Raw genomic sequence first — 59,422 nt, forward strand, 5'->3', positions numbered from 1 at the left:
AGAAGACATCTGAAGGCAGCCCTGTTTAGGGAAGTTTTTAATGTTTGCAGTTTTATTCTGTTTTTGTGCTCTGCTGGGAGTTGCCCAGAGTGGCTGGGGAAACCCAACCAGATAGGTGGGGTATAAATAATAAAATTATTATTATTACTACTACCATTCCTGCTGGGAGAGTTCATCACAGTTAGGATAACCGCAGAGGCCGCCTTGGTATCGGGAGCCTGAACAAGAACGGAGACAGGCTTCTTGAACTGTGCTCATACCACAGCCTCTGCGTCACGAACATGTTATGCTCTACCAAGGCAAAACACTCAGTGTCCTGGAGACATCTTAGATGTCAGGTCACTGGCACCAGCGGGACTGGATTGTCACCAGGCGATTGCACTGAACTGTGTTAATGCCACACAGAGCGACCACAGCACTGACTGCGACGTGGTCACTCCCTGGTGGCAAGCAAAGAGGACCTCTAGCCAATCTAAGGTTCTGCACTTTGGCAGGAAGAAGCAGCTGCACCAATATGAGATGAGGGACACCTGGTTTGCTGGAAGGAAAAAGGATCTAGGGATCTTAGTGGACCATAAGCTTAACATAAGTCAACCTGAAAGTGATGCAGCAGCAAAAAATGCTAATGCTATTTTAGGCTACAACAAAAAAAGTGTCAAGATGAATGGAATAAAATAACACAAGGAAATTCAAAACAGTAACAATTTATTGTGCATTTATTCAAAATCCATTAAAAAAATGTTTTTATTCCATGCTCTTCCTGTTCTCTTTCTTCTTTTCACCAATCAGTGAAATCCCGTCTCTGCCTTCAATCAGCTCGAGACCGAGACACTTGGAGTTATACAGGAGTAGATCATATATCCTAAGGAATGGGAAAACCCAAAATTCTGTGAGATCTTTTGAGGCAAAATAATGTTAACAATTGTCAGATCTTTCTCTGTCCCCTGCCCTGCCTTGTCTTTTGCCAAAACAAAGGTGGCCACCCTGTGCTCAGACAGCAAGACCCCCCTCTCTCTCGGCCTCCCTGAGGTGGTCCAAAGGAAACAAGAGCCCCAGCTTGGCTGCAGGAGTTGCCAGAAGGAGGTCTACAAAATGCCACCCAACCATCTTAGGGACTCCACTCTGCATCTGTGGAGGGTTTACTCTGGAGCCTTTTCTTCTCCTGAAGCCATCCCATGAGGCAGCAGAGGTTTAGAATCAGAGTTCTCCTCCATGGGCTCCCTTCCAGGGGGGATGAGCCCCATTATGCCCTCACTTCCCTCTACAGCACACGCACAAACAGCTTTCTCTGGATCTCATCCGCTCAATCTGCCGGAGTCTGTTTTCTGGCCCAGGGGAAAGTCCCTCACTCACTGAGGGTTTGAGACCCATTGGCTACCCTCCCCTGGTCCCCTGACCTCTTCTCCCTCTGACTGCTCATCCCTGTGCCCCCACCATTTCCTGGGCTCGGAGATGTCTTCCCTTCCTGGTTCTCCAACTGCTTCCTCCCACCATTCCTCTGTGCCTAACCAGTCCATGACATTGTTCCACCCCTTGGCCTCTGTCCCCAGAAGGCAGCTTCCCCCTACCTGATCTGGTCCCACAGCCACTGCTTCCCTTTTGCCCCCATGAAAATATGGAAAAGGAGGTCCTGCTGCCATCATTCTGTCACCTGCAAGAGAAAAAAGGTAAGCAGGATGCCAGGAGTGCCTGCTTCTCTCACAGATGAAACAGGGCATCTCCAACTACAGGTGGGCTTTTGAGAAAGTCTTACCTGCTGAGTGAATTTGGATGTTGGCCTCTTTCTGGTGTCCGCACTACCTATAAATCTTCAATTATAATATCATCTGGATGGAAGAGAATGAGAATGAAAATGAAAATGAGATTTTCAAACAGGCCTTTCCCCCCCATCCTTCAGTCAAAGGTCCCAGGTTGGAAATGTAGCTGGAGTCAGTCCGGACACTGTCCTCCCAGGCCAGGTGGGAAAGGCCTGCCAGGCAGGGAGCAGGTCCTGCCAGACTCCCAGCAAGAAGACCTCAGAGGTGGGTCTTGGGCAAATAAGAGACAAGGTAGTTTGCTGTCTCCATAGTGTGGGGCTCACCTTCTTCCAGCTTCAGGCGGAAGCAGGCCAGGTCCGGCCGAACTACCGTCATCTGCAGAGGAAAGAAAAATTGGGGTCAGATGGCAGCAAGAGAGCACAGAAGCAGTGCCCAGCCAGGAAGGACGGGTCTCCCTCTGTCTTGGGCCCAAACCCTTGTTCCAGAGGACCTCCCTGGGCCCTGCAGCCTCCTGGGCAGAGGTGGAAGGGCAGCCTCTGCCCTCACCCTGGCCCCCAGGGACACACATCGCATCATCTGCGTTAAAGGTCACTCAGGGATGTGCTCTTGGAGGGATGGAAGCAAACAAAGGAAGGAATAGAAGAAGGCGAGCTACTTACTCAGAGGCGGGGAAATTTCCGGGCAACGGCCAGCAGCAACGAAATGCTGCTGGCCGCTAGTTTTTGAGCCTCCCCGCTTTCCCCTAGGGCGTATCCTCACAGGTCCTGTAGGAGGAAAGAGCGTCTCAGAGTCAGGGGCCAGTCTGGCCCAAAGCGGCCCTCACTGCCCCCACCACAGAGTCCCTGGCACTTCTGGACCATGAGGGTTTGCCAACATTGGTCTTGGACCAAATTGAGGGCCAAACAGGCTCTGTGCCCCAGAAATGGGGCAGTCCGTTGGGTAAGGGATGGGGGGGGCAGGCAACCCTAAAACCACCCTGATGCCATCGGGACACTTACACTTAAAAGTTGCAGGAGGGTGCCCGGATTGGGGGCTTCCATAAGGAGACTTCCAAGGAGGAGACGGAAGTGGCGCTTCAGCTCCTGCGGGAAAAGAGAGAAGAGAGTTTGAATGCTGGCGAAATATGATGATGAAGAAGAAAGAGCCATGCAAAGGGAATTCAGGACAAAGGACATACCTCTCTTTCCTCCTCCTTTTCTGGGCCCTGAAGAACTGCCTCCATGGTCCTATGGAGGATCGCACTGATCATATCGCAGCTGAATTTGGGCCTCATGGTACTGCAGAGATGAAAGCAAGAGGATTAGATGCTTCCTCCTCCAAGTCTCCCCTGGAGTTCTGCCCCCCACCCCCCACAACCCCGTCCATCACAGACCCCACTCACCTTAGCTGGAGGAGGGCCTCCAAGGCAAGGGCCAGGGTCAGGGGGCGATCCCTGAAGTGCTCCAAGGGCCCCAAGATGTCCTGGAAGAGAACAGAGGAGGAAAATCAGCTCTTTCCGGGGCCTCCAGAGGACAGCTCCGACCCCCAACACCAGGCTTGGCTTTCCAGGGGACCCTAAGCCGGCAGGGTCCTCCTCTCCGCAGATTCACAACCCCTTCCCTAAAGCCCCTCCTCCCCCCCACCTCCCCACAGGGGTCCCTCACACCACTCCTCACTCACCAGAATGGCTTTGGCCGTCTCCTGCTTGGAGCACTTCAGGGTTCGCAGCCCCCTGAGCTCAGCTGCCTGGCAACTCTGGATGACCCCGAGGATGTATAATTGCTCATCCTGGAGCAGCTGAAATGCAAAAGTCAGACTGTCAGTTCCTTGTGAGGGGAGGGCTTCTCTGCATCTGAGAGTGCAGAGTGGGGGGCAGGTCTGAGGGATCCAGTCCCTGTTCTTGTTTTTTGCAATACTCACCCCTGGGGAAGGGATATGGAACCGCAGAACTGCAAAAAGAAGGACATGTGAACAGGTGAGTCCGTCCCTGAGCCCCTGGCAAGCCTATTCCGAGAGATTTCTCCTGGATTCCAAGTCCTACTGCAGAGGTGGGACGCCCCAGGGCTCGGTGGCAAATTCTGGCCTCCTTTCCCCAGGGAAGGTACCAGCCCCCTGCTTCATTCATTAGACTCCACAAAATGGGTTGGCCTCTGGGGGGAGGGGGTTCCAGCCACTGGCCCAATGGACCTTGGGTCGGATTCAGCCATCTGGCTCTTTCCATCTTTTGACTAGCTCCCCCCCCAATGCCGATTCCTGCCCTCCTCTGTCCAAAAAAGGAGGGCCACTTGCTCACCTGGTGCCACGGGCTGCTCTGGGCTTTACTGGGGGGCCACTTGCTCACCTGGTGCCACGGGCTGCTCTGGGCTTTACTGGGGGGCCACCCTGTGGCAGCGCCTGAACAGGCGCCTTAAGCACCTGATCCTAGAAGAGATGAGCGGAGAGAGAAACTCAGACCCCGGCAGCCCCAATTCTTGGGGGGGAGTGTTTGTGTGTGAAGAGGGGTGTCTGGAGAAGACAGGGAACCACCACCAAATGGGCAGAACAGAAATACGTATGTGGAGAGGGGAGAGCTTTGGGTCATTCATTAACATTGTTACCGGAATTCATGGAAGGGGGGTTCCCCCTCCAGCAGGCACCACATCCCCCTCCAACTGTAGCTCAAATCAACACCTTCACTTCTGCAAATGTCCCCACAAAACACATCATCCTGACACAGTCCTTTCCTTTTTCCATTCCAAAGGCTCCCGTAAATAAGGTGCTCAACCAATCTGCTCAGACTATCCAAGTAACTGTCCAATAGCAACCAAGGAGTGCCGCTAAACAGCGCCCCCCAGCACAAAGCACACAGGCACTGCAACTGCCGACCAGCCGTGGCCTCTGCTCTACAAATAGGAATTCCCACTGGGAAAAGGGAAAAGTCAGAACCAGCCATGAAAACCGTTCTTGGTCCATTGAAACTAGTCTTTTGCGTTTCATTCTAGGCTCTTGTACTACCAATCCAGCTGTAGGCTTCTGAAACATGAACCACTTATAAACACCATCTCCAACGCCTTGAAAGATTCCATCAATGGTGTCTCTGAAAAATGTGACATATCTCTTGGGAAGGCAGGCAAACCAATACCAGTGTCCTGGAAGAAGCAAAGATCCCCAGTATTGAAGCAATGTTTTTCAACACCAACTTCGTTGGACTGGTCATGTGGTTCAGATGTCTGATTATCATCTTCCCAAGCAACTACTCTATTCCAAACTTAAAAATGGAAAGCGTAATGCTGGTGGCCAAGAAAAGAGGTTCAAAGGGTTCCGGTTTCCGCCTGCAGGAATGGCGGACCTGTTTTCCATCTCTCTGACCTTCGTAAGGAATTTGGCGGTTGCTAGGGGAGTAAATGGCAACCCCCTACCCTCTCCGGGGGTTACGGAGAGGGGCCGCTGGCCCGCGATGCCCCCAGACCCACTCCGACTGTTTTTGGAGTGGGGGGAGCTTGGGCTGAGCACTTACAAGGGCCAGGACTCCCGGACGCTAATCTGCATGGCGGGGATTTCCATGGTTAAAGAAGATAATTAGGCTTAAATCTATGGACATACTTCAGAAGGAGGGGAAGAAGCGCTGTTTACTGCTGAGAAATTTATGCTGCTGAGGGAGAGGAGTCAAAGATTGTACTGCATCTGGAAGAAGGATTGATGGGGACGGAGCGATAAGGGAAGTGAGTTTTTATTTTTTTTTCTTCATATTGTTGCCTCGTACCTTCCCGGACGCGATGTCCTGGCTTGTTTGGAGTGAAAGAGAAGCAAAAGACTGTGTGAGTTGAACTTTATAACTGTTGTTACTGAGCATATTTTTTAAAGATGTGGAGTTGCCGATGAGAAAAGCCCCCCCCTAGTCGGACGGAAGGAGTTCTGGACGCGTTCGGAGGATTTATGAGCTGTGACGCACTTTAAATTGGAGCAGCGACCTGAAGCTAAGTTCAGCTATAGGGCAAGGAGATCCATTAATTTACCAAGAGTCTATGGTTTGATGTTTGGGTCTCCTGCCTGGAAAAGCTGTAAATTCTATAATGATCGTAAATCTTCATGGCTATGAGAGAAAACGAAAGTGATTTGAGCTTTTTAAGATGGCGCTACTTCGAACTGCTTCGACGCAACAGGGAGCTCCATTAAGAAGATTTATGGGGAGGCTGGACTGATTAACTCACACAGGAGAAAGAACATCTGTGAAACTTTGTTTGATATTTATCTCAGCAGCTGGGAAACAATCGGATGAAAGTGGAAAACATCTATGTGACTGTAAGGGGAAGATCTGGATTATTATGAACTTGGAGGACGATTTGAACTTTAGAAAAAAGACGGCAGTGGACAGTTGCGAGGAATTCCCAATTTCTTGAAGCATGGGAACCCAAATAAAAAATTCTTTAGATGATTTGGCATAACATTCGGTTTGATTGATATATATATGTGTATAATTTGAAATATTGAATGTGATATAATTGGTTTTAATTGGAAAATTAATAAAAATATTTTTAAAAAAAGAAAAAAGAAAAGAGGTTCAAATACACTCTCAAGGCCAATCTAAAAAATGTTGCATAAACACCAATGGCTGGGAAACACTGGCCTGCGAGTGCTCCAGTAGGAGAACAGCGTTTACCAAAGGTGTAATGGGCTTTGAAGACACATGAACTCAGGATGCAAGGGAGAAACGAGCGAAGAGGAAGGCACGCTTTGCAAACCCTCACTATGATCAACTCCCACCCAGAAAACTATGTCCCCGCTGTGGAAGGACATGTGGATCCAGAATTGGCCTCCACAGTCACTTACAGACTCATGGTTCAAACTCACTTTTCATGGAAGTCAATCTTATCCGGCTATGAGTGATAGAAGAAGAGAAGGAGAAGAAGGAGAAGGAGGAGATAATATCTGGTCGTAGCACTTGCCTACTCTTGCAGTGGGAAAACCTTCAAATATTCATATAAAAGCAATCACACATCGGATTGACACTGTTCCAATGCTGTTCTGCTCAGAAGGAAGATGGCTACCAGAGGAGGCACTTGGGATATGGCTAGGAGCAGCCACCATCCCTGAAGCATGAGACCACGTACACAGCAACCCTTCTGCCTGGGTGATAATCACTGCCCTCCTGGTCTCTGAGTGCCAGACAGGTAGCCATCTCAAGGACAAGAGTGGATCCAACCTCCATGGAATGGGGACTTGGCCAGGAGGTACTAAACTTGGCTAGGAAACAGGAACATATCTATACCTATCTATCTATCTTCCTTTGTTTTACTTAATGGGTGTAAGGTGGAGGTCAAGGGAGGGACAGGGACAAACCTGATACTCAGGTTTCCGCCAGAAAAACCTCCCAGTTTGGGACACAAATGTGATGTATGTAGGACATTTTATTAAAAGGCGTTGTGGGTAAAATGGGTTTCTTTCTGCTTCTTCCATGTGGTAGTTGGAAGTCCTGTCGCAACAATTCATTGAATAAAGAACAGGCCTCACCAGAGAGCCAAGGCTGTGCAGGGGACCCCACGACTCACCCCCCCACCCCCACCCCCCAGAGATGAAGAGAAAGGGAAGGAATGCTACTTACAGCCTGCCCATTTCGTCCACGAAAAGATCCCACCCTCCTCTCTAAAGTAACTAACTATCTAAAATGCCCACCCAAGCCTAAATCTGACCCCAACCCCAACCCCTGCCCTAAGTCTACACCTAACCCCCGCCCTAACCCTAACTCAGGGGTGTCAAACTCAAATTCATCGGGGGCCGCATCAGCAGTTTGGTCACCCTCAAAGGGCCGGTTGTGTCTGTAGGACTATGTGTCCACTCTTTATTATCATAAATTATTGTCACTGCATTCAATTATTACTGTTTTTGTAATAATGTAAGCTCATTCCCGCCCCCACGCGGATCACATTCCTGCGTCGTGGCGCGTGTGTGGGAGGGGATGTAAACGAGGGAAATTTGAACAAAAGGTGGGGATCGACGGCTTCCGGGGGGGGGGGGCTCAACTAAACCTTCGGCAGGAAGGAGAAAGCCACTGCTGGGATTTAAAACCTGCAGATGGAAAGAGGGCTTCCCTCTCCCGCCCTGCGCACACCCAAACCCCGCTAGGCAGGATTCCACATGCTGCAACCCACCCCATGCTTTGGAGAGGGGCAGGAACATGTGGTGCAGCGCCAACTCCCTGCTTTGCTTTTGCATCCTCCCTCCTCAGCGCCAGAGTCCCTTCCCCTCGCACTGAGGGAGGGCAGCGGATTTCCTGAGGAGGAAGGCGGCGGCAGCCCCAGCGGACGTGCATCTTCGCCTCAGAGCTGCTCTTCCCCCCACCCGCGCTGTTGTCGTCTTCGCCACCACCTCTCCCTACCGGGACTGCAGGCAGAGGAGGCTTGAAAACCTCCCCCCCCCCAAAAAAAACCCTCCCACCTACTCAAACCGCGAGGCGACTCCATCTGGAGCCCTACATCACGAGGGGCTGAGAGGAGGCCGCCGCCTCCCTCCCGGCTGCCCCCCGGGGCCGGAACTGAGAAGCCAAAGGGCGGCTCAGGGGTGGGGGGAAGAGCAAAAGCCAGGCACCCTCCCGAGTGTCTATGAGGAGAAAACGGGGGAAGAGGGAAGAGAAACCCGGCTCCATCAAGAGAGCGGCTGTTGCGCTTCGCCTACTTCCCCCTCAGGCTCACTCCGCGTCCCTTTCGCCCGCTCGCTCGCCCACCTCCCGGATGCAGCCGAGGAGAGGAAGGGAAGCGGCGGGCGGCAGCTCCCCAGTGTCGCCTCACTCGCTCTCGGAGACAACAGCAAAGCCCGCCAAAAAAAAATCCAGCACTGCTCCGTCCCGGCACCAACTTTGCCGGCGGCGCCTGTAGGGCTTTCCTACCTCCTCGGTGGGCTTCCTCCTCCTCCTCCTGCATCTCACTTCCCCGTCTAGCCACCTCAGCCTCATTCGAAATTGAAATTCCCTGGCCAAGGCCGTCAGCGTGGGCTTCCTCCTCCTCCTCCTGCATCTCACTTCCCCGTCTAGCCACCTCAGCCTCATTCGAAATTGAAATTCCCTGGCCAAGGCCGTCAGCGTGGCTCCAGCGCCCCGGCCTCTGCCTGCAGCCCCACCCCCGGTTTTGACCCTCGGCCAATCGCAGGCTCCAGAACTACTGTCAGCGGTCACCGGCGGCGGCGGCTACGCGGGCCACATGACGAGGTCTGGCGGGCCGGATTAGGCCACCGGGCCTTGTGTTTGACACCCGTGCCCTAACTACTCTATGTACAAAATATATACAAACTATGCACAGATGTGCACAAAAAACAAAGAACAAAAATAATATAAAGTACAAAAAATAAAATAAAAGTGCCAAAAGAAAAGAATAAAAGAAAAGAAAAATAAATCAAACCAAATAAATAAAAGTAATAAATCAAATCAAAATCAAAATAAGAAACTGGAAAAATAACCTCCTCTCCTCTCCTCATCACCACCAACCACCACCAACCGCCACTAACTCCTCTCTCTCTCCTCGCCTCACTACAAACCCACAATGGCTGCCTGCAAGTCAGTGGCTTTTAAAGGAGAAGCAAGAGAAGTCACAAAGGAGGGCGGGTCCTTGTCACCGTGGAAACCCTCCCCCCAGGACCTGGCCCCACCTGGCCCCTCCTGAGTGGTGATGCTCCTTTGTCAGAACTCGGAGGCACCTGCTGTTCCGTCTGGAGCTGGGCTGGGAATTCCCCCCCCCAAAAAAAATCCCGGAGAGCTGCTGCCAGTCAGTGCAGGCTAGTTGAAGAAAGATATTGAGCAGCTGGAAAGTGAGCAGAGGAGGGTGACCAGGATGATGAAGGGCCTGGAAACCAAGCCTTATGAGGAACGGTTGAGGTAGTTAGAAGCCAAGCCTGATCCATATTATAGATAACATTAAACAGAAGTGTGTGTGCCAGGCTGCGAAATCACCTCCACTGCCCCAGGTCACATGAGGAAGCCCTCTGTGCTCACAAGCAAAACCTGTGATCTGAACAACCAATGGTACAGTTAGATCGATTTAGATGCTAGACTTAATGATCTTTTGGGGAGTGTCACTCCTTAGGTGGCAACAGGTATTATTTTTCCTACTTCAACATGTGCCCTGCATCTGGGGTCCTCCTGCTCATCATACTGCATGAAGCCCTGGTCTTTTGCCCCATAATATTTGTGTTATAAAATGTTGCAGGAAACCATCAGGTAGTTAAAAGGACAGAAAGGTGCAAAGAGTATTGAAAGTGGGATAGTATATGAGTGTCCAAATAGCATCATATGCACAAGTCATCAAGAGTGTACAATAAAAAAGATGTTTGTTAGGGGCCCATCGTGAATGACTTATTTCTAGGCTTCTTTTGACAGTGATGCTCCCTTTGCTGCTCAGGCTACTGTCCCATCCATCAAGCAAAACAAGCACTCATTTCTTAGCAACTCATCTGAGTCTCTAGTAGATCAATATTCTTCTCCTGATGGGTTTAGAAGACCCTTCTAAGCTAATTCACATACGGTATGTATTTTCATTCATGACAGCAAAATTGTTCCACAAAGAACGCAATGCTATCCCCAGCAATGGCTTATAATGTTGCAAACTCGGCAGGAACCAAATAAGCTCATCACAGTCTCATAAATTGCCTACTTGCTTGCAAACAAATTTGGCAATGCACTATGTTTTGCATACTTTAATGAACTTGTTGACAATCATCATTCTAAAGTTTCCTAAGTGAGCACTGATGGCTAAAAGAACTTTATTGAACGAGCAGGATATTCTTGCATCAGCTGGGAAGGTTACGCTGCATTTGAAAGCTACATAGAAAATATTTTGGGGGGAATCTGCAGGAGGTTTTTAAACTGCCTTGTGGGCTCCAGTGGGATGCTGACCAAGTCTGATCCACCATTCTCCACCTGCATACTTGTAAATACATACTGTACTTACTCACTCACTCACCTTTTTCTCCAAGGAGCTCAAGTTGGCATACACAGTAATCCCCACAACAAACCTGTTGTAGTCACCCACTGAGCTTCATGGTTGAGAGGAGAGTTGAGCCCCAGGCCCACAGGTCCTACTCTGGCACCTTAACCACTACACCACACACCCCAAGGTGCTCTCATCCAACAGGAAGCTGAATCATTTACCAGTTCCCCTGCAGCAGCTCAACATTGGAGCTCCCAGAAGTGGGAAGCCAAGCCCAAGAACATTTTTTGACAATTTCCAGGGGTGGCATTTCCAGTCAAATTAAAACAAAAACAGAGTCTTGTGGCACTTCAAAGGCGAATGTTTTTGTGTGTATATGTGTGGACTTGAGACAATTTAATCAGATGGATGGAGTATTGCCTGGCTGGTATATGCACACACACAGGGAGAGAATGCTAGCTGTACACTCAGAGGGAAATAAAATGCAACAGTTGCACTACAGCTTAAAACGATATAGAATAATTGCAGTGGCCACTTACACATTCAACGCTGTTGATGATAACGCAAATATACAGGCATAATACAGTAACTAACGTTGGTAGAGGAATAAATACCCAGGATCTAAAACTGAACTTCCTGGCAAGTGCCAATTCAGCAGTTATTTATTGCCGCCTTTTTCTCCAAGGAGCAAAAGATGACGCAGGCGGTTCTTCCCCTGCCTCCTCTTTAATCCCCACAACAACCCCATCTGGTAGGCTAGTCTGAGAGCCCCCCCCCTCCGCGGCAGCAGGCAAGAGCACTGCGCAGGCGCAACGGCGCAGGCAAGCAGTTGCCCAGGTAACAGAGCGTCCTCCTTTCCAAAACGGTCCTCGCAGAGGCGGAGTCAAGCTCCGGGCTGCGCCAATCGGAGCTCGGGCGGCGTCCGCAGGCGGGAGGCAGAGTGGGGGCGGGGCTTCTCCCGGAAGTTCCGCCTGCGATTGCCGTTTCCAAGGCAACCGTGTGCTTGAGCGGGAGGCAGGTACGGGAGGCGGCCGCTCGGGGAGCCTCTGGAGGCGGCGGGAAGATGGTGAGTCTCGCGGGCGAGCCCTGCCTGAGCTTCGGCCCCGGGACGACGCAGCTGGTCTACCTTGCAGGGTTCTTGTCGACAGAATTCCCGGCTAACTCACAGGCTTCGTTTCGTTTTGCTATTGACTTGCCTGCTCAATAAATAAAATTCCAAAGCGGCTCCTAAGTGCGAACGACCAGCAGGTGGTTTATATCCTAGCCCTTGTGGATTAATGTGGCGCTTTTTCAAAAAGCGGCCTCTTGAATTTCGCGTTTGCCACGCGAAAAGGCTGCGGCCGAGTTTTAAACAATTGCCTTCTGAACTGCTCTTTGGTTTTTTTTTAATCTGTTCGCAACATTGCACCCCCTGTGTGCTTTCTCAACGACGAGAAAGTCTCCCTTTCCTGCCCTGCGGGACTTGCAGTGTTTGCAACTCAAGGAGTTGAGGGCGGGGCATCTCCACACAGTGCCAAAAAAGCTCAATTAATTTAGCAACGGGCGGGGGGGGGCTGATATGGTGAGCCACCCCTCTTTCTCCCGCAGCTGCCTCGGAAGGCGAGGGTACCAGAGTTGGCCTTTTATAGATCATCTCAGCAGGCAGCCTGCTGAGAGCTCCCTTCTGAAATCTAGGGTCAAGGTTGCCTTGGTTGTGCCCCTGCACTTCTCTAGGGCCTCAATAGGATCTTGCTAGCCTGACTGAAGCTGCCTCATGCCAGATCCAACCTGCCCATCCAGTCCTGTCCTGTCTGCTCTGACTGGCAGCTGCTCTCCAAGCCCTCAGGCTTTCCCATTCTTTTGAGACCAAGGGACCTTCTGCATTCAAAGCAGGTGTTCACTAAGATATGGCACCTCTGGCTAAAAAGAGAAAATGAACAAAGCTGTTTCTGCTTGTGGGCTATGACACTGCTTTGTACACAAGCAATCCCATTATCCATCTAGCTTAGTAAGGTCTACTTTGACCCCTGCTGCTTGATAGATTGAACTTGAGATCTTCTGCATGAAAAGCAGCAGCTTTGATTTTGAGCCAATTGTCCCTCCGATAATGAAGTATGTTTGCCACAACCAGTGTCTGCACTTGCTGTTGCTGGGCTGCTGGCTGATGTATTTGGCTCCCAGCCCTTGCCTAAATAACTGGAGGCACATTTATGGGTAATGTTCTAAATGGAACCAGACAAAAAGAGGAGGTGGTGCCACCCTACATGTCTGTCTGCTTTGTAAGTGCAACTCCCAGTGACAGCACTCCTTAACTTTTGGGTTGTGTTGGTGATCTTGTGAAGAAGAGGAGAAGGGCACCATGCCAGTGTGAGCCATCCTGCCAGTAGGATGCTGGTGGTCTCAGTCATGGAGAGACCTTGACAGTGTTTTCCTGCAGCCATGAGAATTCTCCCATATATGACTCCCTTGCAGGCGATGGCACGGCAGCGGCACGGCCGTGCGCAGCTGACAGCGGCGCAACAGCTGGATAAGAAACAGCATGAGGCTTATTTCCAAGAAATGAGGGAGCTGGAGCACCAGAAAAAGGTGCAGCGCGTCCATCAGCTAGAGGTGATGTGGGAGGCTGAAGACCGTGTTGAGGAGAAGCGCCTCGCACGGCTGCTCAGGGAGGAGGAGCATGAGCGGCGCATGGAAGAGGCTATTCAGAGGGTGAGTCGGATTGTCTGGAGGCAGGGAACTCCTCCCCATAATTAAGATCCTGATGATCTGTTGCATATTTGGTGAGTCCCACTGAGTACACTGTGCTGAAGTTTGTGTTCTAAACCGCAAAGGGAAAATGAGTCTGGCTGCTCAGCAGATTTGAAGGGAAGGAGGGCCACAGGCTGTAGGTAGGTTGGTGACAGTGGTAGGCTGTGATTTATCTCTGGGAAACAATTGTAGTAATGTTTCACCTAACAAACAGCCTGGCTGGCTGGGCTGTAGGTTCTGCTACCCCAGGGGCTCCCAGGGCCTGACTAAGAACTTGAGGCGTGGTTGGTTGAGGCGTCTTGCTCTTAGGGCTGAGTTTGCAGCATCCCAAGACATCCCTCCCACCTCCATGGCTCCCAAAACTGGATTCTAGGTAGTGTGACAGCTTATACAAGCTTGGTAGAGTTAGTAACAACCTGGCAATGTCTTGTTTAATGAAAAAGTGTTAAAGCTGAATATATGGGTCTTTATGCTATGAAATGTTGATGAAGCCTTTCTGAATCTGCATTGCGTGATCTTTAAAAAACTTTTTTCAGATGTTAGGCTGTTGTTTAATCAGAATAAATATCAACTTTGTGCTCACTCTAAGATTAATACCACTGAAAAAAATCTGTATCTTCTTTAAAAATGCCAATGTAATTATAAATAGATTATCTTCTGTTAGTTCAGCACAGTTCCAGTATAGCAGGCATCTGAGTAAAAGTGTTCCAGACTGAAGGTATGCAAATATTTTCCATTCCACTAAGGTTTTTTAAGGATTATTGCAGGATACACTAACAATTTCTTTAGAAGCACACTGAACTATCAGACAATTGCAGGATAGTAGTTCTAGAATCCAATTCTGATTTGTTAAATTCAATTTTGTGGTCAGGCAGAAGAGAATAAAAGGTTGAAGGAACTGGAGTTGCAACAGGAAGAAAAACTGGCAGCTGAGTTAGCAAGATTAAACCATGAGAAACTTAAAGATGAAAAGATGAGACAGCAAATAAGAGAGACCAGGTATTTCTTTCTTCAACAAATAGATTTCTTTATAATCCCACAGAAAGATGGAGCTTCCCTACCTCTAACTGTTACTAATGCTTCTGTTTGGTGTCGGAGTTTAGCACTTTGTTGGGGGCATCATGGCAGATGAAGATAATCTCTGTGGTGTGGCGGCATCTTCTTCCCCCAGCTAATAGATGCCAGTCTAGTGGCATGTCAGAATTTTAGCATGAACACGCTGGGTTGGTAAAAACATTCATTTTAATGTTATCTTTTAAAACTATAAATGTGTTTAAAATCAGATTTGTTAAGTGTCTGCAATGAGAGGTGCCAAATAAAAGAATGAGAGGCAGTTTTCAACACATGTTTCATACTTTTTGTCAATACGGTTTCTAGTATTGAACTTCGGGAGCTGGAGTTGAAGCTGAAATCTGCTTATATGAATAAAGCGAGGGCTGCCCAGATTGCTGAGAAAGAAGCTATAAAATATGAAAAAATGGTAACTGGCTTTATTGACTGTTCTAATCTTTGGATCTGCTCAGTGTGTGTGTGTGTGTGTGTGTGTGTGTGTGTGTGTGTGTGTGTGTCTATATATAAAAAAATGTAAACTGGGCATGTGGGTGGGTGTCCACTTCTCTCCGAAACCACTTGACCGATTACGTTCAAATTTTGACACAACGTGCAAAGCGAATATGAGAGTGACCATATACAGGTTGCGTAGACAGATGTCACACCTGGGCCACGTAAAAACCCCAAAACCCCATGTTCCAGAACTCACAAATCACCCTCAAGTGCATGCTGGGAGCACAGGAGATGTTGCAAAACAGCACCCTCTAGCAGCGATGACTACACTGGTACTGCACCTAGGAATGCTTCCCTCTCCACAGCATCTCGGCTCGCCTTTCCAGACTGGGCCAAGTGGAGGTGGGGGCTCGCCGGGGTGGGGGGAGGAGGGGATGGGATAGCTCATGGGTTGGGACAGGGCGGGGGGAGTCACAGGAATGACCCTGTGTAAACAGAACATGCGAACATGCGTAAAACATTTCAACAAAATGAAGGGGGGCTCTGAAGGTGAGGAGGGTCTGAAGGGGGACTCTGAGGGTCCATTTAACAGACTGAGCCACAGCAACGTGTGGCCAGGCCAGCTAGCCCAGCTAGTGTTTGTGTGTGTGTGTGTGTGTGTGTGTGTGTGTGTGTGTGTGTGTGTAATGACTGACTTAAAATCTTGCTAGTTTGGAAAATGGATTGGTCAGCTTAGATTTTGGATAAGCCTAGCCCTACTGTTTGTTTTCACTGGGAACTTATGGTAAAGGGTAGGAAAGACACTGAAGTAACAACAACAACAAATGTTTAAAATCCATTTTCTAAATTAAAAATTACATTTTAAAAAGGAGATTTATTTTGGTTAGTAAGAGCAGTGTTTTATTCTGCATCTTGATATCTTCCACCAAGCTAAATCAATGACATGATGTGGACCTAAGCCTGCTTACTCAGGAAAAAGTCCCACTGAGCTCAGTAGAGCTTATTCTCTAGTAAGTGGGTTTTCTTAAGGATTGCAGCCATAACAACCATGCTTGCTTCTAAAGGCAGTGTGGGGCAAACCCCTCAAAGCTGAATTCATGCAAATAGTTTTAAATGTATAGCAAATGGTCTACACAGCATTGCATTGTTTTTCAAAGGTCATCTCTCCAAATATGATAATTAAAACCTTTCAAGCAGCATGTTTCTAATGTGTTTCTTACTGGGCTTTGTCCAGTTATGCCATATTTAGAGTACACATATTGAAATCAATGGACATGACTAAAGTTTCAGTTAAGGCGGATTCAACCCATAACTATCAAACAACTTTGGCTGCAATTCTGAACCAATTACCATGAAACAATCTCTCTTCAACTCAGCAGGTTTTACTTCTGAGTAAGCATGCTCAGGATTGCACTGTTAAATAAATAAGTTCCACATTTTAGGAAAAAATGGCACTGAAATGGTTTACAATGCATCAGATTTTTGGTTTGGCTTTCTAGTCACCCATCCTAGCTTTCAGTTGCTTTTTACAAAGTTTCCATAGCCCTTAGTAGCTTCATTTTCATAATTTTATTTCCATGTACTGTTAGTTTAGCTGAATGGATGCAACAGTGTGTGTGGAGAGAACTATTTCTTGGTGTAGCAGGTTGAAAAAATGGATAGTTCCTAAAGGGCTAGATTAATACGTGATTAATATATGTAAATAATATGGTTCATCAGCAGTCCACAGTGTCTTTTCACTGGGATGCTAGTCTTCTTTGGAGTTTGTTACTCCAAATTCTTCTATTTTTTTAAAAAAATAGATTAAAATCTTTTCAGAAAGCTGATGCAGAAATATGCAAAGCAATGAAGGAAGCACAGGAAAAGGCAGAGGAAGAAGAGAAGACGGCTGCGGCAAAGCGGAATCAGGAAAAGCTGCTTTACCAGCAAGAACTGGAAAGGCAACTAGAGGACCGAGAGAGACAGAGGCAGGCAGCCTATGAGGAGTTCCTCCGAGAGAAGCTCTTGATTGATGAAATTGTGAGAAAAATCTATGATGAAGATGAACGGTTAGTTGGACTTCCTGCGTTTGTGTTTTAAATTTGTTTAGCTTTACTGTGTAAGAATTTTTCTCTGGTCTGAGGGGTTCCTTGCTTTATTAATATTTCTGGCTCATGGCTCATCTGTCCAGCCTGCCCTGTGCTTATGGTGCTTAGAGTGATGGCAGACCTGCTGCTTCACAGTGAGCAAGTTTTTGATCTGGTGGCTCCTACCTCAGAGCATTTGAAATCGACTAGATGACTTTCAAGCTGTGACAGTCACTTAACTGGGAAAGTTGTCATGAGCACAAAACGGCATACGCTGGAGTGTCCTTAGTTCCCCGGGGATGGCTTGGTGTGACACAAGAGGAGGGGACTCTTAATTATCTGGGTTACATTTAGAAATGTTACTAAAGTTTGAGACTTCTCCATAGAGCGAAACAAGGAAGACTAGAGAAAATGAGAGCAACACAAAGGTTCATAGAAGAATTTAAAAATGATCAAGCTATGAGGAAGAAAAGGCAGCGTGAAGAGATGGAAGAGGAAAACAGAAAACTCAAGGAATTTGCCAACATGTGGCAGGAAAGAGAAGATAGCAGGATGGCAAAGATCCAGGAAAATGAGGAGCGGAAGCAAAAGCTCCAGCAAATGGTATTGAAATGCCTCTTAAATTTCCTTCCCTTGATATGAGAGGCAGCAGGTGCCTAAAATCTCCTCCCTCTCTATGACAGCTTGAAGAGGCTCTAGAAAGGGAGCAGCAGGAACGGGAAGAACTTGAGCAAATCCGTGAAGAGCTGTATTTTGAAGAACGAGAAGAGGAAAACCGAAAGAAGGAGATGGTAAGTGACTGCAGTTTTTAGTCTTGTCATGGGACTGCACAAGAGATTTTCTGCCCCTCCCCCCATTGCCCTTCCTGTGAAATATCAGCTTCAAGAGCTTTAGTTAGTTAGTTTCCATGGCTTGTTAACCTTCACTACTTCATATTGCTGTAGACATCTTTGTCTTCCTTAAATATATTCCCAAGGGACAGTATATCATCCAATGTGAATTTGTGAGGGTGCTTTGCCAAGGGCCATGTAACGCTCCTCTCCAGGTCTTGCCTGCTTGAGGAGGAAGCTCCACTTGCCCCAGGATCCTCTCTTTTCCCCATGTCTCCTAAAACTGTCTTAGATGACAAGTTATCACAATATAAAGGTATTGAAGCAAGGTTTCCCAAGCTGTGGTCCATGGACCATCAGTGATCCACAAGCCTCTATCAGGTGGTCTGTGGCCTGAGGAACGGCAGAAGCAGCAGCAGCAGCAGCTCTGTCATTCTTAGAACCTGGCAGTCCACCTGGAAGGTGTGTGGGATGGGCTGGAAGTGATCAGGGGAGAAAGCACTTGAAAAGGGGCAGGGAAGATTAGCAGCAAAGATAATGTGAGGCTACAATTAAGAAGTTTAATCTGGATTCCTTAAAAAATCATACAGCATCTAGTGCAGTGCATTACATTTGCCACAACAGGCAGAAGAATCATTAAATGGTCCTCCAAAACTCTCAGCACTTTTCAGGTGGCCCATGGGGGAAATGGTTTGGGAACCACTGTATTGAAGGAAGCAGAACAGGCAACCTCTGGTTATCGTATGCATTGGTGGAGTGCACATAAGCCCCCCTCATCCTGTTATGCCGCCATCACGCCGCCTTCTGGGTCTGAAAATGGCCCATGCATACAGGGTGGCACATAAAACGGGAGTTGCCTGTATCTTGCCTAACTGTTCACCCTGGGAACTGGCAGTACTTAATTATTATTATTATTATTATTAGAATGACTGTTGTATGCTGTACACTCCTTCCCTGTAGGAAGAGTTGGAGAAGAAACTTAGGCAGCGTTTAGAATTGCGCAAAGCGTATGAAGAGCAGTTGGCCATGAGGGAGGTGCTGCGGCAGGCGATGAAGGAGGAGGAGGAGGCCTTCCGCCAATCCATGCTGGCCAAGTTTGCCGAGGACGACCGTGTTGAGCAAATGAATGCTCAGAAGCGAAGAATGAAGCAGTTGGAGCACAGGAGAGAAGTAGAGAAGCTCATTGAAGAGCGGAGAAAGCAGTTCATTGCAGACAAGGTGAGAAACTGGCCTCTTTTGACAAAACTAATCACAGCTAATAAGGCAGCTCTGAGTTCTGTACATTTCAAGTAAGACAGTGCATGCACTTTTATAAACTAAGAAAATCTTTAATAAAAAATATTGGCGGCGGGGAGGGGGAGTAGGTCAGGGAAATATTAGAGCAACCTGTGGCTTTGTAGCCAGAGCAGAAGCATTTTGTTTTTCACAGGGCAAAAATCTCCCATAGCTTCATGAAATTGCTTTTGAACTAGTAAAAGGTAATACATTTTTATTACTTCTGTACAGGAACGTGAACTTGAAGAAATGCAGCTTGAAGAAAGAAGGAAAGGCATTGTTAATGACATCATTGAGGAGGAGCGGCAGAAGCTGCTTAAAGAACACGCAGTTAAACTATTGGGATATCTTCCCAGAGTAAGTAGAGACAATTGCAGCTTAATGGGGGTGAAATAGCAGCAGCAGCAGCAGCAGCAAAGTTCCCTGCACCTGCATTAGGATATCCAAGGAGCATTTAACATTGGAGCAGAGGAAGGCAGTCTCTCCCATGGCCAGCTCCTATCGTTCACGTGGAAAATCTATGTGGATTCTGGTGAAAAACGGAATTCTAATTGTGCAAGACTGAAGCCCACATTTACCTGTCTTAAAGGACAAGTGAACAAGGCTTAGAGTGGGAAAGACTGGATGGGAATATACACACGGGAGAAAAAAGTAAAGCTGAATGACTGAAACACTCTTTGGGGGTTTGCTTTGAACAGGCAAGGGAGAATGTGCAGTGAGCTCTGCTCTCTCAATGATACTCTGCACACCAGGCAAACACCTTGTTAGTCTGAAGGGGGGCTGGCTTACTTGCATGTAGGGTTTCCAACACCGGGACAGAAGCTCTGCATATTGCCACTTAGTCTTTCACACATGCAAACTGAATGTCTGAAAAGGGCTTGAGTGTGAAGGGGGAAGGCAGAGGGGGGAAATGGCATGGATAGGGTGTTTAACATTTATTTTTTTATTTCTGAAAGAGAGAGGGGATTTTGGAGTAGAATCTTGTTTTGATTCTGGGACAAAGTGGAGAAGGATGGGTTTAGTAGAGAAGGCAGGGCAGAGCTGTAAAAGATGCACTGAGAGCCAGTGTGGTGTAGTGGTTAAGAGCGGTAGACTTGTAATCTGGGGAACCGGGTTCATGTCTCCGCTCCTCCACATGCAGATGCTGGGTGACCTTGGGCTAGTCACACTTCTCTGAAGTCTCTCAGCCTCACTCACCTCACAGAGTGTTTGTTGTGGGGGAGGAAGGGAAAGGAGAACGTTAGCCGCTTTGAGACTCCTTCGGGTAGTGATAAAGCAGGATATCAAATCCAAACTCTTCTTCTTCATGTTTATTTACTCAGAGTAAAGCCCTGCTGTTTTAAAACAAAATCTTTCACTTTCCCCAGCTTCTCACCCTTTTCTCCCCTGCATTCTCAATATGGTGCTCGAGTTGTTTTTGTACTCAACTGCTGCCTTCCCTCATTTCTCTTTGCCTTCCCCAGAGGTCTCTCTGTGCTCTTGCCTGTCGGTCCCCCTTTCTTCAGGTTTTGCTGTTTCTGTCTCTTCACTCCCTTCTCCATCCTTCCTTGCTGAATTTAGTGGCTGCAGTACAGAAGGTTTACCCTCTCCCACCAGCTCACACATTGAGGGTCTGGCACAAGGAGGCCCTGCAGCAAGTATATACTCTACCACATGCCTCTGAATCCAGGGAGAGAACTACCTTGGTTATAGTCATGTAGTATCCTTGTATCCCACATACTGTACTTGTTGGGCTCAGGTGGCCTAAGATGTTTCCACTGAAATGGGAAACTGGCCACAATCAATAGGAATCTAGAATTTCCAGAGGGAGCTGTAATGAGTGATTTAGAAGGTTTCGAAGTAAGACCTCAAGTCTCAGGCAGGCAGGCAGGCACACCCAGTGTGCAGAAATGGCTCCTGGAGCAGCTAGAATGGGAAAATCTGATAGTCTAGAAGGGGCAAGGCTGCTTTGAGATTTATTTTCTTAAAATGCAAAAATCTTATAGCCTTGACCCCTGCTTCCACTAATCCAGAACTTCATACTTGCATATTACAATGCATCACTATAGTGGAAGCTTATCACCAAACCCCAGTTTGGTAAACAGTGCCATTGCCATTTAAGCCAAGTACAGTTAACATGATAAAAATAATTAAATGCAAAGCACAAACCATTAAATGGTGTGCAAAATAAAAAGTGTTTGAGAACTTTACTGTGCAGGCTAAGTCTTAGACTTCCAGTAACTACAATCCTAAAATACCTTTTATGGTGTCATATTGAATTGAATACTGTTCTTTGTATGTTCAGGGAGTTCTTAAAGATGAGCAAGATGTTAACATGTTGGGAGAAGAGTTCCGGCAAGTTTATCAAAAGAGAAAAGGCGATGGGCCGGCAGAAGACAATTGAGACCTAAGTTTGCTTCAAGAAGTATTAGAAGAAGCCGTGGGACTATATAGAGTACAGTGTTCTTACTGCTAGGTAATTTTTGCCTCTAAATCATTCCATGTGTCTTTCAACTGCCTTGGTTTTTATAGTGATTAAATTATTTCTGCAAAAATAGCTACTTTTGTTTGCATTTTGTGCTTATGCTGGAAATGGGGAGCTGAATTTATCTTCACTTGACAGAAATGAAGTTGTTGCAAAAGTCTGGTAGCTTCAAGTGTGTTTAAATTAAAAATGCTTTAAATACATATATACCGGGTAGCTAAAACGCCTGCAGCTTATTTAATAAGTGATTGGAAATATACTAATTTATTTGCACTTCAGTGGAGGGAACTGGTGAAGCTGATGAATTGTGACATGAGAGTAAACTTGCTCAAAAGTAACTCTTGTTATTTAATGATGGACAGGAAACTTGGAAAATAACAACTTTATTGTGATAAACAAAATGGCTTTACTAAGCTACTGATGAAGTAATTCATAAACTTAAGGGAGTCTTTAGTGTCAGTGGAATATGTGAAGCTCCCCAAGCTAGCCTTGGTAACCTGGAAGACAACAGCAGTCGTCAGTACAATTACATATGGAGAAAGATGAACGAAATGGCAGCTGGCAATAACAGTGGGGAGGAGACACCAAACAGGAGCCGATACTACACTAAAATTAACACATTCCAGTGTTTCAGAAAACTTCGATGGATTTGCTTTTGAGCCACCATAGTGCTGAATGTTAATTGTGTTTCCGTCCATGTATAGTGTTGAACATTAAGAATTTCCCCATTCCAGGGCTTTCATAAACTCTTCTTCAGTGAAAGAAAGCATCTTTGCAGATTCAATGTGCATCTACGGAAAGGGGAAAAAACAATTCATTAATAGTTACATGAAACTTTTATGTAAAATTTAACTCTGCCAAAATTTATCTTATTCCCTATTTTAATATTTGTAAAGTCAAAGTGCAGGTGAGAAGGAAGCTGTTTTACATAACAGAAGAAACTCTTACATGAGTATCTTCCAAGCATGGTGTGGGGGGCCCATTTATGCTGAATTATAAAACTGGCCATCTGCACCCTTGATGATAAAACTGGTTCTCCCCCTCCAGACCAGCTCCATCCATCTGCTACTTACTATGACAGATAATGGTCACCTCGACATCAAATGATTGCTCTGTCTGTTCTCCAAAGAGATCAGCGTAGTAATCCACCCAGCGTTGTGCTGATATGGTGGCGTCTAGTGTTGATCTTGATTCTTTCATGCCCCGAGACACCAAAAGCCAAAACTACTCCTCTCTTTGCTCAGCCACTGCCAACCCTAGGTCTTGCCATTGGCTTCTCACAAATCTTGCCTTTTCGTTCTTAAGAATTTTCTTATATGCTGCTCTGCTCCTTCCCATGTATTCCTTGTTGATTTGGGAAGGTTTTTTCCGATAGATTCTAATAGCAGATCTCTCTTTGCGTCCAAATGTGCTCCATGGTTAACTGCTGCCCTTGCTAATACTACGACTTGCTCTCTCTCCCCCCCCCCCGGTAAGTTTTCTGTCTAGTAAGACACAATGAAAAAGAAATTGTATTTGTTCAAACAGAGCCGTTCTTAACTCTCTCAATGTAGTAGACCAGGGATGTCCAACACGTCGATCGCGATCTATTGGTCGATCCCGGTGAGGCTTTGGTAGATCGCGGTCCATCACCAGTCCCTTCCCGGCCCCTGCCCCTCTCCCTGCACTGGCCTCTATTGTTGCAGAAGGGAAGCCTGAGTTTTGAAACGATTGGAAGGTTAGTGGCTGCCTCTGTTCCTTCCCCCAATAGTGTGCTTTTCCCCTCCCTAAAAAAAAGCTCAACAATTTTGAGCTGAACCCCCCCCCCAAAATGGGGGTAGATCACCGCCAGATTTTAAATTTGAAAGTAGATCGCAGTGTCTCTGGAGTTGGCCCAGTTTCTAATACTGATACCTGGGAAGGGAAGAGATGGGTGTCCTCCTTGCCTTTTTCTGGACTGGTTCAATGCAAGTCTCATGTCCTAGTCCCAAAGCAGCCCATAATTCTAGTTTATGTTGACTCAATTGTGTAATCCAAAGTTGTACCACATCATAGTTCTGAAAATGATCTTATCCTCCTTGGAATTTGTAGCCCCCATTTCATATTTTGCCATTGCCTCCGCTATCTCCCCACCCAATCAAATAAATTCAAAAAAGTGCCACGGCCCTAACTTTAATTCAGTGAAAATTGCCAACAGCACAGGATAACTTGCCTTTTGTCTCTTCAATATATCAATTAACTTTAATTGTTTCTTGAATCCTGTCATCAGCTCTCTCTTTTGTTTCTCCAGCCTCTTGTTCTCAATTTTCAGTTCTTCAAGCTTTTTATGTTCCTGGTTGACTAAATCCTAGTGGGAGAGGAAGGATATAGTGTGTTATGCCTTTATAAGCAGCTATGAGCAGAATCCTTTTGGATGTTCTTGTAGAATCCAGAGCATGTTATTGCGAAAGGGAAGGTTCAGTCATAGGACCAGTGCTTTATTTCTAGTAAAAAAGGTGCCACGGTGCACCATGCCCCCCACCCCCTCCTATCCCACCACCGTTTGCCTGCTTGCACCCCATGCCACTGCTGCCCACCCACCCACCTGCTTCCTCCCAACCCCACTCACACCTTTAAGGGTCATGCCAAAGCGCCTCCAGGAGGCTGAGCCTGTCACTGCGGGAAGTGGCAGGCAAAGGTGTAGTGCAGGATGAGGCATAGGTGGCACTGGTGTACCGCCTCAAGAAAGGCACTGCACGTGATTCAGGTGGTGAACCTCTTTCCAAAGCAAAGGAGGCCAGTTAGTCACAGTGAGGTGTGTATTCCAGGCACACCATAACAACATCCAGGCATCTATAATGTGAAAGTTTTTAATAAATATTTAAAACTGAAACCTGCAAAATGGCGCCTGTTTGCTGGTTCATGAAACGTAGCAGAGTTTCTCCTTTCTGTGCAGCTTTTAAACATAGAGGTTTGCAGCCCTTCTGTGTAAAGCTCTCAGCAATAAAACGCTGACACAGTTTCTTCCAAACTGTTAACATTTATTCATAAAATAATAATGGCTTGAAAATGAAAGCAGAAGAAGCTCTCACGCAAAGAAAGATTCCCATATGTGAACAGCCCCACCCAGTGGCCAGAGCGTCATAGCAGAGCCATTAACTCGTTAAGCTCTGAAATTCTTCACACCCCCTCTCGCTCTGGAACACTGGGTTGGCAGTAAGTTACACAACTCACCCCAAACCATCACAGAATTCCCCATGCTTCTGGAAACTCAATGGTTTGGTAAATCCATCAGCTAGATTCTCCTGACTGGGACAATACTTCAATTTTACTAATCCTGTCTGGACACTCTGACAAACATTCTGGAAACGAATGTCTAAATATTTGGCTCTAGACTTGAACTGTCTGGACTCTGCCAACTTTAGATATGGTTGATTGTCCTCCCAAACCATGATGGGCAAGCAACAATCCCCACAGATCTCCTGTACCAAACATTTATAGAATTTGAGCTCTCTACAGACTTCAGACAAAGCTCCAAATTCAGCTTCAGTGGAGGAAAGAGCAATAAGATTTTGCTTACGGGATTTCCACCCAACCAGCGACCCTCCAAATCTTACTACCATTCCAGACACCAGATTTCCTGTCCCGCAGATTAGCTCAACCACTGTCAGACCAACACGTTAGTTGTGCTTCACCTTTGGCTGACAATTTGAGACATACATCTTTGGTAGCCTGCAAGCACCTGAGTACTCTTTTGATTCCATTCCAGGCAACCTTACTAGGCTTTGAAGCCTCTGCTAAGCAAATTGGTAACATAAGCTATGTCAGGCCTGCTCCACTGGGAAAGATATAACAGACTTCCCAGAGCTGACTGAAATACCTCAGTGTTCTCAAACATAGTCGTCTCTCTAAACTGACTGTCTTTAATGAAATTTGTTTCCATGGGAGTTCTGACACCCGTGCATTCAGCCATCTTGAATTGTTCTAGTAACTTTTCAACTTTGTTTTTCTGACTGAGTAGGAAACTTCCATCCTCAGTTCTATCAACTTGAACTCCTAGGTAAACTTTCACCGGCCCTAGATTCTTGAGTTTAAACTGTTTGCCAAGTTCCTGTGCAAATTCCTGCACCTGTTTCTGACTTTTACTAGCATACACAATGTCATCAACAAAAATTAGAACTAGCTGTTGTTTCTCATATGAACCTTTGAGATACAAACAACTGTCAGCTTGACTCTTTATGAAACCCGTTTTCCAACGCTTCGTTTAGACACAAATTCCAATTCCTGGCTGATTGTTTTAAACCATAGATTGACTTGTGTAGCTTCCACACCTGACCTTTTTCCTTACCCTCAAACCCTGGTGGAGGTAACATGTACAACTCCTCCTCTAAGTCTGAGTTCAGGTAAGCTACGTCTATGTCAAAATTGTGTGCCTCAAAAAATTTTTGAGCCGCATGCGCTAAGAGCATGCGAAGAGTCTCACTCCGAGAGGTAGGAGCAAACACCTCAGTATAAAGCAGTCCTTTCCTCTGCATGAAACATCTGGCTACAAGTCTAGCCTTGTATTGATTTTTTTTAAAGTATGGCAGCCTTGTTCACTTGGTAACTTTCAGTTTAACCTACCTGACAGGGTTGTTGTGAAAATAAAATGGGACAATCTGCTCTAAGATCTAGACAGCTAAGGAAGTTACAGGGGGCTATTGCAGGGTGAACTTAAACTTGGACATCGTCTAGATCTGCTTGTTTTTCCTGTTTTCTAAGCTAAAACAAAGCCTACCTTGTTACTTTGCTTCAGTTTATTCAGTTCCATTTTATATTTCTCTGCTTCTTCAAGAGCTCTGTTGAAGCGAACCTCCATTGTACTCTGGCTGGCTGAAGCCTGCTTTTGGGCTCGCTTCACATTCTCCAGTTCCTTTTACAGTGTCAAAACAGAAAACAGGATGAAGATTTACAGCAACATGCACTTAAGGTTCTGGAGGTGGCAGGTGCTGGATTTTCATGTGCCTGTTTAGCTCAAAGGGCAGCAGCACTGGAGACTAGAGGAAGGACTTGCCAGGGGACAGGACTCAGCAGACTAGGCAGATGCTTTCCAAGAAGTCCATTGCAGCAAATTCCTGCAACCAGGGAGGAGCAGCTCTCTTTGGAGGTGCTCCTGCCAAGTCACCACCTTGTTGACTTTCAGAAGACAGGGGGAGGAGGCCTCTCTGTTCTGCCAAGATCAATGCTGTTGCTTTCTTATTGTGGCATCCTTTCCATGCTGATGCTGGCTTTGTGTGCATTATATCATTCTACAGCTATCTTTAGGTGTTTTTTTCATAATTTAACATACTTTCAGCACAGCACTGTGGGAAATATATAAGTGACTGTTGTCCGCCCTGGCTGCTAGAAGCAGGAGAGTGAAAAGGGCGCTGAAGTACAGCGCTGTTCTTCTCCCTACATGGAGAAAACACCCCTATAGAGAGAAAATAAAACAGAAACAATTTCCCTAATAATATATCCAAATTTAATTTATCTGATCACAGGAGCCAAGCCAATGCAAGAAAAAACACCCTTTGCCCTGGTCTCTGGATTGCCTTGGCTCCTGCCTTGGGAGCAATGAAATGTCTGCTTTCTCTCTCCTGGAATTAAACTGAGGGTGGCAGTCCAGTGACATATTGCCATGTAATGAGTCTGAAATGGGGATCTTGTTACCTTTTCTAGTGCAGAGGACTTCTGCTGCAGTCCTTCACTTTTTCTGTTTGCTTCTTCTGACAGCATTTTATACTTTTCTATTTGAGATTGCTGTACACTGGCTGTTCGCTGCAGCCTCCCACGCTCTTCTTCAGCCTCTTTTAGGGAGCTGCTTAAATTCTGATTCTCTTCATCCTGAAGACCAAGAATTAACTTACTGACCTGAGTTTAAATATGCAATTTGCTCTCACAAGTAGTGATGGCTAGGACTGGGTGATATCCGGATTTCAACACCATGGTATGTCATCAGCTAAACATCACAATGTATTGATACACCATGATGTCTGAAATAAGGATGGAGTTATGTAGAGGCATTGGCTGGCTTCACGGTTTTCGCCACATTGTGATTTTTCCATAGCACACACACATCACGATTCGTGATAATTGCCAGGTCAAAAATTATGAAACCGCTATCATAATATGGATTTCATACTGGTTTTTGATGATATATTGTCCAGCCCTAGTGATGGCCACCAACTTGGAGAGCTTTAAAAGAGGATTAGACAAATTCATGGAAGATAAAGTTATTGTTACTAGCCATGGTGACCATGGTCTGCCTCCAACATTGGGAGGTCTGACGCCTCAAATGCCAGTTGCTGCTGGGCTTCCCTTCGAAGCATCTGGTTGGCCACCGTGAGAATAGGATGCTGAACTAGATGGGCCATGGGCCTGATCAGCAGCCTTTTCCCCCCTGCTCTTATAGAGGAAGTTAAGGGACCACTCAATAACTGCATTTTCTTGGAAGTTTAATTTGAGGAAGGCAGATTGAAAAAGCTGCATCCTTTCATTTAGCATGCACACCTCAATAAGATGCTCAGAAAATGTGACTGAACTTACCAGAAAGAATAAATTGGGATTCCTTTGCCTCTACAAATGGAATTATGTGCAAAGTAGCACTTGCAAACCTTCGAACACACCAAGGAGGCTTTGGAAGGCACAGATGAGGAAGAGACATCTGGTGGTGATGATAGGTGACTCCCTACTGAGGGGGACAGAGGCAGTAGTGCGTGGAGGGAACAGGATGTCATGGGAGGTGTGTTGTCTTCCAGGTGCAAAGATTAACAATGTGGCAGAGAAGCTGCCAAATCTGATAAAGCCCACTGACCACTACCCCTTCGTTCTGATTCATAGTTGAGATTTATGCCTTTCAGGGGTTTGGACTGGATGACCCTTGGGGTCCTTTTAAACTCTAAAATTCTGCAAGTCCAGCAGGTGCTGGAAGCTTCTGGGCAGCAGCATGGCCAGGGAGCTCTGGGCAAAAAGAAGCACCTACCACCGATTTCAGCACCACCAGCAAGGTCTCAGTTCTTCTACCTCTTAGGTTCATTTCCCACCCAGCTCTTCCGAAGAGTGCTTTGGAGAAAAGTATTTGTTTGATGACTCCATCAGGAGGATTGTTTGTTGTGTAGCATTTCTGCTTGCGGGTGAAGAGTACAGGTCTTGCTGCCTGCAGAAGGTTACTGGCTGAGGGAGTGGGAGTGTGGACCAGAGCCCTGGCTTGGCTATAGGAACAGGCTTGGCCATGTACAAGCATATACTTCAGATCCCTGGCTGGTGAGTATGTGAAAAGACCTTTAATCTCGCACTGAGTAACATTTAGGTGCTAGCAACAATTGTGAGCCAACAATATAGCCCCTCATACAAGGATGTTGCTGCGACATATTATGATGTAGGAACAGAAAGTCTACCTGTTCTTACCTTCTTACTGCATTCTAGTCCCATGGCATCCAGCTCCTCCTGCATAACACGAAGCTTTGCCTTTAGGAACCGGATTTGGGCCTCTGCAGATTTGCAATAATTACATTTAATGTTCTGTACTGTTGTGCCATTTTAGACCTGACAGAAAAGAGCCTCAAAACATCTGAATAGCTTTTAACCACACGGTTATGCTAATGTATCTGAAGAAGTGTGCATGCACACGAAAGCTCATACCAATGACAAACTCAGTTGGTCTCTAAGGTGCTACTGGAAGGAATTTTTTTATTTTGTTTCAACTACGTCAGACCAACACGGCTACCTACCTGTAACTAGAACTTATGCTAATGGTACAATGATATAAAAGTTCTGAAGACTGACAATTCTAGAACATCCTTCATAGCTCCAAAGACATTCCATGAAACAAGCCGTTCAATTCCCTGGACTGGGGGTCCCTAGTGTCTGAAGGGAGTGCACAGAATTAAAAAGTGCAATGTTACTAGCCTTCCCCTGGGACGACCTTAGGAAGGATTCCTTGCAGGGAGGGACACCTAAAACAATTTCCCACCCCAGGTGACTTGCCAAGTGTGGTGATCTGCTGTTGCCAAGCAGGCAGAAAGGAGATGCAGCTATGGCAGCAATGAGGATAGCACAGGTGGGCAATAAACTCTGAGACACTGAAAGACACCTCCGTTTCCTCATGTGACTGATACTTTCTCCCTCATTCTAGGAACTAGATGAAACACTGCCAATTCAAAAAGTAGGCATGTGTTAGAAAGCCTGTCTATGTGAGGCCTTAAAATTTAAAGATCATATAAACAGGTCAGTTGGAAGAGAAATCCAACTCCCTTTTAGCAGTAAGGAAAGGACAGTAAAAACCAGACCCACCTGCTCCAATTTCACTTCCTGCACTGGGGATAAGATCGTCCTCTAGATCAGGATAGTTTCCTTCTTCAAGTTGCCCTTCAATTTTCCCAATTGTCTTAGCAAGAGAGAAGTCTGGGACTGCAACATCTGCGGCACTTGGAATGTCACGTGGTCTTAGTTTTGTGCTGGAGACAAGGCCAAAACACAGCATTTCTAAGCATTTTAAGAGCAAACAACAGAAAAAGGGACTAGAATGTAAGCAGCAATTGGCAAAAACAAATAAGCTGATAAGGGGTTATTTCACCTTTCTAGAAAACAAATAAACTGATAAAGGGCTATTTCACCTTTCTAGAAAAGGAGGAATTTCTCCAGACCCGGTCCTGAAATGTCAACAGGACCAATAATCCCAGTGAAATAGAACATCACTAATGTGACATGGGATTGTTAGCTGTTGCGGTGAGGCCAGTTTTTTAAGCTGCCCTTCTTCAGAAAGCAGAATGCTGTTAGAGGCTTTCTGTAGTTTGTTGATTGTTTTAAACAGTTCATCTTGCTATTAGCCTCCGTCATTGCTACACAGGCAAAAACAGGTTTAGCCTCTTTACTTTTAATTACGATCACATAGTTACTATTACCAGGCATAGTTAGAAGATAATACCAGTTGCTGCTCGAAAAATGCCTAAGATAAGCTGGGTGCTATTCAGCAGCTGCTGCTGTACCTTGACAGAGTTCCTTTCCCCGTCTTTCCAGATTGTGGCCTAGTCCGAAATGTAGACGCAGAGCTAGGTTTCTTCTTGTTTGGTTGCTAAGGAAAATTCACAAAACAAAAACTCTTAGCTACCTAAAGCATATTATGGTCTTAGACATAAGGACACAATAAGAGCTCTGCTGGCTCAGGCCAGTGGCCCACCTAGTCCAGCATCCAGCGGCCAACCAGGTGGGCTTGAGGGAGGCCCCTGAGCAGGATCTGAGCACAACAGCAGGCACTCTCCTAGCTTGAGATTGCCATCAACTTATATTGAGAAGTATTCTGCCTCCAACAGTGGCATTTTTCTTCTCCAAGGAGTCACAGGTTTTGTACAACAGTTTATTCTAACTACATGTGAAGCAGAGTCAAATCCCCAATCCCCAGCCTTGCACAAAGTTCACTAGTTGCACTAGTCAACATCTCTCAGCTCAGCTTCTCTCCCTAGGTTGCTGTGACACTCGTGCTATGGCACTCAGATTAATTTTAAGTGGTTAAATACTGCACTGATTACTGTGTGTCCCCTATTGATCATTGTATCCCCATCCTGTTTGCAAGCTTTATCTTGTTTGTCCATATTAAAGGACCTGGAAAGGAGGGCACAACCGTTCCTCTTTTGTATAAGAGCAGCTGTGCAGAGCTGGGCCCTGGCAGACTGGAGACAAAAGACAGAACTAATAATCATCCACCGCTAGAGGGCCACAAGGAACATGGGAAATTTAGACTATCTTTTTTTAATGCACCTCTTGCTTCTGGATCACACACAAACACAAACAAACAAAAAACAAACACCCTGTGGCCACAGACCTCTGGCCTATCCAGAAGCTCTTTCATTTCCTCCCACGGGCTCACACATCAACTCTCCACTACTCCTTTTGGGCAAGGATGCACCTGATCCTTACAAGCCCATGCAAGCTGACTCGGCAATGTAAGGCTACAAGCCCTACGCAAACGCACCTTGGCGCAAGCATCACTGGATTCCGTGGGAATTACGCTCACTGTGGTACCATTAAGGTAAGTGGTATAATAAACAATTTTTGTATCCGCAAAACATATCTTCAGATCAGGTTATAGATCAATGCGCTAAATTTAAGTAACAATGTTTTGTGAATGTATGTGCTCTGACTGAAGAGGTTCATATATAAGTGTCCATTCCCGAAGTTTTTTTTTAAAAGAGTATAAAATATGAAGGCCTTGAACAATTTCCTTACACAGAAGATCTGCCTTGGGTGTAGATAAATAAGAGCCAATATGAACAGTTGTCATCCAGTCAACTGTCCTGTTTCAGTCTAACCGTGATCCAAAGAGAGGCAGGTGCTGTTCCACCTTATTCTCTGACTCACTGAATGGATTCTCTGTGCCTCCACTGCTATTGAAGACACACAGCAAATGTTACCTTCTCCTCCTGCTTTGAGAGGATCACCTCCGCCCCCAATTTCAGTACCTTATTAAGTGCAGTTGGCAATTCAGGAGACCACTGATCTCTGGAGAGAAAAAGGAAATTGCAGCAATTAGCTTATTTTGAAGAACAAAATAAATTATGTATTTTTAACGTTTTTGAACCAAAATTGTAGAAGGGAAGATCAATGATGCAAAACACATCACTCACTTTTCAAAATGTTTTGGCTTCATAGAAACAGCTTCAGTAAAGAACTCCTTCCTGTGAGGTGGGTGGCATGAGCAGCACTGGCAGAGGACTGTGGTCTGTCCCACTGGAGATACCCAGAGATTCTGAAGCTGGCACCATATGGCCACATCCTCATGGACATGGGAAGAATCAAAGCATCCAAGAGGGAAAAGCCTGGGGGGGAAAGCCTTCCTGTAGGATATCCAAGCCCTCTCTGTATTGGCTGCTAAGAAAGAAGGGTAATGAAGGGGGAAGCTGTGGCATTTGCCTGCTGCTCAATCTTGCACTTGATAAAACCGAAGGCAATGCTCACCAAACCAGGGCACAGGGGTGACATTTTTAGACTGATTTGCGTCCTGCCTCAATTTAGTAATGTGAAGGCCTGGAGAGAATGTCAGGGGTGGTGAGACTAGGGAAACTGTCCCCCACCATCCTGGGCCTTCCCATCTTCCCCTGCAACCCCAAGCCAATCTTCTTCAAGTCCCAGGCACAGAGATCCCCAGGAGTCCACTGTGTAGCTGACTCCTCTTGATTTCTGAAAGCTGTGCTGCTCGGTCCTTCAGCAATCCTACACTTTTGAAATTAGTTGGAAGAATACTTGAAACTATAGGACTGTAAAGACACAGGCTACTTCCAGACTTTGTTCAGCCAGTGCTGTGTGTCTGCCACCCAGCCATGAAGGAAGACTGTGAAATGCAGCCTGGATATGGACATAATGCCCAGTTAACAAAATGAAGGTGGCCCTTGGAAATATCCTTGGATGGTTCTGGGTCCAAAGGAAAGGGCAATACTGTACAAAACTCTGGCAACTCTCTTGTGTGGTCTAGTTTTTTTATGAAGCAAGGGAGCAGCAAGCACCATGGTTAAGGGTCAAGATTTTTCTTCCAGGCAGTAAGTTCATATAAAAACAACCCAGAGAAAATCCACAGCAAAGTCTACTGGGCAACCAGCTTAGACTGTTAAAAGTGTATCCCCTTCTCTGGCCATAAATGGAACAGCGATCTCTCCCTAACTTTGAATTTGACTGATCCAAGAGATCAGATGCAGCCATCTGGCTTGGGGTGAAGGGAAAGGAGAGCTGAGCTCAAATCTTCAGAATGTAGCCAAATGCCCTGGCGGTTATTATAACATTCCGATATGCCCAGATCCTAGCATGGGCACATGCAAATTTACTTAGAGGTAAATTTTAAAGATTCTGGGTGTGTTGGCATGTCACCCCCCACCCCAGCACAGGAAGCTAAGTCCAAAAGCACTCCAAGCATTGTGGAGAGACAGGGGGCTGCACAGCCAGTGGCCATGCAGCTACCCCTAATATGGCTATGAAAGGTTGGCACATTCCACACAGAAGCTCAAAACTAGAAGCCGCAAACCAGTAGCACCCTGCTTGTCCCCAGACATGGCTAGCCTAGCCAGTTGATCATGCTGGCACTGAAGTGGGAGGAGCAGCACACGGCTGTGAGCCCCTCCCTGAACTGATAGTTCTCGGCCCTTTGATAGAAGCCCCAACTACCTTTTGCAGGAAGCTTCTGGCTCAGTTTCCTGGAATTGGCCAGAAGGGGAAGAATAATGATAATGCATCTTAAAGGGAACAGTTTCCAGATTTAGGGGCAAGATGTATAAAAAACAAAGTCCCCCTACATAAAATGTCCCGTGAACTAAAGGCCATTCAAGCACATAGACACCGAGTAGGGAAGAGTGGCAGCACTTTGGAAGAAGAGGGAGGAAGAAGCAAGCAAGCAAGCAGGGGAGGTGGGGAAAGGGGGGAGAGGAAGGAAACCAGCCCTCCCCCACCCCCGAAAAAGAAAAAGATTGTACTTCCAGAATATAGTGACTCTTGTTGGTCACAGGCAAGGATCATTGCCTGCCTTCAGAAAAGCTGATTTGGCAGAAACAGAAAAGCCCAACACACCTATACAGAGGCAAGAAGAAAAGAAAACTAAACATTAGATTATAATCTTGGCAGGGAAGGAGAGAGTGTCAGGAGTGGGCAGCCCTTGGGTTTGCAGCTTCCCTAGGTGGTGCCAAGCACCTAGGGTGCTTGTATGAACTTGTATGAACTGGAGTATTTACAATGGGAAACATAGCAATAGCTGTGGGGTGTGTAAGCTAGAAACACACTGTGTAACTGCTGCACTGTTTGAAAGGTATGTATGTGACTGTGGAACAAAAGTGGTGTAATCTGATTTGCCAGCTGACGAAGGGCCAGTTTAGCTGCAGCACTTTCTTCCTAGAGAGTACTGATGCCCAACAAGCTGCCCTGCAAGTCTTGCTTGTGGGTGGGGGTCTCTCATGCCATCCACGGACTGAGTGCCTTCCCATTGCTTTCTTAATATCCCTGGAAAGGGCTTGACACACTGGTCTGCAGCTCACCTAAATACAACTGGGGGCAGAATTATGAGAAAGAGTGCAAATTCACCTAAAATGATAAAGAAAGAAGTCTTGATGTGAAGAACAAGGGGTGCCACAAAGGCCAGAAAAAGCCAGGATAGAAAACATGAGGAGGGAGGACTTCAAAGTGGTTTGAACTGGCTTGGTAGCCAGCCCGCCCTCCATGGCCAGTCACGCAGATGATCAGGAACACTGGGCACTGTGCTGCCTCTGCCACTTCATAGTGAGGCCAAACGGGCAGTGCTGCCCCAGGCAGAGCACATCAGCTGGGGTGCCCATGTAAACAAGGAGCCCTGGGGCATGGCTGACCTCCTCACCATAGCCTCTCCCTGGAGCCAGCCTTGGGCTGCCCCCAGCTCCCACTCACATCGAGGGTAACTATCAGGAGCTGCTTCATTCCTCCAACATGGTGCAGCTCCCATCTGTGCTGATCACTGCCACCAACTGACCATGAAGCCCAGACCCAGAGGCAAGGAAGGGGAGCCAGCACTGCTGCTGCTGCTGCTGCTGCTCCCCGCATACTCTCACCACAGGGACTCTCAGGACACAGCCAGCACCCAGTGCGAGGTGGAAGGGAGGGAGGAAGCAGCCTGCTTGCATGGCTGGAGAAGTGCTGGCAGGAAAGCGGCAGGCAGGTGAGCGAATAGATGCAGGCATGGCTGTCACCCCCAGCCCCACTCCAGTATCTTAGGGGGCAGCTGGGCTGCAGAGGGAGTGAAGGGGGGAGTGGGCCTCGGGTGGCCTTGCGGGGCTCCGTGAGGAGAGCTGAGGACTGGTGAGGCTGTGTGTGAAACCCTGGCAAAACCTGCTGGCATTCATGGTATGGCCTGGCCTAAATTTGTGAAATCATTCCTGTGATGTAGGTTTCAAAACCGATTTTGGGCAATGAATGAATACATTGCCCAGCCCTAACGATAACCTTGCTTCTAACTGATTAAATTTAAATGAATTTGTATACTACTAAAAACTAAGTACAAGCACACACACGCCCCACTTGCATTTGATCATGTATACGTGTGGCCCTGGAAAATAAGTAAATTATTTAATTCATATCAGGCAATGGAGGGAGAAAGCTGGAGAATCCTTTTGGCTTGAAAGGAGATCCTTCCCGGAGCCCCAGCAGGACTTCAGTGAGGGTGGAAGAGATCGGAGGTGCAGTGGGGCTTTGTTTAGTGCTACAGCGCACCTCAGCTGCAGTTTTCCACACGTCCTCCACCCTCCAGCTGGCCCCAAAACTTCAATTCCAGTTGTGGATATTTTGGATGCAGTATTTTTTTATCTGGATTGGAGCAGCAGAGAGGGCATTTAAAGGGTGCTCGCTTCCCACTTATAGAATTTTCATTTGTGCATGTGGGATGCTGGAACGCAACTCCTGCATAAATGGGGAGTTGCTTAGATACCTCTTTAAAGTATTGAAGGAAGTGTGGCACTTGTTCGGAAGGGGTGTCCCTCCTCCCTTAGACACAAAGGGGGCCATTCCCCACCAAACCACCTGATTTTAATACTCAGCCGTGCTCTCACGACTCAGATTTTCTTCAAAAAAAGAAAAAAGAAGTTCAAAATAATATTTTAAGATTTATTGGTCCAAAAATGGGCGCAGGAGAATTTTTTGAAAATTTCAATTTTTGCGCAATTTAGGCTAATGCAATTTCTGCATCAGTGTAGAAAAAAACCTCTGTTTCACTTACTTTTCAACCAGACTTATTTTGGTATCAAAATAAAGCTAATTGTGGTCTCTTTCAAAATAAGGTATAAAAATGGTTTTAAGTGCAGCAGAAAAGGGTCACCAACCATTCAAAGTGAATTTTAGTCATTTTATTCCCAGTAGGTTCGAGAAGCCATAGTGTGCAAACCACAACTAGCACGCGTATCATACTTTCGTTGTAGAGTGGGCTAACCATGTACTTGTTATGTTTTAAAAATAAGGAGGGTGGTTTTTGCGGTTATAAAATAAATTGATTCTGAAGTGAATTTTTTACAAAAACAATTGTTACTTTATTGGACAGTTTTAAGGTCTCTTTGAGCCTGAAATAACTCACACATTCGTGAGAATAGTTAAAATTGTACCCTCTTATGTTACAATGTCATCCGATATATTTTAAAAATTAGGTTTTATTGATTATTTAATAAAAACATACATATGTGATATACACATGCATCAAACAGAGGCCTTATTTCTCCAGGACAATTTATTCATATGCAAATTCATGCAATTTCACTGATTTAGCCAACAGCAATAATCAAGAGACAGTCCTAACCCTCTAATATGCCAGAGATCAACCATCTTCAAAATCTAAATGACATGCCCTTCAATCTCAACCTCACCATTTAAACTTTATCCTCTGCTGTTTCATCAGCAACAAAGCTAGTTTATAATTCTACCTCCCACATTTTGCAGCCGTACAGAACTGACAAAGATGCACCACAGGAATGAGAGAGAGAGCAATACTCAGCATTTCCTCCACTTGATTGTTTCTCAAGAGTTGCCACTGTTTGGCCTGTCCCAGATAAGACTGAGGCATTGTTTGTTGGCAGTTCCCTAGAGCGGATGGATGGGAGGTTGCCTGCTCTTGATGGGGTTACACTCCCTCTGAAGGAGCAAGTACATCACTTGGGGGTACTCAATTCACTGCAGTTGCTTGAGGCTCAGGTGGCCTTGGTGGCACAGAGTGGCTTCTATCAGCTTTGGCTGGTGGCTCAGCTGCACCCTTATCTGACTAGGAATACCCCATGTTCTGTTGTTTATGCTCTGGTAACCTCTAGATTAGATTACTACCATGTGTTATACTTAGGACTGCTTCTGAAGATGGTTCAGAAACTTCAGCTGTTGCAGAATTCTGTGGCCAGGTTGCTTACTGGGACGATGATTTGAGCATATTACACCCCGCAATCATCACCTGAGGCCCCAAAAAAGGTCCAGAGAGTGGCAACAAGAGAACAGGCCTTTTCTGCAGTGACTTCCAGCTTGTGGAACGCTCTCCCCTGGGAGGCTCACCTGACAACTTCATTACATATCTTTATGTGCCAAGCAAAAACATTTATAAGTAGGCCTTTGGCTGATTAATCTATGGCCTTTTAAGTGTGTTTGTGGAAGGGGGGTTTATTGGTTTGGGGGAATTTTTGTTATGTATTATTTGCTCTCCCTTTGTATTTTTATGTTGTGAACTGCCCTGTGATCTTTAGAAATCTAACTTAAATAATAAAGAAAAAATAAGTATAGTAACAGCCTTTGATGAGAGACGTGCAATGTGAGCAGGTCAGTCCCAGGGGGTTTATGGCTTGCTGTCATGTAACTGTACAGAGGTTGGCAGCCTTAGTGGGGAACTATGCGGCACAAAAGCCTGGGGTCAACAGGTGCCTCAATGTTTCCAGGAAGAAGAGACATATGATTGTTTTGCAACATGGGAATGCAAGACTTGATAGGCCCTTACAAGACCTGCATCACTTGCACAAAGCCTTACAAAAGGTCTTATGAAATTGGAGGTGGGTTGTAGGTGGAAGAGAACAGGTCAAGGAGGAGGTCCCAGCAGCACAGCTGTGGAGTGCTATCCCTTGTACTGTCTGCTTTGGCAGACCAGGGCACTCGAAGGACTCAGAAAGAACTATTTCCCAGGTAAGCACAACCACCCAAGAGCCTTTTAATGGGAGAAGCAGCTGGACCCTGAACCTGGGACCCCATGCATGCCAAGTGTGGACTTTCCCACTAAACTATGGCCACCATTACATTATCTCACAACCCTGAATTTTGCAAATAAAAAAACTATTCTCTCTCTTTCTCTCAAACCTCTCTCTGGCACTGAAGGCCTTCAGCAGATAAGTTTTAGGAAGAGCTTACCTCTGGTGTTTGGTCTCCTTGTCAAACAATTCAACCTGTGTAGAGATTGGCCTGGACAACATTTCTTGTTGATCTCTCTTCAATAAGGAAAGATTTTGTATTATAGTCAAAAACTGTGTATACTGCATCTAATTAACAGCCATCATAAACACTTAATTATGCTGGTTGTGATGATTAAGAGATGTGCAGAAATGAGCGATAACTACCTCACCACCATACTGTGTCACAGACTACTTTTTAAAATTCCCCAGAGTTCCCAAAGCTTTGTTTTCCATTACTGAGATAATTCTATATCACAACTTTAGTGAGAAGAATTTAGAATAAGAAGATAACTTTAATTACCAGTTAGCCCAACCCACTCTACTTTATAGATGCTAAAAAGATTGCCAGGATTGCCGATCGGAAAGTCAGTGGTTTGAATCCCCTTGACGGGGTGAGCTCCCGTTGTTTGGTCCCAGCTCCTGCCAACCTAGCAGTTCGAAAGCACATCAAGTGCAAGTAGATAAATAGGGACCGCTCCAGCGGGAAGGTAAACGGCGTTTCTGTGCGCTGCTCTGGTTTGCCAGAAGCGGCTTAGTCATGCTGGCCATATGACCCGGAAGCTGTCTGCAGACAAATGCCGGCTCCCTTGGTCAGTAAAGTGAGATGAGTGCCGCAACCCCAGAGTCATCCACAACTGGACCTAATGATCAGGGGTACCTTTACCTTTAAAGCTATTTTTTTCTTTCCAACAATGTTCTGCTTCATAGAATCATAGAATCATAGAATCATAGAGTTGGAAGAGACCACAAGGGCCATCCAGTCCAACCCCCTGCCAAGCAGGAAACACCATCAAAGCATTCCTGACAGATGGCTGTCAAGCCTCTGCTTAAAGACCTCCAAAGAAGGAGACTCCACCACACTCCTTGGCAGCAAATTCCACTGCCGAACAGCTCTTACTGTCAGGAAGTTCTTCCTAATGTTTAGGTGGAATTTTCTTTCTTGTAGTTTGAATCCGTTGCTCCGTGTCCGCTTCTCTGGAGCAGCAGAAAACAACCTTTCTCCCTCCTTTATATGACATCCTTTTATATATTTGAACATGGTTATCATATCACCCCTTAACCTTCTCTTCTCCAGGCTAAACATACCCAGCTCCCTTAGCCGTTCCTCATAAGGCATCGTTTCCAGGCCTTTGACCATTTTGGTTGCCCTCTTCTGGACACGTTCCAGCTTATCAGTATCCTTCTTGAACTGTGGTGCCCAGAACTGGACACAATACTCCAGGTGAGGTCTGACCAGAGCAGAATACAGTGGTACTATTACTTCCCTTGATCTAGATGCTATACTCCTATTGATGCAGCCCAGAATTGCATTGGCTTTTTTAGCTGCTGCATCACACTGCTGACTCATGTCAAGTTTGTGGTCAACCAAAACTCCTAGATCCTTTTCACATGTACTGCTCTCAAGCCAGGTGTCTCCCATCCTGTATTTGTGCCTTTCATTTTTTTTGCCCAAGTGTAGTACTTTACATTTCTCCTTGTTAAAATTCATCTTGTTTGCTTTGGCCCAGTTGTCTAAACAAGGACAGGTGAAATCAGTCCTTCTCAAAGTGAATGTTTTTGCCATTCAGGGGAGTAAACCCTGTCCAGCCACAATGCAGGGACAAAGTCAGGTCACTGCAACCCAAACTGGCAGGGTTAGGGGAGGGGAAGGCATTAGTATGCCTAGTGCTATATAAAACCAGTGTGAGCAACAAGTGGGCTAATGGTATCTCCCTAAGCCTCACCTACTGTCTTATAAAAGAAGCAGAAGCAAGAAGCCAGCACCCACCAATCCATACAGAGGAGGAAGGTGGCTAGAGAAGTCCTAATCTCTATAGACTGAGTCAACAAAAGAGAGAATCCCCACATGCAAAGACCACCCCATTGTTGTGGCTAAGTACTTGCAATCAGGCCACTTTTAGAGATAGGCAATGTGAAGTAGGGTACATGTTTTTTAAATATTCAAACCATGTATGTCATAGTCTGAAACAAACTTTAGTGTACTGTGTACAAAAAGAATGTTATTGTAATGATGCTCACATGTGCCATCTTTGCTTTGTCTTGACTGAAGCTAGGAAATAAAACATGGAGTGACTGGACACACAGACTGGTTGTCCATTGTTTGTTTTTCTAAATGATCCATGAGCAGTAAATCAAGAACAAACCTTGGTTTCGGCTTCTATTTTTGTCTAGGAAGAAACAAACCATGAGTGCTCGTTCACATGCAATGCAAAGCCAGACACTCCATGGTTTGCTTCCTAGTTGAAGTAAGGGAAGGCGTTAAAGATCTCCATCTTGTCAGCATTCAGTCACAGCTTTCATCCAGTCCACGTGTTTAGGACATGTGTGGCTTCTGTTGATTCAGATGCCACAAATAGAGCTGGGTATTGTCAGCATCTCGGGATGCAGGTGGCGCTGTGGTCTAAACCACGGAGCCTAGGGCTTGCCGATCAGAAGATCGGTCGTTCAAATCCCCACGACGGGGTGAGCTCCTGTTGCTCGGTCCCAGCTCCTGCCAACCTAGCAGTTTGAAAGCACGTAGTGCAAGTAGATAAATAGATACTGCTCCGGCGGGAAGGTAAACAGCGTTTCCGTGTGCTGCTCTGGTTCGCCAGAAGCGGCTTAGTTATACTGGTCACATGACCCGGAAGCTGTACACCGGCTCCCTCGGCTAATAAAGCGAGATGAGCGCCGCAACCCCAGAGTTGTCCGCGACTGGACCTAATGGTTAGGCTTCCCTTTACCTTTACCTTTTTAGCACTGAGGACAAAACCCCCTGCAGGTGGAACTAAAAGGGGCCCAAAGCGCAATCACCGAGTACTAATTGCTAGAACCAACCCCATAAGTAGGAATCAAACTGCCATAAAATGGTACTCCCAACTCATGGAGATAGTCTAAGAAAATACCGTGGTCAACAGTATTGTAGCTACGCAGGTCTGACCCTGGGTACTCACCATGACTTCTTCAGCCTGACGCACCAATTCTGCTGTCTTGGCCTCCAATTCTGCATTTACACGCCTAAAACAGTAATTGAAAACTGTGTTTAACTCGCGTATCTTTTAGAAAGCAAGACCACTAAAATGGTGCTGCAAGGAGTCTGCCTTCCCGGGACAGACTCCCAAGAGAAACTTGCCGGCTGATGGCTGCAGTGCACAAAGGAAGCACACACTTTGCTAGGAACACAGAATCATAGAACTGTAGAGATGGAAGGTACCCCTAGGGTCTTCTAGTCCAACCCCCTGCAATGCAGGAATGTCAGCTAAAGCACCCATGAGAGATAGCCATCCAACCACTGCTTATGTAGTCTGGTACCATTAGTTTTAAAATCTGTGTTTGAACTTTGGGCTTGTGCTGAGTTTTCTTTTTGCATCTGTTTCTTCTGATTTTATGGTTTTGTGTTTCTATACTTGTGTACTGAAAGCCACTCTGAGAAGTGTGGGTAGGTAGCATGCAAACATCATTAATAAACAGGCAAAGTAATTTTTAAAAGGCATTTAAGGGCAACTCTGTCAAGGTCTCTGGAGGTGAATGCTCTGCTGAAGTCATCCACCGAGTATGCCTGGGCACCCTCCATATATGTTGGAAGTACCGTAGTGTATAAGATTAAAATGTAAAGGACCCATGGCTGGTTAAGTCCAGTCAAAGGTGACTATGGGATGCAATGCTCATCTCGGTTTACAGGCCAAGGGAGCTGGTGTTTGTCTACAGACAGCATTCTGGGTCATGTGGCCAGCACGACTAAATTGCTTCTGGTGCAACAGGACACCGTGCCGAGTGCCAGGGCACATGGAAATGCTGTTTACCTTCCCACCACCGTGGTACCTGTTTACCTACTTGCACTGGTGTGCTTTTGAACTGCTAGGTTGGCAGAAGCTGGGAAAGAGCAATGGGGAGCTCACCCCGTCGCACAGATTCGAACCGCTGAGCTTCTGATCGGCAAGCCCAAGAGGCTCAAGTGGTTTAGACCACAGTGCCACCCACTACGTATTAGACTACAATATGGGGAGTTGCAGCTCAAAGCATCTGGAGCCAATGGATTCAAGTTACAAGAAAGGAGATTCTAACTTAACATCAGTACAGTCAAATCTTGGTTGTCGAACGTAATCCGATCTGGAAGCCCGTTCGGCTTCAAAATGTTCGACAACCGAGGCGCAGCTTCCGATTGGTTGCAAGAGCGTCCTGCACTCAAGCGGAAGCTGCGTCGGATGTTCAGCTTCCAAAAAACGTTCAAAAACCAGAGCATTTACTTCTGGGTTTTTGGCGTTCGGAAGCTGAAACATTTGAAAACAGAGCCATTCGGGAACTGAGGTTTGACTGTACTCTGACAGGAAGAGCTCTTTAACAGTGGAACAGACTCCCATAAGAGGTGGTGCACTTTCCTTCCTTGGAGGTCTTGAAACAGAGGTTAGATGACCACTTGTATGATCTAGTTGAGATTCCTGTATTGCAGAGGGTTGGGCTAGATGATCCTCAGGGATCCCATCCAACTCTACAGTTCTATGATGTCAGCAAGCTAGAAAAGGCTGCTGGAGCACACTATGAACCAGCCACTGTGGTGCAGAGATGAGTGGATGCCAATAGTATCTTAGTCTAGAGCAGACAGGATGGCATGTGTGGGACGAAGATTCAAGGACCATCAAAGAAACATTTGAACTGTAATTGATATCGGCCTGAAACCAGACCCCATAGTCGCCATTGACTGAACTTAACCGTCCAGGGGTCCTTTACCTTTATTTACCTTATTGGGAAATATTGGGAAATTAATAAAAACATTTTTGACAACAGCAACATTTAAACATTTCAGTGTAATATAGCATTGTATCAAAATAATTTGTTTGTTTGCAGAATATGGATAGAGATCTTTTCAAAACCAAGCACTGCTGGGAGCTGTTTCTTTCGGTTTTCCAATGCATTTCTTAAAAATTAAAAATTCGGTGTGACCTGAATAAATTATCATGCCCCCGAGAAAAAAGTTTGCGAACCACTGGTCTAGAGAGGAAGGCAAGGGTGCTTCTGAGAATACCTAATCACCTCTCTCATATCCCCACGCAACTGGGATTACTGGCTCAAGCCTGAGCCCCAGAAAGCGACACTTACCTGGGAGTAAGGGAGCAAAGGAGGAAATCAAAACCCGTCTCTTGGACCAGACACTCCCCCCCCCAATAAAAAGACCCATCGCAGCGTCTTGTGGCCATAGCGGGAGTGGGGGGCATCCTTGGCCAGCCTCCATACGCCCCCCGCCCACTCGCTGGAGTCTCACGGGGAAAAAGACACGCGTCTTGAATCAAGGGAACGCCCTTAATGACTTAACGGGGGGGCGCCCTTCTTGCGGTCTTGGCGGGGGGGGGCGAGCATCAGCAGGGACCCCCCTCAGGGAGAGAGATGCCCCTTACTTGTACTCCTCCTCCTTGGCCAGGAAGCTGGCGGCGCTGCAGCTCCTCGCCTTCTGCTCCGCACCCGCGGAGGACCGGCGGAGGGGCACCTGCCGAGGGCGAAGCAGAGAGGAAAGTCAGGCGGGGGGAAAACCTCCCACCGCCCCGCGCGACGCCCGGGCCGGGCCGCGTCCCCATCCCATCCCGCCTGGCGGGTCCAGACAGGCCGGCGCTTCCTTCACCCACCCGGGCCGAAGAGGAAGAGGCGCCTCCCGCCGCCATTTTGCGCCGCAGCCGGGGAAGAGGAGGAGGAGGCGGCTCCGGCGGCGCTTCGCCCTCGCTAGGCAACGGCGCGCGTGAGGGCGGCCCTCCGTCCTCCTCCTCCGGCCCCGCGCAGAATCCCGCCCCGCGCCAACCTCCTCGTCCTCTCCCTCCTCTCCCAGGTGTTTGGGTCGGCGGGGGTGTGTTTGTTCATTGCGTTTACTGCATAGCTCCCCTTTTCTGTGGGGGTGCACTGGATTCCTCATTTGGTGAACACCAGCTTCAGTGACCCCTTTGGGGCAGGGACCTTGGCTTGTGTTCCCCCCCCAGTCAGAGCCGAAGCTATGTGGGGGGGGAGGCTAGCCAGGGTTTTTGCTACAGGTGAAGCCTCCAGAGGGGTGCCATTGAGGCTCCTAGCCTGTGTGTGTGTGTGTGTACGCAAATGCACAACGTAGTGTGCGCACGCTCGGAGGATGACCTCCAAACCATCCTAAATATCTTTGCAGAAGCTTACGAAAAGCTTGGCCTATCACTCAACATCCAAAAAACCAAAGTGCTGCAACAACAAGTACAAAATAACCCCTCTGCAGCGCCACAAATCAACTCAGTGGTGTAACATTGGAAAATGTTGATCACTTCTACCTACCTAGGCAGTTACCTTTCCACAAGGGCCAACATTGATGCCAATCCAGCATCGCCTGAGCTCTGCAAGTGCAGCTTTCTCCCGATTGAAGTGCAGAGTGTTTGAGGACCGGGACATTCGCAGGGAAACCAAAATGCTTGTTTACAAAGCTATTGTACTACCAACCTCACTATATGTTTGTGAAACATGGACTACTTATAAACGCCATTTCCAACTCCTCGAAAGATTCCATCAACGGTGTCTCTGAAAAATTTTACACATCACTTGGGAAGACAGGCGAACTAATATCAGTGTACTGGAAGAAGCAAAGATCTCCAGTGTTGAAGCAATGGTTATTCAACATCTACTTCGTTGGACTGGTCATGTTGTGCAGATGCCTGATGATCATCTTCCAAAGCAACTACTCTATTCCGAACTTAAAAATGGAAAGTATAATGCTGGTGGTCAACAAAAGAGGTTTAAAGACTGTCTCAAGGCAAATCTTTAAAAATGTACAGTAGTATAAACACTGACAACTGGGAAACACTGGCCTGCGAGCGCTCCAGTTGGAGAACAGCCTTTACCAAAGGTGTCATGGGCTTTGAAGAAACTCGATCTCAGGACGCAAGGGAGAAACGTGCTAGAGGAAGGCACGCTTGGCAAATCCACACCGTGATCAACTCCCGCCTGGAAACCAATGTCCCCACTGTGGAAGGACGTGTGGATCCAGAATTGGCCTCTACAGTCACTTACGGACCCATTGTTAAAACCGTGTTCATGGAAGACAATCTTACTCAGCTACGAGTGATCACCAAAGAAGAAGACGACGCAAATGCACATGGGGGTTACAAACTGGGTCTTTGACCCAGGTGAAATAAAGCATGGGTGCCCTGGTAAAGGTAAAAGAGCAGGAGCTGACTGTGACAGCCCCCAAGGAGAGGTTTAAAATGCAGGTGTTATTAATGTGCACCAAAGAGCAGCAGTACAAAGCACAATACTGAATTCCTTGGAACCAGTAGCTGGCAGTCATGGAATAGAAAGGAGGCCTCCCTTTCTAACTTCCACTACCTGCTCAAGCTACAAAGAACAGTAAAACTTGAAAACCTCACTCCATTCACTTGCCAGAGCAAGGAAGCACTACACAACTACACAACTGAGAAGACTAGATATTCCTCAATTGTGGGGTATGGGTGCACATGTGGCCATGTCATTCATACTGCACAGGCCTATGCCTTTGCTGTGCTCATAGCCTTGAGTCCACAGCAGCACACAGACGACGAGTTGCACTGTATTGAGTTCTCCTCAGATACGAAACATGAATTTCAAACCTGCTTTGCTGTTAACTGTCTCCAAAAGCAGCTCACATCAGTCAATAACACACTCAAAGGAAGAAGTGAGCCCTGTCTTCCAGCTTACAGACCAAAAAAACAGAATAGCATCAACAACAAAGAGACAGAAAAAAGGGGGAGGGAAAAGGTAGAGGAGAGAGAGGAGCGTGAAAGTGCAGCCAGGTCAAAGTGGAGAGAAGAAAAGAGGCTTAGCTGTCTGCTGCGTTTAGAGTCATTGTTTTATCTGCTTGAGAATTTTATGCTGCTTTTCAAAACAAAAGAGGTTTTCCCAAGCCAGTTACAACCAGTGCCATAAAACATTTAAAAATAAAAACCAGTTTCTAAAAATGTTTAAACATGGCAGCATAAAGCAACAGTATTAAGCACTTTGTAGCTAGACCTTACCAAGATTCCACATAAAACCATAAAACAAAAACCACAATTTTCAACAGAGGGCAGTGACAATTCAAAAACCAGCCCATTGTTTTAACCAAAGGGAGAAGAAAACAAAAGGTCTAGCCTACTTAAAGTAGACTGGGAAGAGTTTAGCCATAGTCCCCAGCTGGCCTGGTCTTCTCTTGCCCTGGGGGCAGGAGCAAAGTACCTGGGAGCCTTTTGGCCTTTCTCATGAGCCAGAGGAACAAGTGCCCTGGTTTCTGTAGTCCTGGGGCAACAAAACTTTCTGCCTGGAAGCTACATTGTGATGCATCCATTATTAACAGAGACAACAGTCTTCACTTTAATATCGCAACCAGTAGCTAGACCTGTCGCTACCTGGAAACACAATTAAATCTTGGTCCTGATGTGGGTGTCAACATTCTCACACAAAGAATTACACTGAGTCAGACCATTGGTCCTGTTCAATCTCAGTTTTGTTGAAGTGGCTCTTCAGAATTTCAGGTAGGGATCCTGCCCCAGCCCTGCCTGGATATGTCATGCCAGGGATTGAACATGGGACCTTCTGCATGCAAAGCAGCTGCTCTGCCACTGAGCTATGCCTCTTCTTTGTGACCACTTGTGACCTCTTGCATTTTCTTCTTCTAAGGAGGAGGAAGAAAGAGAAAGGGCTGCTGTGGTGGACATAAACAGGTTTCTGGGTCTAAAATACAGCAACTCAAGCACATATTGTGTGACATTGGTGTGGCTGGAGAGGCTTTGTCAGAGATAGGCAGGCAGGTGTCTGGATAACAATATGGATGCATAATAAAAATCCCCCAGCAGCCCAGGCCTAGGAATATGTTAACTGTTTGAAGCATATTTCCAGGCAAGGGTGCTCATGAAACATAAATATAATAAACATGATTAGGATTGATGTAAAATAAAAAAATTCCTTCAGTAGCACCTTAAAGACCAACTAAGTTTATATTTTGGTATGAGCTTTCGTGTGCATGCACACTTCTTCAGATACACAGGATTGATGTGTAAGCTATACAGCTCCACAAATAATACAGTGTTGAATCCTTTGTATGGCACTTTCAATATCAGCCGATGTGTCTACACATGCCCAGCCAAGCAGAGTTCCCTCTCTGGAAGAATAAATGGTTTCTTGGTGGTTTTAATGGCTGCCTTTGCAGCAGTCCTTTCTGTGACATCCTGAAGCTGTGAATACTTCGTTTTCCTTCGTTTTGATTTTTTGCTTAAGGAGTTACACTGGCATCACCATTTCCACCCTAATCCGAACAATGCCCTTGGCTCGGCAGTTTAGCCATACAGAATCCTCTGCCAGAGAGGTTTTCCCTGGTAATATTCTCCGATTACAACAGCTTTGTGTCTAGCAGGGGGGAAGAGAAGGACCTTAAATGTTATTAAACCTCATCAGCACTGAAAAAAAGGTAAGTGGTTCACCAGCAGCACGCATTTCCTTGACAATACCACAAGTCTTCCACAGGGCATAATCCTTTAATCTCAGGAGTTTGGTCACTTTTGTTCTGATTATTACAGCTCAAAAGATTTGACACTGACACACATCCTCCAAACCACTTTCCAGTCTTTTGTTATGCCAACATGTTCTTGTGGAAACAGAATAATTGATTCTTATTGTGGCCTGTTTTTAGAGTTCTTAAAAACTTGCAGTGTACCCAATCCATTGTAACTTGATGAAGTCATCCTTTTGCAGAGTTAGTGTCCCATCAATCTATCTGTCTCGCCCCTGCCCCTGCCCCCCGCCTGGACCCAGCAACCAGAAAAAAATAATATTTCCACCTGGAGCACAAGGCAGACCTGCTAATTTACAGAAGATAGAATTTATGGGAGATGGATCTGTTAATGGACAGTAGCCATTCCAAGCTAGATGGAAACTCCACTATTAGTGTTAATCATGGGCGTACCCAGCGAGGGGCAGGGGGGCAGCTCCCCCCCCGAAGCAAAACAAAAAACAAAAAAATCCATATTTTATGGACCATAACCCGTACTTTTCCCCTCCGAAAACTGAAGGGGGAAAGTCGCTGTGGGTTATGGAATTTGGGCTGTTTCCGCCCCCTCTGCGGCTGCAGACAGCGACAGGAAGGGAGTTGAAAAGGGAGGCTGCTTCTTCCCCCTCCGCGGCTGCAGACAGCGACAGGAATGTGGGAGGGGGAGGAAGAGCAGCCTGAGCTGGGGGGGGCGGCGGACGGGAGCTCCATCCTTCCCCCCTTTCTTTCTTTCTTTCTTTCTTCCTTTTTTCTCTCTTTCTCTCCCTCCCTCCCTTCTCTCTCTCACCCTCCCTCCCTCCCTCCATCCTTCCTTCTCTCTCCTTCCTTCCTTCCTTCCTTCTCTCTTCCCTCCCTCCCTCCTTCCTTCCCTCTCTCTTCCCCTCTCTTGCCCCCCCCCCCTAGTTTTGATGCTGGGTACGCACCTGGTGTTAATGGCTTTTTGATTGCTGGATGCCAAGGGCAAACCAAATGGCCTGACATCCTGCCCGTGGGCTTCTTTCCCGTGATGTGTGGATGGCAACTGATAGAGACTGAATGCTGAACTCTATGGACCTTTGATATAACCTTGCAAAGCAGGTCTTTATGATACAGTCCAGCCATTGCATTTTCTTGCATGCTTATGAGAAGCATCCATGTACAAATGTACTGTGTGGATAATGTGCGTGCTGCTGACTGGTGCCAGGATGGTCCATGATCTGCAGGGTCCTAGAAGCAACTCCTGTGATTCACACAACCCAGGGGAGAAAAATTGTAGCCACAATAGCCATTTTTTCAAAGTGAGATTTCCCATCTTCATATACTATGACAGACCATGTTTCGGTGGTAGAGCATCTTTTGCATGCAGAAACTCGCAGGTTTGAACCTCGTCAGCACACACTTCTGTTTAATGTTATCTATAATATGGATCAGGCTTGGCTTCTAACTGCCTCAACCGTTCCTCATAAGGCTTGGTTTCCAGGCCCTTCATCATCCTGGTCACCCTCCTCTGCTCACTTTCCAGCTGCTCAATATCTTTCTTCAACTAGCCTGCACTGACTGGCAGCAGCTCTCCAGGATTTGGGGGGGGGATTCCCAGCCCAGCTCCAGACGGAACAGCAGGTGCCTCCGAGTTCTGACAAAGGAGCATCACCACTCAGGAGGGGCCAGGTGGGGCCAAGTCCTGGGGGGAGGGTTTCCACGGTGACAAGGACCCGCCCTCCTTTGTGACTTTTCTTGCTTCTCCTTTAAAAGCCACTGACTTGCAGGCAGCCATTGTGGGTTTGTAGTGAGGCGAGGAGAGAGAGAGGAGTTAGTGGCGGTTGGTGGTGGTTGGTGGTGATGAGGAGAGGAGAGGAGGTTATTTTTCCAGTTTCTTATTTTGATTTTGATTTGATTTATTACTTTAATTTATTTGATTTGATTTATTTTTCTTTTCTTTTATTGTTTTGGCACTTTTATTTATTTTATTTTATTTTTTGTACTTTATATTATTTTTGTTCTTTGTTTTTTGTGCACACCTGTGCATAGTTTGTATATATTTTATACATAGAGTAGTTAGGGTTAAGTGTAGGGTTAAGGCGGGGGTTAGGTGTAGACTTAGGGCAGGGGTTGGGGTTGGGGTCAGATTTAGGCTTGGGTGTGCATTTTAGATAGTTAGTTACTTTAGAGAAGAGGGTGGGATCTTTTTGTGGACGAAATGGGCAGGCTGTAAGTAGCATTCCTTCCCTTTCTCTTCATCTCCGGGGTGGGGGGGTGGGGGTGGGGGGTGAGTCGTGGGGTCCCCAGCACAGCCTTGGCTCTCTGGTGAGGCCTGTTCTTTATTCAATGAATTGTTGCAACAGGACTTCCAACTACCACATGGAAGAAGCAGAAAGAAACCCATTTTACCCACAACGCCTTTTAATAAAATGTCCTACATACATCACATTTGTGTCCCAAACTGGGAGGTTTTTCTGGCGGAAACCTGAGTATCAGGTTTGTCCCTGTCCCTCCCTTGACCTCCACCTTACACCCATTAAGTAAAACAAAGGCAGATAGATAGATAGATAGATAGACAGATAGATAGATAGATATAGATATGTTCCTGTTTCCTAGCCAAGTTGATTACCCCCTATTGTCCTGGCCAAGTCCCCATTCCATGGAGGTTGGATCCACTCTTGTCCTTGAGATGGCTACCTGTCTGGCACTCAGAGACCAGGAGGGCAGTGATTATCACCCAGGCAGAAGGGTTGCTGTGTACGTGGTCTCATGCTTCAGGGATGGTGGCTGCTCCTAGCCATATCCCAAGTGCCTCCTCTGGTAGCCATCTTCCTTCTGAGCAGAACAGCATTGGAACAGTGTCAATCCGATGTGTGATTGCTTTTATATGAATATTTGAAGGTTTTCCCACTGCAAGAGTAGCCAAGTGCTACGACCAGATATTATCTTCTCCTTCTTCTCCTTCTCTTCTTCTATCACTCATAGCCGGATAAGATTGACTTCCATGAAAAGTGAGTTTGAACCATGAGTCTGTAAGTGACTGTGGAGGCCAATTCTGGATCCACATGTCCTTCCACAGTGGGGACATAGTTTTCTGGGCGGGAGTTGATCATGGTGAGGGTTTGCAAAGCGTGCCTTCCTCTTCGCTCGTTTCTCCCTTGCATCCTGAGTTCACGCGTCTTCAAAGCCCATAACACCTTTGGTAAAAGCTGTTCTCCTACTGGAGCGCTCGCAGGCCAGTGTTTCCCAGCCATTGGTGTTTATGCAACATTTTTTAGATTGGCCTTGAGAGTGTCTTTGAACCTCTTTTCTTGGCCACCAGCATTACGCTTTCCATTTTTAAGTTTGGAATAGAGTAGTTGGTTGGGAAGATGATAATCAGACATCTGAACCACATGACCAGTCCAAAGTTGGTGTTGAAGAAACATTGCTTCAATACTGGGGATCTTTGCTTCTTCCAGGACACTGGTATTGGTTTGCCTGCCTTCCCAAGAGATATGTCACATTTTTCAGAGACACCATTGATGGAATCTTTCAAGGCATTGGAGATGGCGTTTATAAGTGGTTCATGTTTCAGAAGCCTACAGCTGGATTGGTAGTACAAGAGCCTAGAATGAAACGCAAAAGACTAGTTTCAATGGACCAAGAATGGTTTTCATGGCTGGTTCTGACTTTTCCCTTTTCCCAGTGGAAATTCCTATTTGTAGAGCAGAGGCCACTGCTGGTCGGCAGTTGCAGTGCCTGTGTGCTTTGTGCTGGGGGGCGCTGTTTAGCGGCACTCCTTGGTTGCTATTGGACAGTTACTTGGATAGTCTGAGCAGATTGGTTGAGCGCCTTTGGAATGGAAAAAGGAAAGGACTGTGTCAGGATGATGTGTTTTGTGGAGACATTTGCAGAAGTGAAGGTGTTGATTTGAGCTACAGTTGGAGGGGGATGTGGCGCCTGCTGGAGGGGGAACCCCACCTTCCATGAATTCCGGTAACAATGTTAATGAATGACCCAAAGCTCTCCCCTCTCCACATACGTATTTCTGTTCTGCCCATTTGGTGGTGGTTCCCTGTCTTCTCCAGACACCCCTCTTCACACACAAACACTTCCCCCCCCCAAGAATTGAGGCTGCCACATCTGAGTCTCTCTCTCCGCTCATCTCTTCTAGGATCAGGTGCTTAAGGCGCCTGTTCAGGCGCTGCCACAGGGTGGCCCCCCAGCAAAGCCCAGAGCAGCCCGTGGCACCAGGTGAGCAAGTGGCCCTCCTTTCTTGGACAGCGGAGGGCAGGAATCAGCATTGGGGGGGGGGCTAGTCAAAAGATGGAAAGAGCCAGATGGCTGAATCCGACCCAAGGTCCATTGGGCTGGAACCGCCTCCCCCCAGAGGCCAACCCATTTTGTGGAGTCTAATGAATGAAGCAGGGGGCTGGGCTGGAGGACTGGGCTGGGGGACAATTGTCAGCGGGAGTGGTACCTTCCCTGGGGAAAGGAGGCCAGAATTTGCCACCGAGCCCTGGGGCGTCCCACCTCTGCAGTAGGACTTGGAATCCAGGAGAAATCTCTTGGAATAGGCTTGCCAGGGGCTCAGGGACGGACTCACCTGTTCAAATGTCCTTCTTTTTGCAGTTCTGCGGTTCCACATCCCTTCCCCAGGGGTGAGTATTGCAGAAAACAAGAACAGGGACTGGATCCTTCAGACCTGCCCCCCACTCTGCACTCTCAGATGCAGAGAAGCCCTTCCCTCACAAGGAACTGACAGCCTGACTTTTGCATTTCAGCTGCTCGAGGATGAGCAATTATACATCCTCAGGGTCATCCAGAGTTGCCAGGCAGCTGAGCTCAGGGGGCTGCGAACCCTGAAGTGCTCCAAGCAGGAGACGGCCAAAGCCATTCTGGTGAGTGAGGGGTGGTGTGAGGGACCCCCGCGGGGAGGTGGGGGGAAGGAGGGGCTTTAGGGAAGGGGTTGTGAATCTGCAAAGTGGAGGACCCTGCCGGCTTAGGGTCCCCTGGAAAGCCAAGCCTGGTGTTGGGGGTCGGAGCTGTCCTCTGGAGGCCCCGGAAAGAGCTGATTTTCCTCCTCTGTTCTCTTCCAGGACATCTTGAGGCCCTTGGAGCACTTCAGGGATCGCCCCCTGACCCTGGCCCTTGCCTTGGAGGCCCTCCTCCAGCTAACGTGAGTGGGGTCTGTGATGGACGGGGTTGTGGGGGTGGGGGGGCAGAACTCCAGGGGAGACTCGGAGGAGGAAGCATCTAACCCTCTCCCTTTCATCTCTGCAGTACCATGAGGCCCAAATTCAGCTGCGATATGATCAGTGCGATCCTCCATAGGACCATGGAGGCAGTTCTTCAGGGCCCAGAAAAGGAGGAGGAAAGAGAGGTATGTCCTTTGTCCTGAATTCCCTTTGCATGGCTCTTTCTTCTTCATCATCATATTTCATCAACATTCAAACTCTCTTCTCTCTTTTCCCGCAGGAGCTGAAGCGCCACTTCCGTCTCCTCCTTGGAAGTCTCCTTATGGAAGCCCCCAATCCGGGCACCCTCCTGCAACTTTTAAGTGTAAGTGTCCCGATGGCATCAGGGTGGTTTTAGGGTTGCCTGCCCCCCCCCCATCCCTTACCCAACGGACTGCCCCATTTCTGGGGCACAGAGCCTGTTTGGCCCTCAATTTGGTCCAAGACCAATGTTGGCAAACCCTCATGGTCCAGAAGTGCCAGGGACTCTGTGGTGGGGGCAGTGAGGGCCGCTTTGGCCCAGACTGGCCCCTGACTCTGAGACGCTCTTTCCTCCTGCAGGACCTGCGAGGATACGCCCTGGGGGAAAGTGGGGAGGCTCAAAAACTAGCGGCCAGCAGCATATCGTTGCTGCTGGCCGTTGCCCGGAAATTTCCTCGCCTCCGAGTAAGTAGCTCGCCTTCTTCTATTCCTTCCTGTGTTTGCTTCCATCCCTCCAAGAGCACATCCCTGAGTGACCTTTAACACAGATGATGCGATGTGTGTCCCTGGGGGCCAGGGTGAGGCCAGAGGCTGCCCTTCCACCTCTGCCCAGGAGGCTGCAGGGCCCAGGGAGGTCCTCTGGAACAAGGGATTGGGCCCAAGACAGAGGGAGACCCGTCCTTCCTGGCTTGGCACTGCTTCTGTGCTCTCTTGCTGCCATCTGACCCCAATTTTTCTTTCCTCTGCAGATGACGGTAGTTCGGCCGGACCTGGCCTGCTTCCACCTGAAGCCGGAAGGTGAGCCCCACACTATGGAGACAGCAAACTACCTTGTCTCTTATTTGCCCAAGACCCACTTCTGAGGTCTTCTTGCTGGGAGTCTGGCAGGACCTGCTTCCTGCCTGGCAGGCCTTTCCCACCTGGCCTGGGAGGACAGTGTCTGGACTGACTCCAGCTACATTTCCAACCTGGGACCTTTGACTGAAGGATGGGGGGGAAAGGCCTGTTTGAAAATCTCATTTTCATTTTCATTCTCATTCTCTTCCATCCAGATGATATTATAATTGAAGATTTATAGGTAGTGCGGACACCAGAAAGAGGCCAACATCCAAATGCATTCAGCAGGTAAGACTTTCTCAAAAGCCCACCTGTAGTTGGAGATGCCCTGTTTCATCTGTGAGAGAAGCAGGCACTCCTGGCATCCGGCTTACCTTTTTTCTCTTGCAGGTGACAGAATGATGGCGGCAGGACCTCCTTTCCCATATTTTCATGGGGGCAGAAGGGAAGCAGTGGCTGTGGGACCAGATCAGGTAGGGGGAAGCTGCCTTCTGGGGACAGAGGCCAAGGGGTGGAACAGTGTCATGGACTGGTTTCACACAGAGGAATGGTGGGAGGAAGCAGTTGGAGAACCAGGAAGGGAAGACGTCTCAGAGCCCAGGAAAAGGTGGGGGCACAAGGATGAGCAGTCAGAGGGAGAAGAGGCCAGGGGACCAGGGGAGGTTAGCCAATGGATCTTAAACCCTCAGTGAGTGAGGGACTTTCCCCTGTGTCAGAAGACAGGCTCCGGCAGATTGCGCGGATGAGATCCAGAGGAAGCTGTTTGTGCGTGTGCTGTAGAGGGAAGTGAGGGCGTAATGGGGCTCACCCCCCCTGGAAGGGAGCCCATGGAGGAGAACTCTGATTCTAAACCTCTGCTGCCTCATGGGATGGCTTCAGGAGAAGGAAAGGCTCCAGAGTAAACCCTCCACAGATGCAGAGTGGAGTCCCTAAGATGGTTGGATGGCATTTTGTAGACCTCCTTCTGGCAACTCCTGCAGCCAAGCTGGGGCTCTTGTTTCCTTTGGACCACCTCAGGGAGGCCGAGAGAGAGGGGGGTCTTGCTGTCTGAGCACAGGGTGGCCACCTTTGTTTTGGCAAAAGACAAGGCAGGGCAGGGGACAGAGAAAGATCTGAAAATTGTTAACATTATTTTGCCTCAAAAGATCTCACAGAATTTTGGGTTTTCCCATTCCTTAGGCTATATGATCTACTCCTGTGTAACTCCACGTGTCTTGGTCTCGAGCTGATTGAAGGCAGAGACGGGATTTCACCGATTGGTGAAAAGAAGAAAGAGAACTGGAAGAGCATGGAATAAAAACAAATATTTTTTTAATGGATTTTGAATAAATGCACAATAAATTGTTACTGTTTTGAATTTCCTTGTGCTATTTTATTCCATTCATCTTGTCACTTTTGTTGTTGTAGCCTAAAATAGCATTAGCATTTTTTGCTGCTGCATCACTTTCAGGTTGACTTATGTTAAGCTTATGGTCCACTAAGATCCCTAGATCCTTTTTCCTACCAGCAAACCAGGTGTCCCTCATCTCATATTGGTGCAGCTGCTTCTTCCTGCCAAAGTGCAGAACCTTAGATTGGCTAGAGGTCCTCTTTGCTTGCCACCAGGGAGTGACCACGTCGCAGTCAGTGCTGTGGTCGCTCTGTGTGGCATTAACACAGTTCAGTGCAATCGCCTGGTGACAATCCAGTCCCGCTGGTGCCAGTGACCTGACATCTAAGATGTCTCCAGGACATCTCCGTTCTTGTTCAGGCTCCCGATACCAAGGGGGCCTCTGCGGTTATCCCAGCTATGATGGTAATAGTAATAATAATTTTATATATTATACCCCACCCATCTGGTTGGGTTTCCCCAGCCACTCTGGGCAGCTCCCAGCAGAGCACAAAAACAGAATAAAACTGCAAACATTAAAAACTTCCCTAAACAGGGCTGCCTTCAGATGTCTTCTGAATGTCAGATAGTTGTTTATTTCTTTGACATCTTTGACATCTGCTGGGAGGGCATTCCACAGGGCGGGCACCACTACTGAGAAAGTGTTTGCAGGCTCCTGACATCCTGGTCCAGGTCCTCGCAGAACTTGTTCTTGATCTGCATATCAGAGCACACAGAGCGTAAACACTCAATATGTTAACCAGAATGGAGGTGGTAGAGAGATGGAGAGAAGGCAAGCATTCTGAGCCCTCAGCTGGCAGTTCTATCACAGGTGTCTCCCATCCTGTATTTATGCCTTTCATTTCCTCCCCCCCCCCCCAAGTGTAGTACTTTACATTTCTCCTTGTTAAAATTCATCTTGTTTGCTTTGGCCCAGTTGTCTAATCTGTTAAGGTCATTTTGAAGTGTGATCCTGTCCTCTGGGGTATTAGCCACCCCTCCCAATTTGGTGTCATCTGCAAACTTGCTCAGGATGCCCTCAAGCTCATCATCCGAGTCACTGGATGATGAAAAGCCACAACTGAAAAGGCCCTGAATATACTTCCTGTGTTCATGTAAACAATCAGTGCTTTCAAAATAGCCAATGCAGCTTGTTTTGCCCTTGGGAAAGGCTTGAGGGTGCTTTTTGCCAGGTTACTTCATGTTCACTTTCTGGATGTCTTCAGAAGGCCAGAAACAATTAGCATTTGAATAAAGGGATTTGGTGGTTTTACGTGGTGGTTTTTGTATAATTGGAGCAATTGTATAATTTGTTCTTTAGCCAATGAACAAAAATATACATCTGAAGGATCAGTAAAATAAAGCAGCCGGCAAACTGAATAGAAAATGATGCACATGAATTACAGCATGACCCTCAGACAATGCCCTCTCTGCTTTCTAGGACTCTAGTTAAACCCAGATTCCTCAACAGTGCACCGTCAAAACAAACAGCAGCATTAAACCAGGCCACAGCATTTGATAAATTGAGAGGGATTTCCTCCCCAGCCCCTCCACCCTAAGTACAGAAAGCTCTCCGCAGCCGGTTTTCCTGTGTTCTGCATAGTCATCCATCTTCCCAGACGATGTTTGTTTTTTGTTTGCCAGCAAAACATATACAGTAATTTAGCTTTCCCATAATCTCCCAGCTATAATCCAGACAGATTTCTCCTGGATTTCTATTATCTAGATTTAGCAATATGTTGTTCACTGGGCAACTTAAATTGCTGCAAAGCCTTTAGTCCTCACAATAAACATATTCTGATGCCCCTGATAATGGAGACAGCGGATTGTTCTGGACATTAAGCACATGTAAACTTGTATATTTGGAAGGGGCACAGGTTGAACAGCTGGGGCAAAGCCTGAATGGGGTCCACTAATTTCACTGCACAACAAAAGCACCATCTGATGTTTACATGAGCCCATCATAATAATGAGGGGAATGAGATATAGAGGATCACCAGCAACAACTATGACATTTATTTGCAAGGAGCTTTGGAGGACAACAAATATTTCCCTTATGATTTCAAAAATATGGGATGGGAGATGTGTTGGGTGATTGCAGGATTACAACCAAGGCTACAATCTAAACACAATTAATAGGAGTAACTCTCATGGAACAAAGTGAGTCTTACACCCGAGTAAACCTGCATAGGATTGCACTGTAAAGCAGCTCTCTTCTGAGGCCCATTCCTTATTTTGCTTTTGCAAGTCTGCCACAGGGAACCTGATAGGCTAAAGCAGGAAGAGAAGGGAGAAGCTGTTTCCAGGTGAACACAATCTGGAATTGTCTTCAGATGTAAAACTCTGGGTCATTGCGTAAAACACCATTTGCTTACCTCATTTATTTTCATGCACAATGTGTCCTTCTGTGGCATAGTTTATTATTTCCCCCATTTTATGGAGACAGAACTGAGGCTGAGCTTGGGATAGCTCGGTCAGCAGAGTACTAGACTCTTAATCTCAGAGTCGTGGGTTTGAGCTCCACCGTGGGCAAAAGATTCCTGCATTGCAAGGTGTTGGACTAGATGACCCTTGGGGTCCCTTCCAATCCTACCATTCTATGAAATAATTACTTGTCAAAGACTATGCAGTAAGGAACCCTTATCCTGAGCTTTGCCTACTAAACTGACTGGCAGTGGCTTTCCGGGTTTCAGGCAGGCATCTTTTCCCAGCCCTATCTGGAGAGCCCGGGGATTGAACCTGGGGCACTCTGTGTGGAAAATAGATGCTCTGCCACTTAGCTACAGTCTTTCCTCACTTCCGTAGTGAGACAAAAGGTGAGCTGGGATAAGAATCCCTGTTTTTTGTTACCATGCTAACAACAGGCACATTAGGAAGCTGCCATATCCCACACCAGAGTGGCGTACTAGTAAAGTTTGACGTGCAGGAGCTACGGTAATCACGACAGCTCCCATAGTTAGGCCCCCAAAAGGGAACCAAAACCAGCAGGAAGTTGTGCTGCTCATCTAGAACCCCCAAAGAGCATCAATTTATTAGGGCCAGCTGCAATTAACAAGGTTCAGTAGTGGTGAGCATGCTGAACTTGGCTGGGGAAACCTGGGCTCACTTGACGGAGTGATGTTGGGCCAGTCACTGCCTGAGCCTAGTCTTCTCCAGGGGGGAGAATAATGAGGATAAAGTGAGATAGCCTACTCTAACTCTTAGGTCAAGGGAGGAAGGGTAGGAAACCAATGTAAACAGCATTAAAGCACCATTTGGTCCACAGATTGCCATTTCACATGCTAATGAGACAAATTTTAAACTATTTCACAACATTTTTGTATTGCCCAGCTGTGGATTTTGGTCCAACACAGCTTTGTTCTTACGAACCAGCATGTCTGCTTCTGTTTTCAGAAATACATTTTGAATGTTATTGATGACATTTATATGACACTTTTCCTGTGCTCAAAATAAGGTTATGTTGGTACCTAACATCTGGGGAAAGTGAAGGTTGTGTTTGGCAATATAAAGTCCTGGAAGATATCCGTGTGGCAGGCCCTGGTGACCTAAAGGCAGACAGAAGGTTCTGCAAGGAATCAAGAGAGTCACTCTATACCGTGAGCAGCTAGATCTGTAGCTGAGCTAGAAAGCGTTCTAACTGCAGAGGCAGCAGATCCAAACCAAAGTCAGCAGCTTTATATATTGTATATTTATTTGACACTTTTGTCATACGAGGAAGGAAACAATATGGAAAATAGTAGTCAACAAGTGGACAACATCAGCAATATTTCTGCCAATTACAATCTAGTTAAATTATTTTATTTATTGTTTGGATTAATAGCCTACCCATCAGTTCAAGCTCTCAGGGCAGGTTCAACAAAACCATTTAAATAACAATTAAAGGTTAAACCCCTAATTCAAGATTTCAGCAACACTGCTTGCTGCTACTATTACACTTATATTCCACCTTTTCTCCAAGGAGCTCAGGGTGGTGTTGATGGCTCTCCCC

General features: G+C 46.9%; 4 protein-coding genes across 7 annotated transcripts; 2 read left to right on the forward strand and 2 right to left on the reverse strand.

Moving 5' to 3' along the window:
- Window positions 1-339: 339 nt before the first annotated feature.
- On the reverse strand, window positions 340-10,420 carry LOC132593186 (uncharacterized). Its single transcript, XM_060282732.1, has 8 exons — window positions 10,397-10,420; window positions 4,078-4,157; window positions 3,417-3,588; window positions 3,139-3,218; window positions 2,935-3,034; window positions 2,756-2,839; window positions 2,081-2,132; window positions 340-440 (listed from the first exon to the last, which is right to left on the reverse strand). The coding sequence occupies exons 1-8, from the start codon at window positions 10,418-10,420 to the stop codon at window positions 340-342; spliced, it is 693 nt and encodes a 230-aa protein (XP_060138715.1).
- A 1,195-nt stretch (window positions 10,421-11,615) lies between these two features.
- On the forward strand, window positions 11,616-21,645 carry MNS1 (meiosis specific nuclear structural 1). The gene is made up of 10 exons (XM_035130595.2): window positions 11,616-11,696; window positions 13,082-13,318; window positions 14,229-14,356; window positions 14,735-14,837; window positions 16,679-16,908; window positions 17,313-17,529; window positions 17,610-17,717; window positions 18,717-18,974; window positions 19,263-19,388; window positions 21,316-21,645. The coding sequence occupies exons 1-10, from the start codon at window positions 11,694-11,696 to the stop codon at window positions 21,412-21,414; spliced, it is 1,509 nt and encodes a 502-aa protein (XP_034986486.1). The 5' UTR covers window positions 11,616-11,693; the 3' UTR covers window positions 21,415-21,645.
- A 216-nt stretch (window positions 21,646-21,861) lies between these two features.
- On the reverse strand, window positions 21,862-44,031 carry TEX9 (testis expressed 9). Of its 4 annotated transcripts, none has more exons than XM_035130597.2 (12): window positions 43,976-44,031; window positions 43,751-43,839; window positions 41,312-41,375; window positions 38,338-38,414; window positions 31,932-31,971; window positions 30,462-30,547; window positions 29,767-29,930; window positions 28,882-28,964; window positions 27,145-27,318; window positions 26,231-26,365; window positions 23,687-23,821; window positions 21,862-22,286 (listed from the first exon to the last, which is right to left on the reverse strand). In XM_035130597.2, the coding sequence occupies exons 1-12, from the start codon at window positions 44,009-44,011 to the stop codon at window positions 22,209-22,211; spliced, it is 1,161 nt and encodes a 386-aa protein (XP_034986488.2). In that variant the 5' UTR covers window positions 44,012-44,031; the 3' UTR covers window positions 21,862-22,208. The 4 variants fall into 4 exon arrangements, with proteins under 4 accessions (XP_034986488.2, XP_060138346.1, XP_060138347.1 ...); XM_060282363.1 differs by having other exon boundaries at window positions 31,884-31,971; XM_060282364.1 differs by lacking the exons at window positions 43,751-43,839; window positions 43,976-44,031 and adding an exon at window positions 43,455-43,709 and having other exon boundaries at window positions 31,884-31,971.
- A 5,995-nt stretch (window positions 44,032-50,026) lies between these two features.
- On the forward strand, window positions 50,027-54,091 carry LOC132593187 (uncharacterized). The gene is made up of 8 exons (XM_060282733.1): window positions 50,027-50,037; window positions 51,965-52,044; window positions 52,423-52,451; window positions 52,890-52,969; window positions 53,074-53,173; window positions 53,269-53,352; window positions 53,589-53,693; window positions 53,978-54,091. Exons 1-8 carry the CDS (start codon window positions 50,027-50,029, stop codon window positions 54,089-54,091), a joined length of 603 nt encoding a protein of 200 aa, XP_060138716.1.
- Window positions 54,092-59,422: the final 5,331 nt, after the last annotated feature.

The sequence above is a fragment of the Zootoca vivipara genome, chromosome 14 (assembly GCF_963506605.1).
Source record: "Zootoca vivipara chromosome 14, rZooViv1.1, whole genome shotgun sequence".
In the NCBI taxonomy this organism is placed as follows: Eukaryota; Metazoa; Chordata; class Lepidosauria; order Squamata; family Lacertidae; genus Zootoca; species Zootoca vivipara.

Coding starts and splice junctions, on each gene's coding strand:
- LOC132593186 (XM_060282732.1), bottom strand. CDS start 10,420: ATGATTGTCAACAAGTTCATTAAA. Junction 2,840..2,934: donor AAAAGGAGGAGGAAAGAGAG/GTATGTCCTTTG, acceptor CTTTTCCCGCAG/GAGCTGAAGCGCCACTTCCG. Junction 2,133..2,755: donor CCCTCCTGCAACTTTTAAGT/GTAAGTGTCCCG, acceptor TTTCCTCTGCAG/ATGACGGTAGTTCGGCCGGA.
- MNS1 (XM_035130595.2), top strand. Junction 16,909..17,312: donor ATCTATGATGAAGATGAACG/GTTAGTTGGACT, acceptor ACTTCTCCATAG/AGCGAAACAAGGAAGACTAG. Junction 17,530..17,609: donor AGCAAAAGCTCCAGCAAATG/GTATTGAAATGC, acceptor TCTCTATGACAG/CTTGAAGAGGCTCTAGAAAG.
- TEX9 (XM_060282363.1), bottom strand. CDS start 44,011: ATGGCGGCGGGAGGCGCCTCTTCCTCTTCGGCCCGG. Junction 31,972..38,337: donor AAGGAGACCAAACACCAGAG/GTAAGCTCTTCC, acceptor TTTTCTCTCCAG/AGATCAGTGGTCTCCTGAAT. Junction 27,319..28,881: donor GACTAGAATGCAGTAAGAAG/GTAAGAACAGGT, acceptor CTTGGTCTTCAG/GATGAAGAGAATCAGAATTT.
- LOC132593187 (XM_060282733.1), top strand. Junction 52,045..52,422: donor AGAGCAGCCCGTGGCACCAG/GTGAGCAAGTGG, acceptor TTCTTTTTGCAG/TTCTGCGGTTCCACATCCCT. Junction 52,970..53,073: donor GAGGCCCTCCTCCAGCTAAC/GTGAGTGGGGTC, acceptor TCATCTCTGCAG/TACCATGAGGCCCAAATTCA.